This window comes from Mobula hypostoma, chromosome 30 (assembly GCF_963921235.1).
Source record: "Mobula hypostoma chromosome 30, sMobHyp1.1, whole genome shotgun sequence".
NCBI lineage: Eukaryota > Metazoa > Chordata > Chondrichthyes > Myliobatiformes > Myliobatidae > Mobula > Mobula hypostoma.
Genome location: NC_086126.1, coordinates 14,251,954 through 14,323,388, shown reverse-complemented (window position 1 = coordinate 14,323,388; position 71,435 = coordinate 14,251,954). Strand labels below are relative to the sequence as shown.

Sequence of the window (71,435 nt, the reverse complement as noted above, 5' to 3'; positions counted from 1 at the left end):
TTTTTCTCCCTCTGTCCCTCTAACTATACCCTTTGCCCATCCTCTGGGCTTCCCCCTTCCCCCTTTTCCTTCTCCCTGGGCCTCCTGTTCCATGATCCTCTCACATCCCTTTTGCCAATCACCTGTCCAGCTCTTGGCTCCATCCCTCCCCCTCCTGTCTTCTCCTATCATTTCGGATCTCCCCCTCCCCCTCTCAAATCTCTTACTAGCTCTTCCTTCAGTTAGCCCTTACGAAGGGTCTCGGCCCGAAACGTCGGCTCTACCTCTTCCTAGAGATGCTGCCTGGCCTGCTGCGTTCCACCAGCAACTTTTGTGTGTTGTTTGAAATTCCAGCATCTGCAGATTTCCTCGTGTTCTTGGGTCGGAAACAGGTTTATCATCACTGACTCATACTGAATTTTAGAATGTAGAACACGGAACAGTACAGCACAGAAACAGGCCATTCGGCCCACAAAGCTGTGCTGAACCAGCTAAAAATCAAAAACACCCAAACACTAATCCCCCCGCTTCCACCTGCACCACGTCCATATCCCTCCATCTTCCTCACATCCATGTGCGCTTATGCCGGCCGGTTTAGCGAGCAGAGCAGCGGACACCCCTGCTGAAATCTGGAGGAAAACACACAGAGGATGCAGAGAGGGATCACAAAGGCGAGGAAAGAGGACCGGGTCGAGACAACAGAGACTTATGGAGGAGAGGAGTTCGGTGGGTAATAAAATGGACGAGTTCACGGCGCTAGCCAGGCGTCAGAGAACATTTCGGGAGTGCAGTGTTATGTGTTTCACTGGAACAGGGCTGCACGAGGACATACCCAATCAAAACTTCTCCATGGACGGCTTCCAGACCATTCGGGCTGACCGGAAGTGCACTGACAGCGGTAAGCGTAAAGGAGTTGGGTGCTCACTGTTCTGGTTACCAACAGATGGCGCAATCCGGGTCATATGACAATCGAGGAACGTGTTTGTAGACCGAATATTGAACTTTATGCTGTTGGACTTCGGCCATATTCCACCAAGATACAACACTGGGCGTCATGGGAGGTCGTTCCTGCCTGTGGCCATCGAACTTTGCAGCTCCTCCCGTGGAGGGTTGGACACCCTGAGCCAATAGGCTGGTCCTGGACTTAGTTCCATCTGGCATAGTTTGCATATTGTTTGATTGTTGGTGGTTTTTGTATTACTATATTTATGCTCTATTCTTGGTTGGTGCGGCTGTAATGAAAACCAATTTCCCTCGGGATCAATAAAGTACATCTATCTATCTATCCGAACGTCCCTTAAAAAAACCTCCATCACCAGGCAGCGCATTCCAAGCGTCCACCACTATCAGAGTGAAAAAAAACTTACCTCTCACATCCCCCCCACCCCCCCCTTCAATGCATGCCCTCTGGTATTAGACATTTCAACCCTGGGAAACAGATGCTCCCGGTCCACTCTATCCAAGCCTCTCACAATCTTACAATGTTATCTTACGGCAGCGGTACTGTGCAATACATAAAATTTACTGTCAATTACAGTGAAAGATAAGTGACTGTAGATTAGTGCAGAATAAAAGAGTGAGGTCGTGAGATACTTTCGTAAGTTGTTGAGTGCGTGCCTCGAGGCTTCTGTGCCTCCTCCCTGATGGTAACAATGAGAAGAGGCCACGTCCTGGCCGGCAATGATGGATACCACTTTCCTGAGGCACCACGTGCACAAGTGTGGGAGGAAACTAGGGGCACCTGGGGGAAACCACAGGGAGAGTGCCGGAGGGTGAGATCGAACTTGTGCCTTGCCGTGAGCTGCTAACTGTGGCCATTTTGGGTTGGGGGGGGGAAGAACTCTGAAGAGTTGTGGGGGGGGGGGGAAGAAAAGAGTTCTGCAGCAGGGCCCATCCCAACACCTCCACAGTGAACAGTCTGATCACCGGGCTGAAAAAAAAAGGGTTTGATTCGCAAAATTTTAAAAAAATAACCAGTGCAAGTGAGACAGCAGACGGAGCTGCTACGGGGAGCGAGGTTCGAGCCTGATCTCCGGGAGATCGGGGGGTGGGGGGGAGCTGACGGGAACGCGGGGAGGTCGGGAGATGGTGGTTGATGGCCCAGCACGGACTCAGTGGGTCGAAGGACCTGCTTTCCCATGCCTCTGACTTCAGGGACTCGAGCGAGGACGGGCGGACAGGCGCCTCTCCTGTGGGTAACGTGGTCAAGAGGTCCAGTGGGTGCTATGGAACACAGAACATAGTCTCATTGGTTAGTGTTTCAGGCCTGAGACCCATCTGATCAGGCCCTTCACAGCCAGCAACCCTAGCCTAATCTCACAACGACCAATTAACCTACCAACCGGTGTGTCTTTGGTCTGTGGGAGGAAACCAGGGCACCCGGAGGAAACCCACGCGGGCACGGGGAGAACGTACAAACGCCTTACGGGCAGTGGCGGGAATCGAACCCAGGTCGCTGGTACCGCAAAGCGGCATGCTAATCTCCACACTACCCTGCCGCCCCGCACAGTGATTGACTTCAAGAGGCAGGAGGGTGGCGTTGCAGCTACATAAAGTTCAGGCTGGGCCACACTTGGGGAGTATCGTCACAAACAAGAGAACATCTGCAGAGGCTGGAAATGAAAGTAATGCCTGCAAAAGTGCTGGAGGAACCCAGCAGGCCAGGTGGCACCCGTGGAAAAGAGTGAACAGACGGCGTTGCGACCGACCCCGATGAAGGGTCTCAGCCCGAAACATCATCTGCTTACTGTTCTCCGCAGATGCTGTCTGGCCTGCCGAGTTCCTCCAGCATTTTGTGTGTGTGTGTGTGTGTGTGTGTGTGTGTGTTTATGTGTGTTGCTTGGAGTACTGTGGTCAGTTCTGGCTGCCTCATTAGAGGAAGGATGAGGAAGCTTTAGAGAGGGTGCAGAGGAGATTTACCAAGAAGGTGCATGGATTGGAGAACATGTCTTATGAAGATAGGATGAGCGAGCTGATGTTTCTCGCTTTGGAGAGAAGCAGGGTGAGAGGTGCCCTGACAGAACTGCTCAAGGTGATAAGAGAGCTAGCCTGAGTGGAACACAGAAATCTCCAGCACATTACAGGCCCTTCGGCCCACAATGTTGTGCCGACCATGTAACCTACTCGAGAAACTGCCTGGAATTTCCCTAGCGCACAGCCCTCTATTTTTCCAAGAGCCTATTGTATCCGCCTCCATCACCATCATTGGCAGTTCATTCCACGCACCCACCACTCTGTGGGGAAAACTTACCCCTGACATCCCCTCAGTACCCATTTCCAAGCACCTTAAAACTATGCCCCCTCGTGTTAGCCATTTCAGCCCTGGGAAAAAGCCTCTGACTATCCACACGATCAATGCCTCTCATCATCTTATACACCTCTATCAGGTCACCTCTCATCCTCCGTCGCTCCAGTCAGAAAAGGCTGAGTTCACTCAACCTGTTTTCATGAGTTACGTCCTTCAATCCAGGCGACATCCTTGTAAATCTCCTCTGCACTCTCTCTACAGTATCCACATCCTCCCTGTAGTGAGGTGACCAGAACTGAGCACAGTCAGAGAACTTTTCCCAGGCCAGAAATGGTTAATATGAGTGAGCATAATTTTAAGGTGATTGAAGGAAAGCGCAAGGGGGATGTCAGAGGCAAGTTTTTTTTTAAAAAACAAAGGAAGAGTGGTGGGCGTGTGGAATGCCCTGACAGGGGGGTGCTTGAGGAAGATACACTAGGAACATTTAAGAGACACTGGATGAGAGAAAGAGAAAGGATTATGTAGGAAGGAAGGGTTAGATTGATCTTAGAGTAATAGACAATAGGTGCGGGAGTAGACCATTCAGCCTTTCGAGCCAGCACCGCCATTCACTGTGATCATGGCTGATCACCCACAATCAGTACCCTTTTCCTGCCTTCTCCCCATATCCCTTCATTCTGCTATCTTTAAGAGCTCTGTCTAACTCTTTTTTGAAAGAATCCAGAGAATTGGCCTCCACTGCCTTCTGGGGCAGAGCATTCCACAGATCCACAACTCTCCGTGTGAAAAAGTTTTTCCTCAACTCCATTCTAAATTGTCTACCCCTCATTCTTAAACTGTGGCCTCTGGTTCTGGATTCGCCCAACATCAGGAACATGTTTCCTGCCTCTAGCGTGTCCAATCCCTTAATAATCTTATATGTTTCAATCAGATCCCCTCTCATACTTCTAAATTCCAGTGTATACAACCCCAGTCGCTCCAATCTTTCAACATATGACAGTCCCGCCAGTAGATTAAACGTTTGGCATCGTGTTCTGAAGGGCCTGTACTGTGCAGTTGTGCGTGAAACATAGAAAACCTACAGCACAACACAGGCCCTTCGGCCCACAAAGCTGTGTCGAACATGTCCTTAGCTGAGAAATTCCCTGGGGTTACCCATAGCCCTCTATTTTTCTGAGCTCCACGTACCTATCCAGGAGTCTCTTCGAAGACCCTATGGTATCTGCCTCCACCACCATCGCCATTCCACGCACTCACCACTCTCTGCGTAAAAAAAAACTTACCCCTGATATCCCCTCTGTACTTATGTGCGGTCTATATTCTACGGGGCGGCACGGTAGCGTAGTGGTTAGCACAACGGTTTACGGTACAGGCGACCCGATGCTGCCTGTAAAGAGTTTGTACATTCTCCCTGGTGACCGAGTAGGTTTCCTCTGGGTGCTCCAGTTTCCACCCACAGTCCGAAGATGTACCGGCTGGTGGATTAATTGATCATTATGATTAGGTTGCTGGGCCGTATCTTGATAAATAACTGGGAATAAAGCACAAACAACAGCAGAAGTGGGGGAGGGAAGGCCGAATGAAGGGAACATCTTTGCTTGCCAAGACCCAGTTACGCTTCTTTGTATAACGTGCTGGCATCAGGAAGGCTGTCGGTCGTGACGACGGGCTGCTAGTCAAATGGACGGTAGAAGCAGGCAGTTCGGAGGCAGGCAGACGGAAAGACCGTCTTTCCCGTCACTGCAGAGTTTTGAGACACGAGATCCTGGAATCTGGAGCAACACACAAATTCGCAGGAGGATGTTTTGGGTCAAGACCTTCCCCATGTTTCGTTATGGCACGGAGGTCATTTCAGACTACCCTGTCTCTGTTACAGTGGTTCATTAACACACTGACCTTCAGGTGTTTGTGTCCACCGCACAGGCCACGCTCTTTCTCCATTGTTGCTATCAAGAGGAACGTCCCACACCACCAGGTTCAGGAACAGTTATAAGACATAGGAGCAGATGTAGGCCTTTCGGCCCATCAAGTCTGTTCCACCATTCCATCATGGGCTCATCCAATTCTTCCAGTCATCCCCACTTCCCTGCCTTCACCCCATAACCTTTGATGCCCTGGCTAATCAAGAACCTCTCTAAGTCTGCCTTAAATGCACTCAATGACTTGGCCTCCACAGCCACTCGTGGCAACAAATTCCACAGATTTACCAACCTTTGACTAAAGTAATTTCTCCGCACCTCTGTTCTAAATGGACGTCCTTCAATCCTGAAGTTGTGCCCTATCTAATCTGTTCAGGCCTTTTAACATTTGGAATGTTTCTGAGATCTCCCCTCATTCTCCTGAACTCCAGGGAATACAGCCCAAGAGCTGCCTGACATTCCTCATACGGTAACCCTTTCATTCATGGAATCATTCTCGTGAATCTTCTCTGAACCCTCTCCAATGTCAGCATATCCTTTCTAAAATAAGGAGCCCAAAACTGCACACAATACTCCAAGTGTGGTCTCACAAGTACCTTATAGAGCCTCAACATCACATCCCTGCTCATATATTCTACACCTCAAGAAATGAATGCCAACATTGCATTCGCCTACTTCACAACCGACTCAACATCGAGGTTAACCTTTAGGGTATCCTGTACAAACACTCCCAAGTCTTTTTGCATCTCTGCAATTTGAATTCTCTCCCCATCTAAATAATAGTCTGCCCGTTTATTTCTTCCACCAACGTGCATGACCATACACTTTCCAACATTGTATTTCGTTTGCCACTTCTTTGCCCATTCCCTTAAACTACCTAAGTCTCTCTGTTTCCTCAACACGACCCACTCCACCTATCTTTGTATTATCAGCAAATTTACCCACAAATCCATTCATCCCATAGTCCAAATCATTGACATACACCTTAAAAATTAGCGGTCCCAACACTGACCCCTGTGGAACTCCACTGGTAACCGGCAGCCAGCCAGAATAGGATCCCTTTATTCCCAGTCTCTGTTTTCTGCCGATCAGCCAATGCTCCACCCATGCTAGTAACTCCCCTGTAATTCTATGGGATCTTATCTTGCTAAGCAGCCTCATTAGATTAGATTAGATTAGATTATGAGGACACGCAGTCCTCTTTTATTGTCATTTAGTAATGCATGCATTAAGAAATGATACAATATTCCTCGGGTGTGATATCACAGAAACACAGGACAAACCAAGACTGAATGTACCTCACCTTGTCAAAGGCCTTCTGAAAATTCAAGTACATCACATCTACTGCATCTCCTTTGTCTACCCTGCTCGTAATTTCCTCAAAAAATTGCAGTAGGTCAGTCAAGCGGGATTTTCTGTTCAGGAAACCATGCCAGCTTTGGTCTACCTTGTCATGTGCCTCCAGGTACTCCGTAATCTCATCCCTAACGATTGATTCCAACAACTTCCCAACCACTGGTGTCAGGCCAACAGGTCTATAGTTTCCTTTCTGCTGCCTCCCACTCTTCTTAAATACCTGTGAACCATCAGGCTCCTGAACCAGCGTGGATAACTTCACTCACCTCAACTCCGAACTGACTCCACAACCTATGGATTCACTTTCAAGGACACACACATCTCATGTTCTCAGTATTGTTTACTAAATACCATAGAAATCTACAGTACATTACAGGCCCTTCGGCCCACGATGTTGTGCCGACCATGTAACCTATTCTAGAAACTACCTAGAATTTCCTCTATTTTTTTATGCTCCATGGACTTTACTAAAAGTCTATTAAAAGACCCTTTTGTATCCAATTATAACTAATATTGTTTTTTTTTAATACTTGCACAATTTGTCTCTTTTTGCACATTGGTTGTTTGTCAGTCTTTGGTCAAACATAGTTTCTCATTGATTCGACTGTATTTCTTTGTTCTACTGTGAATGCCCGCAAGAAAATGAATCTCAGGGTTGTATATGGTGATATATACGTACTTTGATAATATATTACTGCGAACTTTGAGGGGGGAGGAAAGTGAAGCACCCAAGGAAGAACATGATCACAGGGAGAACGTGCAAACTGACATATATCCCTCTCACTCCTGCCCACCCCTGGATATATTTGGAGCACCGCATGCAGTTCTGATGGGCAGATTATAGTTCTCAGTAATTCTATTATCAAAGTACATATGTAGCCATATACTATCCAGAGATTCATTTTCTTGGAGGCATTCTCAGTAGCACAAAGAAACAAAATAGAATTTGTCCGGGTGTAACCTCGAGATATGCAAATTAGCAAATACTAAATTTCAATAGCAACCAGTCTTCAGATCTGAATATGGATTGTAGATTGGATTTAAAATGCAGCTCAGAACAATGGTCTTCCTGGAGCTGCAGAATGGGGTTGATTGCAAACCAGCAAATGTTCCATTGACCCGAATGCTTGAATGCAGGAAACACCCCATCCACCTGAGATGTCTGCATATGCATGATTGCAATAAACACTCCACTGACCTGAAATGTCTGTATATGCATGAATGCAGCTCAGACAGCAGTGCTTGACATTCATTGTTGTGAGGATCTACGTGTTTAAAAATCATACACAACTCAAAGTATTATGAATGCATTGCAACCATACAAAATGTCCTGCTGTTATCCTTAATCTTTAGCATATAAAAATGTTACATAATGTTGGGTCAGGGAGCCTCTATCCAGAGTGTCTCCAAATGCTGTCAGCTTGTGTGTGCCGAATAAAGATTTTTACACTATCTGCTGCGTATCTGGCTGGTGGCTTTCGCTGATAGTCAACAGAATCTCTGAAAAGCCACACACATAAAGAGGAACAACCAATGTGTAAAAGATGACAAACTGCAAATACAAAAATATAAATATGGAAAAGCTGTAGCAGCTCTGGAGGGAGCATAGATGAGATTGACCAGGAATTTTGCCAAGACTGGGGGGGGGGGGGAACGATTTTAAAAAAAAGAGGAGGGATTGGATAGACTGGGCTCGTCTTCCCTGGAGCAAAGGAGGCTGAGGAAGACCTGCTACAAAATAGAGGATTATGAGGGACACAGACATTTCAAAGTATATTTTATTATCAACGCACACATATGTCACCACATACAACCCAGCGATTCATTTTCCTGTGGGCATACGTAGCAAATCTATAGAATAGTAACTATAACAAGATCAATGAAAGATCAACCAGAGTGTAGAAGACAGCAAACTGTCCAAGTGCAAATAAATAAGTAGCAATAAATAACGAGAACATGAGATAAAAGAGTCCTTAAAGTGAGATAGTTGGTTGTCGGAACATCTCAAAGGATGGGTGAGTGAGTGAAGTTCAGGAGCCTGATGGTTGAGGGGTAGTAACTGTTCCTGAACCTGGTGGTGCGAGTCCTGAGGCTCTTGTACCTGCTACCTGATGGCAGCAGCGAGAAGAGGGAGAGTCCTGGGTGGTGGGGGTCTCTGATGATGGATGCTGCTTTCCTATGACAGTGTTTCATGTCGATGTGCTCAATGGTTGGGAGGGCTTTACCCGTGATGTACTGAACCGAATCCACTACGTTCTGTCGGATTTTCCGTTCAAAAGCGTTAGCTTTTCCACACCAGACTGTGATGCCGCCAGTCAACACACTCTCCACATCTATAGAAGTTTGCCAAAGTTTTAGACATCATGCCGAATCTTTGCAAACTCCAAAGGAAGTAGGCCAATAGTCAAAACCTTTTTGCTCCCCCTCTGATAGGGGGATCAAACACAAAGAGCCATAGCTTTAAGGCGAGGGGAAGAAGTTTTAAGGGGGGGATCACGGGTTTGTTTCAAAGACAGAGTGGTTGAGGTGCCACAATCGCAAAGTGGTTCGTAGAACACCAGCAACCCAGGTTCAATTCCGCCACAATTTCACATTCTACAATGGTGCTAGAGAGCAGCTCCTTTGAGCTCATTTGCAGAAACAACTCAATTTCAACCTTTAACATCTCTTCCCCCCACCCACCCGCCTTTTCAAGGCGGACGGGGTTCTGTCAATGTCCCTGACCTGCAGCTGCACACAAACTGTAGTTCTTTATGGTGATGGATTTCCCCCCCACCCCCCCCCCCAAGGGCTCGGCCCGGAAGACGAGCGTGCCTGCGGGTTTCTGAGGATTTGCGGCCCTGGGGACGAGCCAATTCTACGCAGAATACTGAACTGCTGCAGCAGGAGATTGACGTGGATCAGCTGTCGAAGGTCCCTGCATTCGGTGAAATGCTCTCAAGTCTCTCTCTCATTGCTGAGGGGGGAAAAGAGTTTGCTGCCGATTCTCAAGTCAGGAAAGCATGGGGGAAGAAGGGCGACGCGGCAGAGTTCAACGTCGCAATGAGCTGGTTTTTTTCTGACTTTTGTTAAGTCTCCCCTCTTGCCATGACACCTCCCTGCCCTTTTATTAGGGAAAGGGGGAGAGCCTGTGACACGTCTATTTGCCGGGTGACCGATAGGTTTTTGTCGCACTGCGGTTCACGGTTTCTCTTCGCTATTGCTTGCTTGGTGGGTGGAGGGTGCGGATGCAAGCGAGGGAGGGCGAGGGTTGACGCTCTGCTGCTTGCGCACGGGAGGGAGGAGTGGGGGGGTGCTTTCGGGGGTTCTAACGCTTTTGCAGTCACTCATTCTTTGGGCTACCCTTCTGTCTTGGCGGATGCCTGCGGAGAGCAAGAACTTCAGGTTGTATATTGTATACGTTCTCTGATATTAAACAGAACCACTGACCTATTCCGGAGACATTGGTAAGTTAATTGGTCACATGGGTGTAAACGGATAGCGCGGGCTCGGGCCAGGAGGACCAGATACCGTGCTGTATTTCTAAACTTAAAAAAAAATATACATCTCCGAAACACAGAGAACGGTTGACATTGGATTTTCACCACCTCCTCTACAACCCCTAAGGAGATGGTAGTATCAGATACAATATTTATAATTAATTCCGACACAGGGTGGATGCAGTCCTCTTCTAAGAAAGTGGCTTTAGAATGGATCGGCCAATTTCTTTCTCAAAGAATCCATCTTCCGAGATCCCCACCACCCTCTTCTCGTTGCTGCCATCAGAAAGAACAAGGGTCCCCAACCTTTTTTGCACCGCAGACAGGTTTAATATTGACAATATTCTTGTGGACCGGCCGCTGGGGTGGGGGGGGGGGGGTGTTCAAGTCGGGTTAAACTCACCTCAGCATGTCTTTTACAGTTAGGGTTGCCAACTTTCTCACTCCCAAATAAGGGACAAAAGTAGCAGTCAAATCCCGGGACACTTGTGTTTACCCTGAGAAAGACTACAATGACCATGAAGCCTTGCGCGGGCACCTGTGTGTGCATGTGTGTACCTGCCGATCTTTTCCCCCACAAATCGGTTTTGCCTTCATCTTCCCGACTATACTGTACATACGTTATTTCTACTTTATATAGGCTGTGTATTTATCATATCATTCCTGCTTTTACTATATGTTAGTGTTATTTATTTTTGATTTTATGTGTTGTTTGGTATGATTTGTTAGGTTATTTTTTTGGGTCAGGGAACGCTCAAAAATTTTTCCCATATAAATTAATGGTAATTGCTTCTTTGCTTCACGCCATTTCGGCATGAAAGGTTTCATAGGAACGCTCTACCTTAGCAGGGAAAATACAGGACAAGGGTGGTCCCGTATGGGACAGACCAATTTAGCCTGATATACTGGATGTCCCGGCAAATACGGGACAGTTGGCAACCCTATGTTCAAATTCAACAGTGCGTGACAGGGAATGAGGAAAGGTGCAGCTGACTCATATTGTTTCCTCATGGCCTGGTAGCACATGCTTTGTGGCCCGGTGGTTGGGGACCGCTGAGGTAGAAGGTACAGGAGCCTCAGGACCCGCATCACCATGTTCAAGAACGGTTACTGCCCCTCAACCATCAGGCTCTTGAACAAAAGGGGATAACTACACTCACTTGCCCATCCATTGAGATGTTCCCACAACCAATGATCTCACTTTAAGGACTCTTTATCTCATGTTCTAGTTATTTATTGCTATTTATTTATTTATTTGCATTCGTACAGTTTGTTGTCTTCTGCACTCTGGTTGATCTTTCATTGATCCTGTTTACAGTTACTAGTCTATAGATTTGCTGAGTATGCCCACAGGAAAATGAATCACAGGGTTTGTATATGGTGACATACATGTACACAGATAATAAAATTTGCTTTGAACTTGTCGATAGTGTGACTGAGACATAGTTTTTTTTTAAAAAAAAGTTTTTTTTAGGGGTGGTTTTGTGGCTAGAGAGGGGATTTCAGATCAGGGTTTAGGGGCAGGGAACGTGGGGGGGTTCGAGGGTCAGGCCTCTGTTCCGCGTTCGAAGGTCAATCGGAAGGTTGGAAGTCGAAGAACGACGGCCGAAGCCCGGTGACCAAGAGGCCTGCCGCGGGGGTTTGTGGGCACGCCGCGTTGCTGCCGGGACACCTGCGGGCTGCCCCTCCAGCACTTCCCTCGGTCGCGTTAGTTAACGGAACCGACACACGGGGAAATGCCTTTCGATCTACACGCGACAAGTACGACCGAATCTGAAAAGAGTCAGCATGGACCACAAAGGGCCTACTTCTGTGCTGTAGACCATCTCCCTCGGTTCTGACCAGCGGAAACATCGCAGACTGGCAGCCCATCCCTCCCAGTGTTTCTAGACGAGACGGTACAATTAGAACCCTCTTGGGCTGATCTGACAGCAGGGAGGTAAAACTGTCTCCCATCCGCCCACCAAGTGCCCTACCTCAAAAACATGACAGCCTCTGTGTGCAGAAAGAAAGAAAAACAGGACGTTGTTTCCCCCAGGGCGGAGGCAGCAATAATACCATAATTACTCACTAGATTGTGAAGTGCTTTTGGCTCGAGCTCAAGTACAAATCCAACTTCCTCATTTACAGCACAATGCAACGGTTATTGCAGCAATAAACTGCCGTGACTCAATCTCTGAGGTTCTGAAGGAAATGATTTTTAGAAAACCACACACACAGGAATCTGCAGCTGCACACTCAGAATGCCGGAGAAATTCAGCAGGCCAGGCAGCATCTGTGGAAAGAAACGGGTCGTCGATGTGTCCGGTCAGGTGAAGGGGCGTGGCCCGAAGCGTCGATTGGCTCGTTATTGTGAGGTACAGCAAGAAACTATAACTGACGGTTATAGAGAAATTTGTTTTGTACAATCCATTAAAAACTGTTGGGTTGCAGCACCAAAGTGCAGAAGGAGAACTGTGAGAGCGTTCGTGAACCGCCCAGAGGTCTGACTGTGGAGAGGAAGAGGCGACAGAGCTGCCTGTGGGACTTCACGCTCCTGTATCTCCTTCTTGATGAGAAGAGGGTCTTCAAAGATGGGTGCAGTCTAATACGGTAGTCATACAGCTGGCAGACAGGCCCTCGGCCCATGTGTTGACCAGTGAGCCCACCAAATCTCTCCGACCCAAGTAGTTATCCAGATGGCTTTTAAACATTGCCAATGTGCCCGTCCCAACCGCTGCTCATTCCAAACACGTGCCAGCCTTTGTGTGACAAAGCTCCCCCCACCAATGTCCTTTTCTGGTCTTAAATGCATACCCCCTTATTTGTAAGCACCCCAGGAAAGTAGTTCCACTTAATATCAGAGCACGTAAACTATGTAAACCCTGAAATTCTTGTTCTTTGCAGACAGCCATGAAAACGGAAGAATGAGTGACAGTAGGAATGTTAGAACCCCCCCCCAAAGCCTCTCCCTACTCCCCCCTCCCATGCAAGAGCAAAGCATCGACCCTCCCCCTCGCCCACTTACTTCACCGAAAAGCATCAGCGCCCTCCAAGCAACAGCAAAGCCCCCAAGACGCACCATGTACAGTACAACAAAACCTAATCATTCACCCGACGATTCGACATGTCACAGGCTCTCTCTCTCTCTCTAATAAAGGGATGAGAGGTGCCTCCCTTTCACAGCGAGAGGGGAGACCATCAAGAGCGAACAACTCGCTGATCTACGGCGCGAAAGCATGCCGCGTCACTTCTGCACCCACCCCCAAGTTCTCCGACTGGAAAAATCGGCAGGGACTACGTGCTTTCGCTCTGCCCATCTCTAGCAGGTCACCCCTCAAGCTCTCCCGTGCTCGTAAGGCAGGCGTACAGACCATCTCATTACATCAGTGCATCAAGTCAAGTCAACCTCCCTCTGGTGCTCCTCCCCCTTCCCTTTCTTCTGTTCTCTTCTGTCAGATTCCCCCCTTTTCTCCAGCCTTTCACCCATCCACTTCCCTGCTCTTTACTTCATCCCTCCCCCTCTCCCAGTTTCTCCTGATGCCTGCCACCTTGTACTCCTTCCTCCCCTCCCCTTCTCAGCCCCGAAAAAGGGTTTCAGCCCGTAACGTCATTCCACAGATGCTGCCTGGCCTGCTGAGTTGCTCCAGCATTCTGTGAGAGCCGCTTTGGACTCCCAGTCTGTTGTCATTTAACTATACACGTGTACACGGCCAAACAAGATAATGTTTCTCCAGGCCAGCGTGTAAAGCACAGTAGTACATGTTACACACAATAACTTAGGAAAGTAAGGATAAAATCTACACACGAATTACGCGTAAATAAAGTACTTAGATTAAATATTGTCGGGTACGGAACAGATTAACCGGTGACATTTCAAATGCGATGCGGCAGGGAGTTCAGAAGCCTGATGGCCTGAGGGAAGAAACTGTTTCCCATCCTGACCGTTCTTGTCTTTACGCCTCGGAGTCTCCTGCCTGATGGCAGAAAGTCAAAGAGGATGCTGGATGGATGGGTGGGATCCTGGACCATACTAAGGGTCCTGCGTACGTAGCGCGTCTGATAAACGTCCCCGGTGGATGGTAGGGAGACCCCCATGATCCTCTCACAGCAGGGACTTCCAGCCCGATGCTCGGCTGCTCCCACCCCAGATGGGGATGCAGGTAAGGATGCTCTCAACGGTGCTCCGGTAAAACGCAGCGAAAGATGGGGAGGGGAGCCTCACTTGCCTCCATCTCCACAGGGAGGGGAGGTGCTGCTGTGCCTTCTTGCTCAGGGAGATGATATTGAAGAACACGATGCGGAGTAGAGTGTTGGTTACAGAGAAAGTGGAGCACAGGCAGACAACAAGTTGCAAGGACCACCACAAGGGAGGTCGTCCTCATAGTTCCTCTTATCGCACGAGTGACCATTCAGTGTGGGCATTGCAGTCTCATCAGGGCTAATGCAACGCTATTACCGACCGGGGCGTTCCGGAGTTTGGAGTTTAATTCCGGTGCGGTCTGAAAGGAGTTTGTACTTCCTCCCTACGAATTGCGTAGATTACCTCCAAGTGCTCTGGTTTCCTCCCACATTCCAAAGACGCACCAGCCAGGAGGTTAACTGGGCATTGTGGATTGCCCTGTGATGAGGCTAGGGTTAATAGGCAGCCTCCACGAGGACCACAACCTTGCCTCAACGACCCGGAGAGCTCTGCCGGCTGGAGTCCGGGCTCTGTGCTTTGGCTCTTGGTAGGGTCACCCATGCCAAACAGGTCAGACTGAGAGTGGCCCACCGGTCCTCCGGGTTTGGGGCCAACAACCCCGACTGGTCAAACAAAACTGTTACGGAAACAGCGGCGAAGAACCCTTCTACGTCTGAGTGCGACGGTATCCGAGTCTCCACCTGGGACTTGCGTGACTGACAGTAGTGAATGCCAAGAGGAAGCTACTAAGGTGACAAAGGAAGCCCTGAACATCACCAGAGATGGAGGACCTTCATCGCTGCCCCAAACGCCAATGGCGTAACGGGGAGGAGGTAAGTAGGTCGGATGTGGGGCTGGAAGGGCCGGTTGCTTGCTGCATCTCTAAATAAACAAACAAACATCAGTGGATTAGGAGCAGACCTTGAGCTGGGTGGTGCATGCGTTGAGGTTTTGGCATCTCCTGCCTGACGGGAGGTGTGGGCAGAAGAGAGGCTGTCCACTTCCCCACCCTGAGCATTCAAGCTCCCCCAGCGTTTTTGTACGGTGAGGGAAACACTCCACAGGTCGGGTGGAGCTGATTACCTCTGGCTGGAGACGCTTTGCTGTTTTGCACCTCAAGTGTCAAAAACAAGGACGTGATATTGTGAAACGGAGAATCCCCCTTGGGAACAATGGGTATATTAGTCATTGACCGTGTACAGCAGGGGGATTTACTATAAACGAGTTTCCCCGCCCAGGCCCAGGTGCTGAAATTGAACACAGCAGCTCAAGAGAGTGAAAAGGCAGAACATCTTGTCTCTTGCTACATCGTCGGACTTTACTGAAACAGCCACTGAGCGTTTACTGCTGCTGTAGCCCGTCCACTTCAAGGTTCGACATGCTGTGCCTTCAGAGCTGCTCTTCTGCACACCACTGTTGTGGTTATTCGAGTTACTGTCGCCTTCCTGTCAGCTTGAACCAGTCCGGCCATTCTCCTGTGACCTCTCTCATTAACAAGGCGTTTTTACCCGCAGAACTGCTACTCACTGGATTCTTTTTTTTTTATTTCTCACACCACTCTCTAAACTCTAGAGACTTCTGTGCATTAATATCCCAGGAGATCAGCGGTTTCTGAGATACTCAAACCACCCCATCTGGCACCAACACGGTCAAAGTCACTTAGGTCACATCTCTTCCCCTTTCTGGCCTAAACAACAACTGAACCTCTTGACCACGCCTGCGTGCTTTTGCGCACTGAGCTGCTGCCACATGATTGGCTGATTAGACCCTTGCATTAACGAGCCGGTGTACCTACTACAGTGGCCACTGAGTATCGCCTCGAATCTGGCCACCGGTCACTGAGCACGGCCGTTCCTGTGGGGCAGTCTGACAAACTCCCTGGGTCCACCATCTGAAGATCAAGCGTCGGTGGCTCTGGTGAGCTCGCTGCTGATTACCGAGGCGAACAAAAGATTCTGACACCCAATACTGACTGTGTGCACTGACTCATGTTAAGGCACCCTGGGCAAGGGAGACGTCTTCTTTGTCCTCTTTGGGTGGGATGGATGGAGAGCCAATTCTCTCTCTCTCTCTCTACAATGATCAACCATACGCCAGCACATGGGGGGCGGGGTGGGGGAGTGAGGTTGGGGGTGAAAGAGGAAATGTGTACATGCATTTGAGTGGGCTATCGTCAGAGACCGACAGGATGGGTGTCACAGAGCCAGAAATCCCTTGTGTGAATCTCTGAGTGGCAGAGTCTGATAGAGGTTTATAAGATTAAGAGAGTTATCGATAGAGTGGGCAGGGAGTATCTGTTTCCCAGAGTTGAAAAGGCGGGAGGAGAAGATGGCAGCGCGCTGCGCGTGCGCAGCTCTCCGGTGAAAATGATATCGTATCCGTTAAATCGGGGCCGTGGACAATTCTGATTTCATGGAGAATGGACGTGAAAGCACAGAGGAACATCTGGAGAAATTTCTGAAACGCCCGTCCGCTGCTGTTGTTACCGTGCGGTCGGGAATCTTTCAGAGGGTAGGCCTCAAAATCCCCTGCCTTGCCTGCTTTTGGTGACCGAGAAGGAGGTCAAATCATTCGGACAGAGATGGTGCTCAGTACTTGGTGTCGGAGAGCTGATTCGGAGGCTCGAAGTTTTCAGATGACTCAGGGTCGGACTGTGGTCGGCGTGGCAGGGAGAGTTTTTCTTCCTTCTCCCGTCTGCGTGAGATGTGGGACATTTGAGAAACCATGAACTTTACTGTGCTCACAGACTTCTTCATCAAGTTATGGTATTGTACACTGTTTGTAACTATATGTTATAATTATGTGGTTTTGTCAGTTTTTTCAGTCTTGGTTTGTCCAGTGTTTTGTGATATCACACCAGAGGAAATAATGTATCATTTCCTAATGCGTGCATTACTAAATGACAATAAAAGAGGACTATGTGTCTTCATAACTCATAATCATAAATCTCTAATACCAAGAGGTGTGCATTGAAGGTGAAGTGGGAGGGGTAGGTTCAACAGGCAACCTGGATGCCTGGAAATGGTAGCATTCGAAGCTTTTAAGAGACGTTTGGATAGGCACATGAAGGTGAGGGATACAGACTTTGTGCAGGTTGGAGGGATCACTTTTTGATTTGCTTTTTAAGATCATTCTCGGCACAAATCTGTGGGCCGAATGGCCTGCTCTCGTGCTGTACTGTTCTACGCTACACAGCCAGGATTAGCAGAAGAGTGGGTAGGAGAGATGCATGGCATGCTGCCCTTCATAACAAGGGGAGTTGAGTATCGGAGCAAAGAGGTCCTTCTGTAGTTGTACAAGGCCCTGGTGAGACCACACCTGGAGTACTGTGTGCAGTTTTGATCTCCAAATTTGAGGAAGGACATTCTTGCTATTGAGGGAGTGCAGCGTAGGTTCACTGGGTTAATTCCCGGGATGGCGGGACTGTCATATGTTGAAAGATTGGAGCAACTGGGCTTGTATACTCTGGAATTTAGAAGGATGAGAGGGGATCTGATTGAAACATATAAGATTATTAAGGGATTGGACACACTAGAGGCAGGAAACATGTTCCCGATGTTGGGGGAGTCCAGAACCAGAGGCCACAGTTTGAGAATAAGGGGTAGACAATTTAGAACAGAATTGAGGAAAAACTTTTTCACACAGAGGGTTGTGGATCTGTGGAATGCTCTGCCTCAGAAGGCAGTGGAGACCAATTCTCTGGATTCTTTCAAGAAAGAGTTAGATAGAGCTCTTAAAGATAGCGGAGTGAAGGGATATGGGGAGAAGGCAGGAATGGGGTACTGATTGTGGATGATCAGCCATGATCACAGTGAATGGCGGCGCTGGCTCGAAGGGCCGAATGGTCTACTCCTGCACCTGTTGTCTATTGAGAGCTAGAAGGGGGCACGAGAGGCTGCAGCAAACAGGGTTAAGAAAACTGAGGCCATTCCACCCATCGAGGCCATATACAGAGGAGCACCGGGTGAAGGAAGTCCCTCAATTCCCAGCGCTCTGCTGATTCAAAGTGCGGTGGGAAAATAAACAACACACCCAGGCTGTTTCGGCAGCCACAGCAGGGTAGGCCTCAAGATGGATTAGCCTGGTCAACTGTCTCCAGAGCTTGTTTGTTAAACAAGGGGATGGAAGTAGCACATTGTCCGATCAAGAGAGGCTAAACAGACCCAGTCTCTACCCTTTGGAGCTTAGAAGAATGAGGGGGCGATCAGATTGGAACAGAAGATCCCGGGGGGGTGGGGGGGGGTAGCTGTGGAAAGCCTCGAACCAAAGGGACTCAATTACAGAATTAATCTGAGGTGTTTCGGAACCTCTCACAGGGAGGAGACTTCGGAGAACTCCTCTGGAAAACTTGTGTAGCTGGATCACTGAGCAGGGGGAATTAAAGAGGCAGGAGATGCATTTTTTGAAAGATCGGGGAACGGAGGGCTTTGGGGAGGGAGAGAGGAGTCAGGGCTGAGGCTGATCGTACTGAATGGCGGGACAGCCTCGAAGGGCCGAGGGGCCGACTTTTATATTCTTTAGTTTCAGCAACGTGGGTTTAAGGGTGGATATCGGCCCGAGGAGGAGAGGAAATGCTCTTCCGTAGACAATGACACCCACGGACAGATTCGGTTTAAGGGCAGCTCCCCCCCGCCCCCCGTGGCAATGCACCTCCAGTGCCAAACTGTGCTTCGTCTACAGACAACACCGAAGCAGGCCATTCGGCCCCTCGTTTTCACACTGCACCCACCTGTGGTAATCCCATCTTCCAGCATTCTGCCCACACCCTTCTGTACCCAGGTGATTCCAGACACCTCTTAAACACAGCCAGCGCCTGTTTCCACCACTCTCTTCACCAGGGTATTTCCAGCTATCACTGCTCTCTGGGTAAAGGATAACCACCATCCCACGCCCCCCGGACACTCCCTCCAAATTTCTCCTCCCTCCCGCAACACCACCTCCCCAAGATTTACACCCTCGAGTTTTAATCACCCTCCGATACGGTTACAGAGAAAGTAGATATTGGTTTTATTTGTCACACGCACGTCGAAACGTACAGGGAAAGGCGTCGTGTGCGTCCAAGCACGTTGCGTTGGGCAGCGCACGGGTGTCGCCTGCGGTTCACTAACCCAAACCGCAACACCTTCGAGACACGGGGACAGAACCGGAGGCAGCCGGACCACAGTCAGACCAAAGTGCAGTTTGTCATTCCTTTCCGTGTGTGTGTTTTTAAAAAAAAATGAGGCCCAAGTCGTGAGCTCGACACTCAACCCAGGACGGATAGAAAGCGTGCGAGGGGCCAGCCGGATTCGAACCGGGGACCGTTGGTCTGAAAGTCCGGTGCTGATGCCACTACATCACAGTCCTGCAGTGCAGTAAGGTGCAAGAGTCAAGGATCATGGGTCACGACGAGGTCCAGAATCTATTTTAACGCATTCTTATAACTTCGGGGTAGAAGCTGTCGTTGAACCGGCACCCTGTGTTATTTCATATCCCTTTAACCACCCCCCACCCCCCAGCTCTCCTCATAGCCAGAACCCTCCCTTCCAGGCAATATCCTGTTGTCTTGATAAAGGATCTTGGCCTGAGGCGCTGACTGTTTATTCCTCTCCACAGACGCTGCCTGACCCGCCGAGTTCCTCCAGCATTATGTGAGTGGCTTCCTGTCGAACCTCCTCGAGCACGATCACGTCCTTCTTCGCGCATCCGGAACTGCGCTCAGTACTGTAGCCGAGGCCTGACCAATGGGTGAATTGTGTGCAACACACACACACACACACACACACACAGCAGGCTGGGTGCGCCTATGGGAAAGAGTGAACAGTCGACATTTCCAGCTCAGACCCTCCATCCGGACCGGGGAGAAGAAAAAAAGACGGGAAGTCAGCGTAAGGAGGTGGGGGAAGGGGAGGAAGATGTACAAGGCGGTAGGTGATAGGTGAAACTGGGAGGGGGAGGAAAGGAAGATGTACAAGGCAGTAGGTGATAGGTGAAACTGGGAGGGGGAGGAAAGGAAGATGTACAAGGCAGTAGGTGATAGGTGAAACTGGGAGGGGGAGGAAAGGAAGATGTACAAGGCAGTAGGTGATAGGTGAAACTGGGAGTGGGAGGAAAGGAAGATGTACACAGTGGTAGGTGATAGGTGAAACTGGGAGGGGGAGGAAAGGAAGATGTACACAGTGGTAGGTGATAGGTGAAACTGGGAGGGGGAGGAAAGGAAGATGTACAAGGCAGTAGGTGATAGGTGAAACTGGGAGGGGGAGGAAAGGAAGATGTACACAGTGGTAGGTGATAGGTGAAACTGGGAGGGGGAGGAAAGGAAGATGTACAAGGCGGTAGGTGATAGGTGAAACTGGGAGGGGGAGGAAAGGAAGATGTACAAGGCGGTAGGTGATAGGTGAAACTGGGAGGGGGAGGAAAGGAAGATGTACAAGGCAGTAGGTGATAGGTGAAACTGGGAGGGGGAGGAAAGGAAGATGTACAAGGCAGTAGGTGATAGGTGAAACTGGGAGTGGGAGGAAAGGAAGATGTACACAGTGGTAGGTGATAGGTGAAACTGGGAGGGGGAGGAAAGGAAGATGTACACAGTGGTAGGTGATAGGTGAAACTGGGAGGGGGAGGAAAGGAAGATGTACAAGGCGGTAGATGATAGGTGAAACTGGGAGGGGGAGGAAAGGAAGATGTACAAGGCGGTAGATGATAGGTGAAATTGGGAGGGGAAGGGAAGGAAGATGTACAAGGCAGTAGGTGATAGGTGAAATCAGAGAGGGGAGGAGGAAGTACAAGGCTGTAGGCAATAGGTGAAACAGTTACAGGGCTGGAGAAGGGGGGAATTTGACAGGAGAGGACAGAAGGCCAGGGAAGAAAGGGAAGGGCTAGCAGCACCAGAGAGAGGTGATGGGCAGGTAAGGAGACAGGTGAGAGAGGGAAATGGTGAAGGGAGGGCAATTATTACAAGTTTGAGGAACCGATGTTCATGCCCTCAGGTTGGGGGGGGGGGGGGCTGCCCAGACGGAATACAAGGTGTTGCTCCTCCAACCTGATTGTGGCCTCCCCGCCCGCGGCAGTACAGGAGGCCGTGGGCCGACCTGTTGGGATGGGACATGAAGTGGAATTGAAACCGGTGGCCGAATCAGTTGTGATCTTCAGGTGTACCGCGGTACAGTGAAAGGCCTCGCTCGGCACGCCACTCAAGCAGGTCGCTTCATTGCGCCAGCGCACGGAGGAGGGGGAGGGCAGCACAGAAACGCGCAGGATGACGCGTCACACTGACGGAGAGCACACTGCAGGCAGGCAGGAAGATGCAAGGCCCACAACACAGTAGATTGGGGTCAAGAGACCACCTTATTGCACTCGGGAACGGTTCAGCAGGAGAGTGGGACAGGTACAATGGGGGGGAGGTGGGAAGCAGAATGTCTGGGGTGGGTGTGAGATCGTCAAATGTGTTGGCTACTTTACTGAGGCAGTGGCAAGCGTACAGAGCTGGTGGGGAGATGGTTTCCACAAAATATAGGAGGAAAATGAGGCCATTCGGCCCATCGAGTCTGCTCTGCCCTTTCATCATGGCTGATCCATTTTCCCTCTCAGACCCCCGATCTCCTGCCTTCTCCCCGTATCCCTGACCAATCAAGATCCCGCCCCAAATGTACATAAAGACTTGGCCTCCACAGCTGCCCTGGGGCAACAAATTCCACAGATTCACCACCCTCGAAAGAAGTTCCTCCTCGTCTCAGTTCTAAAAGGACGCCCCCCCCCCCACCACCACCACCACCCCCATTCTGCAGCTGTGTCCTCAGGTCACAGGAAACATCCACTCTATCAAGGCAGTCCTCTGCTCAACGAGTTTCAATCGGAACAAAACTGTCACGGAAACAGCAAAAGAAGAATCGTTCTACATCAGAGTGTGACGATATTCCAGAGTCTCCACCCGGGACTTGCGTGACTGACAGTAGGGAAAACCAAGGGGAAGCTACTGACACGAGGAGGGAAACCTTGAACACCGCCAGAGATGGAGAACCTTCACTGCTGCCCGAAACGCCAGCAGCGTAACGCGTAATAGGTAGTACAACGATGATAAAAACTGAATTTTTATACACAAAGTTAAATAAACTAGGTAGAGCGGAAAAAAAGGGTGTTAAGGTGACGTTAAGACAAGAAAATCTGCATTTGCTGGAATTCCAAAGCAACACTCAAAAAGCTGGAGGAACTCAACAGGCCAGGCAGCAAACTGTCAACATTTCAGCCGAGACCCCCCAGACCTGATGAAGGGTCTCGGCCCAAAACGTCGACTGCTCACTCTTTTCCACAGATGCTGCCCGGCCTGCCGAGTTCCTCCGGCGTTTTGTGTGTGTTGCCACAGTGAGGTGGTGCTCGTGGGTTCAAGGTCCGTTTACAAATCGGACGGCAGAGGGGAAGAAGCTGTTCCTGAATTGCTGAGTGCGTGCCTTCAGGCTTCTGTACCTCCTACCTGACGGTAGCAATGAGAACAGGGCAGGACCTGGGTGGGGATCTTTAATCTTCACGCTCTGTTAGCACTACGTCCACAGTTTTAACTCCATGCTGAGGGTCTCGGAGTAAATGGTGCGCGGATCTCACCAGCAAAGGCAGCTCTCGAGGGCAGTCTCCGACCGTACCCGCAACCCGGGGGGGGGGGTAAGCGATCAGTGGCCCTGGAGACTGGGAAAAGGTCCCTGTTGCACAATGATTAAGTGCTGGCTGAGGCACGAAAGCAGCATCTCAATTACAGGAAAAGAGAAGGAAGTTGCTGGTGGGGAAAGAGTGGGAAATTCTAGTTTGTTGTAACCAGTTTACTGCTCCACCTGTTGTGGTCAGGTGAAACGGTCAGGGGGGAGGGGAGGGGAGAGCTTTAGGAAATAGATTGCCAAAGATTAATTGGCCGGAAACCACCCACGATGGTTTGCACAGTGTCACGTTCCTAATCTCTTGTCACATCTCCTACCGCAAAGATCAGGGGAAAATTTTCTGTTGGTGGTGATTAAGTATTGACCGAGGGCAACCAAGCGTGAAGCGGCAAGTTTTTGGAGATATCATCACGCTACAGGCCAGGGACGCGGGTAGTGCGCGCATTCAAGCAGCGTCTGCCCGCCTTCCCGCGCAGTTAAAGCGGCAAACTGCAGTCGCGGTGGCCACTGCACACTCAGGGGCCCTCGTGTACCAGGTAAAATGGCTGCCGAGTCTACTCTCGTGGCAGCCCACCCATTTCATCCCTGCTGCGGTTTTGACGGGCAAGACACACTTCGGCTCGACCCCAGAATGCCCTCGGGGCCAGCAGCCCGGAAACACTGAGCCAGTGGACGCAACCTTGGCTGAATGCTTTCAAGGCGTGAGGTGAGGAAGTGGGGGGAGTGGTGCAAGGTTACCAGGGACACAGGGGGTTAGAGACCACTGGCTCAAGTGGCCACCTTCCCAGTCTCCGACCGCAGAACCAAGCCCCGGAGGGATCCTGGTGCCGAGGCAAATGAGGCAGGCGGACAGGAGCCAAGGCTCAGGGGGTGTCGCACGCAACAGGGAGGGTGTCTCAGGGGTGGGGGGGAGGGGGAGATTTGAGAGCGCCCCACCCCCCCCCGCATTACAGCATCAGGGGCAGCGCAGAGGGTAAAGCCGCCATCTCCCCAGCTGCAAGGACCCGGGTCCGATCCCATCCTCCAGCATGCGTCTGTCTGTGTGGAGTTTGCATGATCGCGTGGGCTTCCCGGGGGGGGGGCGGTTTCCTCTCCCAACCCAATGGCGTGCAGGGTTGGGTGGGGGGGATTAGTTACCTTCAGTGTGAGTGAGTGGTATACTGAGGGGGGAGGGGGTGGTGTTGATGGAAATGTAGAGAGATTAAAATGGGACATTTCTACAGATGTACCTTGGAGAGCATTCTAACCGGCTGCATCACCCTCTGGTATAGAAGGTGGGGGCTACTACACAGGATCGAAACAAGCTGCAGAGAGTTGTAAACTCAGTCAGCTCCATCACAGGCACCAGCCTCCGCAGTATCCAGGACATCTTCAAGGAGCGATGTCTCAGAAAGGCAGCGTCCATCATTAAGGACCCCCATCACCTCTCTCACATTGTTACCATCAGGGAGGAGGTACAGGAGCCTTGAAGGCACACACTCAGCAATTCAGGAACAGCTTCCTTCCCCTCTGCCGCCCGATTTCTGAATGGACACTGAACACATGAACACTATCTCACTACTATTTTTAATTCTACTTTTGCACTATTAAGAAAATATATATATTCTCCACATGTTCTACCAGTTTGTTGTTGCCAGTACAATCTTCTGCGTGCTGGGGCAATGGCATCAACACGGGTGATGCCAACAGGCTCAATAAACTGATTAGAAAGGCTGGCTCTGTTATAGGAGTCAAACTGGACACACTGGAGGCTGTGGTAGAACAAGGGACCCTACAGAAAATCCTGGCAATTCCAGACAATGTTTCTCACCCTCTGCATGTCACCTTGGCTGAACAGAGGAGCACTTTCAGTACCAGACTGAGACAACTGTGCTGCTCCAAAGAGCGCGACATGAGGTCATCATTACTCGGCCGTGAGGCTCTGTAATGAGTCAACCTATCACCGGGGAAGTGATGACTCCCTCCTGTTAGACTGTTTGAGGTAACTTATTTTTCATTCTTTCTTACTTCTCTTCTGATATTTGTATATCTGTGCACTTGTAATGCTACTGTGACACTGAAATTTCCTTTTGGGATCAATAAAGTATTTACCTTTCTATTGAACTACTGCCACAAAAAACAACAAATTTCATGACATTTGCCAGTGATACTAAACCTGATTCTCATTCACTTGGCTAAGGAGACAGATTTCCTTCCCCAGAGGAATCTAGAGAACAAGACACATATTGGAACTTTTTTTGTTTTGTGGTTACTGAGACTATTTTTTTTTATTATTATTCAGTTCCGGGATTCCTTTAATTACTTAAATAAGCAGTGTTTGAAAAAAATCAAAAGGAGATGCGGCAGAAACAGGAGAGGATTAGCAGAAGGAAGTTTCCCCATTAGCCAAAGGTTGACAAGAACAGGGCACCCACTCAAAGCGAGAAATTGGAAGCACTGTTGAAGGAATTAGGACAGAAAGGGAAGAGAAACGATAAATCACATTACTCCAAAGAAATTAAAGGCGGAATTATTGGCAGGGTTATAGAAATGAGCCATAGGAAGGGGTCTTATGAGAATCAGGTTTATTGACTCCGACATACTGTAGGAATTTATTAAGACAGCACTACACAGTACCATACATTTTTTTTAAAAATCACAGTTTATAATAAGAATGCATTTTAACTATTTTTTAAAAACTGTGCTGAAAGCAAGAAAATTACTCAGGTAGTGTCCACAAATCTGATGAAGGAGCAGGTGAAGCTCTTCCCCAGTGAGATTTCAGAGAATTCAGAAAGCCAAGCTTCTCCCGGATCACAGAACTATGCTTGCAAAACCTGAGTTGCAGCAGGATTTACAAACATTTTCAACTTTGTTAATTTGATATTAAGCTCATGCTAACTTAAGACACACTCTGCTGCAAAAAAAAACTTTCATACCATTTATAACCTCCCCCCCCCCGGCATACATTTGCCTGCCAACAAAACAGAGTGATTATGCGACTCCCTTTAAATAGAGTCCGGTTCAATCTCCCACCGATATTACCCCCGGCTGTGCATTCCACGCCCCTGCGTTTAACAAAAGAAGAATTACCAATACGACCAGCACCCCCATTCTCTCTCCACTGGGAGCCGGTACTATCCACCTGTGGGCTGAATGGCCTCACTGGACTGCGGCAAAGCACCGAGAAGAGAGAAATGCAGCTGCTGGATTGCAGTCGGGTCCAATGCCCGGGTTTTAAGGCGAGGGAGCTGCACCCCCGAGACAAACAGCACCCATCGGTGCAGAGAGCTGGGCGCAATGCCCAGGGCACCCTGACCCCTGACCCCTGGGTACCTTGATGGGCATTGCGGCGGTTGCTGTGCGTTGGATGTATCTACAGCCGGACCGTGCTGCTCCCCAGAACCTCTGACACACCGACGCACTCATGCTCGCCTTATTATACAACAAGCCGAGAGCGCCCGCCCCGCAGCGTCGTTTAGCTCGGCCCTTGGCAACCGGCCATCTGGCCGGCTCTGCGCAGGCGCCGCGGCGCACCGCCTCCGCCCTCTCGTCCGCCGACCGACGCTGAGCATGCGCGTGAGCCGCACCCTCCCGCCTCCTTACCGGCACGACGCCTGCGCGTGATATACCTGCCGGTCCGCCAAACCGCGACCGGCATTGAGCATGCGGACTGCCCTCCACCGTGACCGGCAGAGATCCGTCTCCGACCCACCTCAACAGCATTCCCCAACCCCCCCAACCCTTCGCTGAGCATGCGTAGTGCTCGCCACCGTGACTGGCACAGAGCATGCGCAGTACTCTGCAAACCAGAACCACCCCAAGGCTGTTGTAACTAGTCGTAATTCTGCCTGCCCCGAAGGTCTGCTGGCACAATTAGCTGTTACCCATGCAAACAGTACACAAACAGATCATTAGGGAGGGGTGCAATGTTAGCTCCATATGTAAATCAACACTGGCGCACCTCAGGGGTGTCTACTCTCTCTACACCCAGGACAGTGTGGCGAGGCTCAGCCCAAATGGCATCTGTAATCTTGCTGCTGATACAAACCTTGTTGGCAGAACCTCAGATGGAGACGAGAGGGCGTACAGGAGCGGGACGTACCAACTAGTGGAGTGGTGTCACAGCAACAACCTTGCCACTCAACCTCAGTCTGACCAAAGAGCTGATTGTGGACTTCAGGAAGGGTAGGGCGAGGGAACACAAACCAATCCTCATAGAGGGATCAGAAGTGGAGAGAGTGAGCAGTTTCAAATCCCTGGGTGTCAACATCTCTGAGGACCCAACCTGGACCCAACATATCGATGCAACTACAAAGAAGGCACTATATTTCAGCAGGAATCTGAGGAGATTTGATATGTCTCCAAAGACACTTGCAAATTTCTACAGAGGTACCGTGGAGAGCATTCTGACTGGCTGCATCACTGTCTGATATGGGGTGGGGCGGGGGCTACTGCATAGGATCGAAACAAGCTGCAGAGAGTTGTAAACTCAGTCAGCTCCATCACGGGCACCAGCCTCCGTAGTATCCAGGACATCTTCAAGGAGCGGTGTCTCAGAAAGGCAGCGTCCATCATTAAGCACCCCCATCACCCAGGACATGCCCTCTTCTCATTGCTACCATCAGGGAGGAGGTACAGGCGCCTGAAGACACACACTCAGCGATTCAGGAACAGCTTCTTCCCCTCTGCCATCTGATTTCTGAATGGACATTGACCCATGAACACTACCTCACTACTTTTTTATTTCCATTTTTGCACTACTTACTTAATTTAACTATTTAAATAAACATACTTACTGTAATTCACATTTCTCCCTATTATTATTACCTTAAACAAAAAGAAAACTGAAGTAATGGTAATATGAAAGAAACCTGATACCCCAAACTGTAGGATCGTACTGGGAAATGAAATCCTGAAACAAGTTCACAACTTCAAGCACCTCGGATCATGGGTAACATCTGATGGCAAATGCGAAACAGACACAAAAGCAAGAATAGCAATGGCAAGAACAGCATTTACAGAAATGAGAAACATCCGAACGAACAAGAAAATAGCAATTGACATCCGCCTTAGAACTCTCAGCTGCTACATTCTTCCTATATTGATGTACGGCTGCGAGTCACGGACCATCGCAAAGGCAATGGAAAAAAGAATCAATGCAGCAGAGATGTGGTTCCTCAGAACAATGCGATGCATATCATATACGGACAGGATAACCAACGAAGAAGTTCTACAGAGAACGAAAACAAAACGTACATTACTTAAAAAAGTCAGAAGACGGCAATCAAAGTTCTTTGGACACACCATGCAAAGAGGGACATTAGAACATTTAGTTACAAACAGAAAAGCTGGAAGGAAAAAGAAGCAGAGGCAGACAGAGAATGAAAATGATAGATGGAATAACATCATAGTCATAGTCATACTTCATAGATCCCGGAGGAAATTGGTTTTCATTACAGTTGCACCATAAATAATAAATAGTAATAAAACCATAAATAGTTAAATAGTAATATGTAAATTATGCTAGGAAATAAGTCCAGGACCAGCTTATTGGCTCAGGGTGTCTGACCCTCCAAGGGAGGAATTGTAAAGTTTGATGGCCACAGGCAGGAATGACTTCCTATGACGCTCTGTGTTGCATCTCGGTGGAATGAGTCTCCGGCTGAATGTACTCCTGTGCCCACCCAGTACATTATGTAGTGGATGGGAGACATTGTCCAAGATGGTATGCAACTTGGACAGCATCCTCTTTTCAGACACCACCGTCAGAGAGTCCAGTTCCATCCCCACAACATCACTGGCCTTACGGATGAGTTTGTTGATTCTGTTGGTGTCTGCTACCCTCAGCCTGCTGCCCCAGCACACAACAGCAAACATGATCGCACTGGCCACCACAGACTCGTAGAACATCCTCAGCATTGTCCGGCAGATGTTAAAGGACCTCAGTCTCCTCAGGAAATAGAGACGGTTAGAAACAAGGGAGGCAACAACTACAATTCGGAGGGTCAGGGACCACGATGGATGGAGAGACACGATTACCCATGCCGAACGCCAAGGCACCTAAGTATATATATATATATATATATATATATATATATATATATAAAATTATTATGTATTTCATTGTCCTGTGCCACAAAGACAACAAATTTCATGACACGTGCCGGCGACATTAAACCTGATTCTGACTCTCAGCCTGTGCACAGGTCCTCACAATTAGGGGCCTACAGATGAGGAGTTTTTACTACAGCACGGAATCATTACTAAATCCCGGCTGAGGTCTGCACATGTGTTTTCCTCTTCCCCGAATGCTCATGCATCTGTCCAATTGCCTCTTAAATATTGCCATTTCTTCTGTCTCCACCAATCCGTACCAACCACTCCGCACTCTCTGTTTAAAAAAAAATCTTGCTTCGTGGGTCTCCTGAGCCCTGATCAAGCATCTCAGCCCGAAACATCAACTGTGTTTCGCCGCGGCGGAGCCCGGGTCCTAGTGCGAGGCACGACCCGCTGTTGGGACGATTTAAACACCGACCCGGACAGGGTGTTGGGAGTCGGGTGTGGCTGGACCGCTCTAAGCCAGGCTATTTGGGGAGGTCGAGGACGGCCTCTTCGGCAGCCAAACCCAGCCCTGAAGTGAATCGCTGGGCGGCGTGTCTCAGGCCCGGAGTGATTCGCCGCGGTGGGGCACGGGTCTTAGTGCGAGGGTGCAGCCAGTTTAACTTCTCCCCCTTCTCTCCGCACTCTAATCCGGGTGAACCTCTACCGTACTTTCTGCAAAGCCTCCATATCCTTCCCTTCATGGGGCAAACAGAACAGCACACATTTGTTCTGGTGTCTGCCACCTCCCCGTGTGCCAGCCAGCCAGCCTCCCGGTCCTCTGGGGATAGGAAATATCACCTCTCATCCCTCCCTCTCCCCACAGTGGGGAACCGGGGGTTAATATTATCCGGAAGCTGGTTCGGAAGTCCAGAACGAGGGCGCGGATCCTGTGGTTACGGTCGCGTTATAGATGTTTGGACCAAAAATACGAGGGTAAAGCAGGTGCCGGCGAGTAGGAGGGGAAGGTCAGATTGATCTCAGAGTAGGACAAGAGGTCAGCACAACGTGAGAGTCAGATTCAGGTTTAATGTGGTGAAATTTGTTGCTTTGCAGCAGCAGAACATTGCAATGTCTAGGAATAAAATCTATAAATTACAATAAGAAATATACTTAAAGATATATTGTTGTTATAGCTGGGGGGGGGGCTGGTAATGGGGATAAGCTCTCACTACCTATTAAATGCTTCTCAATTAGCCTCTGACAATCAAGTCCCGCTCCTGGCCTTCATGTTCAGCCCGGCGGAACCGTTTCCACTGACAGGAGAAGGAGCAAAGGCAGGTTACTGGCGCCTTAAAACCAGTCGCTTCGGGCTGATGAAGCGCGTCAGCCCGTGGTTGGCAGCTCATCTGGCAGAAGGAAAACTCTGATCTCAAACCTCCGCTGCCTTGCGGCTGTACCCACTCACAGGGAGGAAACCCCGAGGGTAAAATCCGTACCCCTAAGGCAGTCCTACGCTGAGTTCAACGCCGACTGGCAACTCCTGGTGCCAAACTGTATCAGTCTCTGCCGTTCCTTTGGGTTTATCAGCTGCGTGGAGAGGGGGAGCTTGCTACACGGGCAACAGTTTGCCCAGGCTTGCATATCTAGGCAGCTAGGACACAACATCCATGGTCGACCGTGACCGACGGAGGCCCATATCAGTAGTGCAAAAATAGAAATTAAAAAGTGGTGAGGTAGTGTTCATGGGTTCAATGTCCGTTCAGAAATCGGACGGCAGAGGGGAAGAAGCTGTTCCTGAATCACTGAGTGTGTGCCTTCAGGCTTCTGTATCTCCTCCCTGATGGTAGCAATGAGAAGAGGGCATGTCCTGGGTGATGGGGGTCCTTAGTGATGGACGCTGCCTTTCTGAGACACCGCTCCTTGAAGATGTCCTGGGTACTACGGAGGCTGGTGCCCATGATGGAGCTGACTGAGTTTACAACTCTCTGCAGCTTGTTTCGATCCTGTGCAGTAGCCCCCACCACCCAGACGGTGATGCAGCCAGTCAGAATGCTCTCCATCTGTAGAAATTTGCAAGTGTTTTAGCTGACAAACCAAATCTCCTCAAACTCCTAATGAAATATATCCGCTGTCGTGCCTTCTTCGTAACTGCATCGACATGTTGGGCCCAGGATAGATCCTCAGAGATGTTGACACCCAGGAAGTTGAAGTCGCTCACTCTCTCCACTTCCGATCCCTCCACGAGGACTAGCGTGTGCTCCCTCAACTTCCCCTTTCCGAACTCCACAATCAGTTCCCTGGTCTTGCCGACGTTGAGCGCAAGGTTGTTGTTGCGATACCCCTCAACCAGCTGATCTGCTTCACCCCCCCGTACGTCTCCTCGTCACCGTCTGAGATTCGTCACAGCTGCGTCATCGGCAAATCTATAGATGGCGATTGAGCTGTGCCTAGCCGCACAGTCGTGGGCGTGGGGAGAGCAGAGCAGGCCGCCTTGAGGTATGCCAGTGTTAATCATCAGCGACGAGGAGATTCCCCCCCCCCCCCGATGTGCACGGACCGTGCGGTCTCCCGGCGAGGAAGTCAAGGATTCATTTACAGAGGGAGGGACAGAGGCCCAGGTTTTGGAGTTCGTCAATTAGGACCGAGGATGCGCTCGTTGTCCAGGTGATCCGAGTGGAAATTCCGGTGAGACTGCGCGCGCTGTCGGCCCGCTGCGGCGATCGGCAAAACGGCAGCGGGTCCAGGTCCCTGCTTGGACTGGGACCGGCCTCTCAAAGCTCTTCGTCACCGTAGCCGTGAGCGGGGGAAAATGGACAAAGTCACGGGGGTCTTCTCAAGGCTGGATTCTCGATCGGCCGGGGCAGGAAGGGATGGGGGGGTGGGGGGGCAAGAGATTGGGGCTGAGAGGGAGAATGGATCAGCCATGATGAAATGGTGGAGCTGACCCGATGGGCCGAATGGCCTAAATCTTCCCCCTCCCCCCCCCCCACCGTGTCTTTATGGTCTCGTAGTCGCTGAGGCAGGTATGATCCTCGACCTTCTGAAGCAGGCGGGAAACCCGTACCCGCGGGAGAGCGAAGGCGTCCTTGAGCACTCCGGCCGGCTGGTCGGCACAGGGTCTTCGGTCGTGGGCCGGAGGGCTCCGATGTAATCTTCCGCGTTCCATGTGCAGGAATGAACTCTTACCTGTACCCAGCTCACCCTAACAGCGAACCTGCCTCGTGGCCCCTCTTTACGCTGAGAAACCGGTGCAAGGTGGACAACTGAGGGAACCTCTCGGCACAAACGGACAAGGATTTCCGCTGCCGTGACACAGGCTCACAGCGGAATCAGAGGAGTACTGAACCAGCTATGTTGCTCATTGGTGAAATTCCCCTGATCATTTTACGCCATGTTCTGGGGGGCTACATTGGTGGGGGGGGTGGGGAGGATTAGATTGACGGTCCTTGGAGCAGGTTAGTTGGGAGGGGGGGGTGGCATGGTAGCTTAGCGGTCAGCACAACGCTCTATAGTGCTGGCGAGCCGGGTTCAATTCCCACCACTGACCATGAGAGGTTTGTACGCTCTCCGTGACCAAAGATGGATAGCTGAATCGGTCATTGTAAATTGTCCCGTGATTAGGATAGGGTTAAATTGGGGGCTGGTTGGCGCTGTATCTCAATACATAAATAACTAGATGTTCGGTGATTATAGAAACGTATAGACAACATTGGTGACCTCCAACGACGCGAGGAAGCCCGTGCGGGAGAGTTTTGTAAAGTGGAAAAGCTGTCGCACCGGGCCAGTTCCACCCCCTCGACCGCAAGAAGCCCGGGTCCAGTGACGCGAGCCGGCGTCACAAACCAGAGTCTCCCTTGGTTTCGGTAGGTGACCGCGACGTCTTCTATGCCTCGCCGCGGCCTCCGCTCGCCACGGGGCGTCGCAGGACCGCCCTTCCTGGCCGTTGGATCTCATCCGCGTGGTGGGACAGGCGTGTCCCTGTCCCACTGGGGTACACAGCCCCGCCGGCCGCCCTCGCCTGGTTTAGCCACCTGTCGAAGCGGTGTATGGGGGTGCGGCCGCTGTCGCCTGCAGGCAGCCGCTTGGGGGCCGCGTTTGAGAGCCGGGTGTCTGGTGGGGGCCAAAGGTGAGCATTCTTCCCCGGAATGGACACGGCAAGCCCCCTCACCAGAGGTGCTGCCCCTCCCTGGACACCCCATAATGTAAGTTAAACTAAGAATGAAAGTACATTTATTATCAAAGTATATATGCAGTATACAACCCTGAGATTTCTACCCCTTTGCCATCAGATTTCCAAACAGACATTGAACCCATGAACACTACCTGGCCTCTTTCCTTTTTGCAATATTTATTCATCTTTATTTCTATATTAGGGTCACCTGCTCATTAATGCAAATGTCTAATCAGCCAATCCTGTGGCGGCTACTCAGTGCATAAAAGCATGCAGACACGGCCAAGAGGCTCAGTTGTCGTTCAGACCGAACATCAGAACTGGGGGGAGGAATGTGATCTCAGTGACTTTGACTGTGGAACGATTGTTGGTGTCAGACAGGGTTAGATTAGATTAGATTACGAGGACACTCAGTCCTCGTTTATTGTCATTTGGAAATGCATGCATTAAAAAATGATACAACGTTCCTCCAGAGTGATATCACAAGAAAACACAGGACTAACTGAGACTAAAACTGACAAAACCACGTAATTATAACATATAGTTACAACAGTGCAAAGCAATACCGTAATTTGATAAAGAGCAGACCATGGGCACGGTAAAAAAAAGTCTCAAAGCCCCGATCGACTCATCATCTCACGCAGACGGCAGAAGGGAGAAACTCTCCCCTCCATGAACCTCCAAGCGCCGCCAACTTGCCGATGCAGCACCATTGGAAGCACCCGACCGCAGCAGACTCTGAGTCCATCTGAAAACTTCGAGCCTCTGACCAGCCCCTCCGAGCACCATCCTCTGCCAAGCGCTTCGACCCCGCCCCGGCCGCCGAGCAACAAGCAAAGCCGAGGACTCGGGGCCTTCTCCTCCGGAGATTCTGGATCACACAGTAGCAGCAGCAGCGAAGCAGGCATTTCAGAAGTTTCACCAGATGTTCCTCCATGCTCTCACGTCCGTCTCCATCAAATCAGGATTGTGCACGGCACCCGACTTGACAAATAACAGACATCATTCACCGGAGTGGCCGCTGTGAGCTGCGTCACGTCGCCATCTTCTCCTCCCGCTGAGGTGGTTTGCGTATCTCAGAAACTGCCGATCTCTCGGGACAACAGCCTCTAGAGTTTACAGAGAGTGGTACGAGAAACAAAAAAAAATCCAGTGAGCGGCGGTTCTGTGGGCGAAAATACTTTGTTAATGAGAGGGGTTGGAGGAGAATGTGGCTTCCTCGGGCGAGGCCTGCAATCTGGGAAACTCCTCGGGAGGGGATCAGGAATGCCAACGATTTGCCACAGGCACAGCATTCCTGGCCGGAAGCCACCTGCAAGCCTCACGCAGCAGGAGGAGCGAATCATCCCTCGCTCGGATTACAAACGCGGGGAAACGCTGGCAAAATACGGACTGCCATCCTGCTTCAGCTGGACCCGGAATGGGAATATCCGCACTTGGGAGATTGCGAGCAGCTGAGGGCCCTGCGCCCCGGCGAGGGCGCTCAAGAACGATCCCGGGAACGAAATGGCTCAGTGCGGGAAGAGTGTTGGACATCTCCGGGCCTCTACTCCACGGAGCTCAGAAGGTTGAGGGGGGCATTTACTAATAGATACAGCCCGGAATGTGCCCTTCCAACCCTACGAGCCCCACCGCCCGCTAATCCCCGATTTAATCCCAGCCTAAGCACGGGGCAATTTACAATGACCAATTAACCCACCAACCAGCACGTCTTCGGACTGTGGGAGGAAACCAGAGCACCCGGAGGAAACCCACACGGTGACGGGGAGAAAGTACAAACTCCTTATGGGTAGCGGTGGGAATGAACTTCAAACTCCAACCCTGCCTAAGCAGTAATAGACCGCACTACGCTACCGTGCTGCTTCTTGGATCTGACAGGAGCGTTCCGGATACTGAAAGGACTGGGAAGAGTGGACGTGGGCAGGATGTTTCTCTCAGTGGGAGAGTCCAGGAATCCAGGGCACGGCTCAGGATAGACGGAGATGAGGAGGAATTTCTTTGGCCAGAGGGCGGTGAATCTGTGGAATTTGTTGCCGCAGATGGCTGTGGAGGCCAAGTCTTTGGGTGTGTTTAAGGTCAGAATTTTGCAGTTAGCTGATGACAGAACAGGAGGGGGGGGGCGTCGCTCTGTGGGGGGGTCATGGTTCTTTCTGCAGCAACGAGGGACGGTAAGGAGAGAGTGTCTTGCCGCGGGAGGGGCGGCGAGGAGGGAGCCGCGCGCACACCGTGGGTGAGGAGGTGAGGAGGGAGCTCCACACCGTGGGAGGGGCGGTGAGAAGGCAGCTACGCGCTATGGGGGGAGGGTACATGAAGAAGGGACGCCTTACTGCGGGGGGGGGGTGCGGAGGGTGAGGGAGCACTGCGCTACGGGAGGGGCAATGAGGAGGGAGCGCTGCACTGGGGGAAGGAGGGATCAGGTCATGTAAAGGTGGGAGGGAAGATTAGGTGGGATCAACGCACATCATTGTGGGAGGGAAGACGAGGAGGGACCAGGTCATATCACCGTGAGAAGGAAGATGAAGAGATTAGCAGATATCACTATCTTGAGGGCTCATTTCCCACTCTTTGAAAATCTGGAACGTTCCCGACAAGTGAAAAGTTGTCATGATTCATATCTGAAGGAGGAAATGAATAATTTTGAAGCTTAGTCACGCATAGACACTTGCAATTGCAAAATTATTGGCCATGAACAAACCGTCAAGTCCAAAGTATGGTAGATAAGTTTGATTATCTAGCGTAGAATTTCATCAGTGATAATGGAGAATCAACAAGGGCACCATGGCAGATGTAATCTACCCGGCTTTCAATAAATTGCCTCTCTGTATGGTGGGTTGAGTCAGGAGATAAGGAGCAGATTAGATAACAAACTGGGTGCCTGACTAGTCAGGGAACTGGAGTGAAAAAGTAAAACAAATGCAGGAAAGCCAGCAGGCGCTGGAAATCCAGAGCAACACACACGCAGGAACTCAGCATCCACGGAAAGGAGTAAACAGCTGTAGTTTTGGACTAAGACCCTTCTTCAGGACTCGGAAGGAAGGGGGAGGATGCCAGAACTTAAAAAAAGGTGTCGGGGGGGGGGTGGGTGGTGGGAAGGAGGCTAGCCGGGAGGTGATAGGTGGATGGTAAAGGTTAAGGGCTGGAGAAGGAGGAATCTCATGGGAGAGGAGAGTGGGCCATAGGAGAGAAGGAAGGGGGGAGTGATAGGCAGGTGAGAAGAGATGAGGGGTCCAAGTGGGGAGTTTTTTTTTCACAGGAAGGAGAAATCTATGTTCATGCCATCAGGTTGGAGGCTACCCAGACGGAGTATAAGGCATTGCCCCTCCACTCAGAGGGTGGCCTCATCCTGGAGGCCATGACCGCCCCGTCGGAACGGGAAGGGGAATGGGAATTTCTGTCGCATCCGCAAGTGCTTGCAGGCACGGGTGCAACGAAACACCATACCTCCAGCAGCGTCACAGACGCACGGACTGTAGAGATTCTGCAGATGCTGGAAATACAGAGTTACGCACACAAAGAGCCGGGAGAACTCAGCAGGTCGGGCAGCATCTACGGAGGCGAATTAAAAGACGTTAGGAGGAAGACATAGATTTTAAAATAGAGGGCTATGTGGGATCTTGGAGTAGGTTAAAAGGCTGGCACGTCATCGTAGGCTGAAGGTGCTATATTTTAAACATAGAGACTTAGAAATTTACAGAACAGAAACAGGCCCTTTGGCCCATCTAGTCCATACCGAGCCATTTAGACTGTCTACTTCCATCGCCCTCCGAACCCCTCCCATCCATGTACCTATCCAAACTTCTAAACATTGAACTCGAGCTCACATCCACCACTTGTGCTGGCCGCTCGTTCCCACACTCTCACCACCCTCTGAGTGAAGAAGTTTCCCCTCATGTCCCCCTTGTACTTCTCACCTCTCACCTTTAACCCATGACCTCTGGTTGTAGACCCACCCAACCTCAGTGGAAAAAAGCCTGCTTGCATTTACCCTCATAATTTTGTACACCTCTATCAAATCTCCTCTCAATCTCCTGCGCTCCAAGGAATAAAGTCCTAACCTGTTCAATCTTTCCATATAGCTCAGGTCCTCCAGACCCGGAAACATCCTTGTAAATTTTCTCTGTACTCTTTCAACCTTATTTACATCTTTCCTGTAGGTAGGCAACCAAAACTGCACACAATACTCCAAATGAGGCCTCACCAACGTCTTGTACAACTTCAGCATGAAGTCCCATCTCTTGCACTCAATACTTCGATTTATGAAGGCTAATGTGCCAAAAGCTTTCTTGACGACCCTATCTACCTGTGACGGCACTTGCAATGAATTATGGACCTGTATTCCCAGATCCCTCTGTTCTACAGTTTACTGAGCAGGCTGTGTTGGAGCCAGAAGCTTAACGGCACTTGCCCCCAGCAACACCAATACCTCTCACTAGCCTATCACCTCCCCTTGGGTCCCCTCCTCCTTCCCTTTCTCCTCTGGTCCACTCTCCGCTGCTATCAGGTTCCTTCCTCTCCAGCCCTTTACCTTCCCATCCCACCTGGCTTCACCCATCACCTTCCAGCTAGTTGTCCCTCTCCTCCCCCCAACCCTTTTCATTCTACCCCCCGCCCCCCGGGAGGCAGTGGAAATGCAACACCTCGCACTCGTCTGCATTAAATTCCATCTGCCATTTTTCCAGCTGGTCCACAGACTTCCCCATGACGCTCACCAAATTCTGTTGGATACCCCCACTTTAACTGAAAGGTTTATTGAAACGCCAAGCAATGGATGAGGGGGTGGGGTCAGTAACCCAAATAACCGTAAGGCCGTAAGATATAGGAGCAGAAGTAGGCCATTCGGCCCATCGAGTCTGCTCTACCATTTCATCATGGCTGACCCACTTTCCCCTCTCAGCCCCCAATCTCCTGCCTTCTCCCTGTATCCCGTCAGGCCCGGAGTCATCAAGAATCTATCAACCTCTGCCTTAAGTATACATAACGACATGGCCCCCACAGCTACCTGTGGCAGAGAATTCCACAGATTCACCACCCTCTGGCTAAAGAAATTCCTCCTCATCTCCGCTCTAAATGGACGTCCCTCTATTCTGAGGCTGTGTCCCTCTGGTCCTAGACTCCCCCACCAGGGTAAACACCCTCTCCGCACCCACCCTATCGAGGCCTTAAAACCATCCAAAGACCAACAAAGTCCCTGATGTACCGGCTCATTGGAGTCCGATAGTGTTTGCCAACCTGGTCGAATACTTGAGCCTTGGGAGGGTTTAGGACCCCATACCCGCGACCTCGCAGAGGTGGCTGGGAGGAGTTGAGGGAGGCGATTGTGTTGACGGAGCTTTATCAGGATGTGGCCTCGATTCGAGGGCGTGCGCAATAAGGAGAGGTCGGGCAAACTCGGGTTTGTTTTCTCTGAAGCGGCGGGGGCTGAGGGAGAATTTAATTCTTTGAGGACCAGCACGGGACTGGCCCTTCAGCAACCCACCGATTCAACCCCAGTCCGATCACGGGACAATTTACAAGGACCAACTAACCTACCAACCCGCACATCTTTGGAATGTGGGCGGAAACTGGAGCAGCCGGGGGACCCATTCCCGGTCACGGGGGAAGAACGTACAAACTCCTTGTATCCAAGATTTGAAAGGGTCTTGGTAGCCCCTGAGCAGGATTTCCCCAAAGGTTAACTTGCAGGTTGAGTCTGTGGTAAGGAAGGCAAATATGATGTTTGCATTCATTTTAAGAGGTCTAGAATATAAAAGCAAGGATGTAATGTTGAGACTTTATAAAGGACTGGTGAGGCCTCACTTGGAGTGTTGTGAGCAGTTTTTGGCCCTTTATCTTACAAAGGGTGTGCTGACATTGGAGAGGGTTCAAAGGAGGTTCATGAAAATGACTCTGGGATTTAAAGAAGCATTTGATAGCTCAGTGTTTGCTAGAATTCAGAAGAGTGGGGAGGCAGGGGGATCTCATTGAAACCTATCGAATGTTGAAAGGCCTAGACAGAATGGATGTGGAGAGGATGTTTCCTCTGGTGGGGGAGCCTAAGACCAGAGGACACAGCCTCAGAGTAGAGGGATCTCCATTCAGAACAGAGATGAGGAGAAATTTCTTCCACCAGAGACTGGTGAACCTGTGGAAATTGTTGCCACAGACAGCTGTGGAGGCCCAGTCATTACGTATCTTTAAAGCAGAAGTTGATAGATTCTTGACTGGTCATGGCACGAAGGGATAAGAGGAGAAGGCAGGAGATAGGGGACTGAGAGGGAAAATGGATCAGCCACGACGAAATGACGGAGCAGACTCGATGGGCCAAATGGCCTAATTCTGCTCCTATACCTTATGGTCTATATATCTTGCGAAGCGCCAGAATTGAACTCCGAACTCCGAGGCCCCGAGCTGTACAAAGGTTCAAGGGTTAACTTATTATCATAGTATACAACCCTGAAATCCTTCTTCTTCAGACAGCCATTAAACCAAGAAAGAAAAGAACAGCAGCACCATTGTCAACCCCTAGATCACCCCACCCCATGGAAAAAAAAGGAGCTAGATCGGACGAAAATCACAGAATGTAAAAAATATAGAGGCCAGGTCCTTATCCGTATCCAAAATGCAGAAAACCTGGGTAACGAACTCTGGGCACAGCAGCAAGCCACACAGTCTCCCCTCTCCATAGCAGAGTGATCCCATCAGCGATCAAAAGGCAGCCTATTTCCTGAGGAGACTGAGGTCCTTTAACATCCGCCGGACGATGCTGAGGATGTTCTCCGAGTCTGTGGTGGCTGGTGCTATCATGTTTGCTGTTGTGTGCTGGGGCAGCAGGCTGAGGGTGGCAGACACCAACAGAATCAACAAACTCATTCGTAAGGCCAGTGATGTTGTGGGGATGGAACTGGACTCTCTGACGGTGGTGTCTGAAAAGAGGATGCTGTCCAAGTTGCATGTCATCTTGGTCAATGTCTCCCATCCACTACATAATGTACTGGTTGGGCACAGGAGTACATTCAGCCAGAGACTCATTCCACCGAGATGCAACACAGAGTGTCATCGGAAGTCATTTCTGCCTGTGGCCATCAAACTTTACAACTCCTCCCTTGGAGGGTCAGACACCCTGAGCCAATAGGCTGGTCCTGGACTTATTTCCTGGCATAAATTACATATTACTATTTAACTATTTATGGTTTTATTACTATTTAATTAGTTATGGTGCAACTGTAATGAAAACCAATTTCCCCCGGGATCAATAAAGTCTGACTATGACTATGATTTGAACGTACCATGGGTTAACAGTAAAGAATCGTATTCTGGAAGAATTAGAGAACTTTTATTTACAGCTATAAACAAACACGTCTTAATCACGCCATGCGCCGAAACATTCTGCAACGTTATAACAATCCCGCGCACGCCCAGTGCACTGTCCAATCGCCTACTGGTACAAACAAGTGATATCACCACACCTTCCTTTCCTTCAAAAGAAAAACAATTGACAACATTGGTTAAAGCAGATACATAATTCAAACACAAAACAAATCTGGATCAGATAACTGAAACTCCGAAGTTGGTTTCTTCTCCTTTTCTTCGCGAGTTCTTGACACTGCCCCTTCCTCTGTTTGGCCCATGTATGATCTGGGTTGCAGTTCTTCAAGTACTATAGCTTTCTTAATTCCTTCCACTTCCATTTGTAATGAAGTACGAATCTTCTTCATCTAATTCATTCATTAACTGTGTGATCACTTTTTATGCTGAGACTTCATTTCAGTAACACTTCTCAATTCCGTTACTCACGCTTTCACTTCTTCCTTATACTGTGCCCGCTGCGAGCGTTCTTGCTCTAGACGGTGATGAAACTGAATCTCATATTCTCTGAGTGTCTCTTTCACTATCGCTTGCATTGAAGCAACGTCTTCCTGCCTTTGCTTTCTCACATCACCAATTGCCTCCTGTTTGGTCGTCTCAGAAACTGCTTTTATATTCTCCATGTCAGCATTTCCTTCCATGGGCTGGACCTGCAGTCGAGTTATATCACCTTCTGCCCACTGTAGTGCAACATTCTGTCACTCCAGCTCTGTGTCACTAACCAGGACAAACAATTCTTTTCACCAAATTTAGCCTTTCACAGGCAGATACACCCAGAATTGACTGTACATTTTTTGGCACCACCGCGAATGAAAGAGTGTGCACAATTTTTTTTGTGTGATACCTTTGCCACACATGTTCCTTTAACTGGAATGTCTGCACCTCAATAATCAGTCACTTTAATATTTGTCTGATGTAACTCTGGTCTTGGCTTTAAAGCATTAAACTCAGATTCTGCAAGAACATTTACTTGTGCCCCAGTATCCAGTTTGAACAGAATATTGTTTTCATTCACTTGCGACGGAATAGTCCAGTCATTCTTACTTTGCTTGTTTTCACAAAGCTCATCTATATAAAATTCCTCTCCTTCATCTCCAAGCACAGTATTTACTTGTTTCATTTTATTTTCCTTCTTTCTATTTCCACAACAGCGAGAAAAAAAGATTAGTCTTACTGCAGTTGTGGCGAATTTTGCCATATGCGGGACACCGATTTGTTCGATGTTCCCGCGCACAGCGATCACATGACTTTTTTTTTCAAATGCCGTCTTGCTCTCTGTTGGTTTTGTCCCTGTATTATTATGTTTCTTGATATATTTGCGCTTTTTTACAGCATTTACCATGCAGTTTTCAACAAAAAGCTCTTCAGTCTGTGACTTTATTGTCTCAGAAGCCTTGCAGATTGCGAGAGCTTTTTCAAAATTTGAATATTCCTCTCTCAACAGCTTTTCTCTCAGAGCATTATCTTGAATGCCACAAACTATTCTATCTTTAAGAGAGAGTCTGTGAGCAATCCAAACTCGCATGTGTTACTACGCTTTCTTAACTCAGTAACATACTGATCAATCGTTTCAGCAGCTCTCTGCGCACATGTGAAGAATTTATATCGCTCATACACTAAGTTCTGCTTAGGTATAAAAAATACTTCAAATCTGTCCATTACCAACTTTGAATTGAAATTATCTCCATCTTCAAAGACAAAATTACTATATATCTCTACTGCGTCAGTCCCGATTATATGGAGCAGAATTGCAACTTTAGTTTTGTCTGCTTATCTATCAGCTCCGATCGCCGAAAAATATTTTTCAAACTATTGCTTGGGAGGGAGGGAGGGGAACGTTGACTCCGACCATGAGAGGCCTGCGTCGGGCATTTTCATGCCTTACAAGGTGTAGATTGGAAGTCTGTGTGGGGCGCCACTCCTTGCACAGACTAGAGCAATGAGTGATTAAGTGCCTTGCTCAAGGGCACAAACATGCCGCCACAGCTGAGGCTCGAACTAGTGACCTTCAGGTCACTAGACGAACACCTTAACCACTTGGCCACGTGTCCAACATGCTTCAGTATCCTCCAATTCCCAGTCAGCTGAAGTTTTGGTGGGGGCAGTAAACCTTCCATATTACCACTTGCAGTTTGAATATTTTTTCTTCTTTTCTTTCGATTATCATCGATTCTCGATTCTCCCGTATTATTCTTCCAGAAACACTTCTGACACCATGTTATATTACTTCTATTTGAACGTGTCATGGGTTAACAATAAAGAATCATATTCTGGAAGAATTAGAGAACGTTTATTTACAGCTATAAACAAATACGTCTTAATCACGCCATGTGCTGGAACATTCTGCAACATTATAATAATCCTGCGCACGCTCAGTGCACTGTCCAATCACGTACTGGTACAATCACGTGATATCACTACAACCAGCAATCAAAAGGCAGTCTCCCCTGTCCATAGCAGAGCGATCCCACCAGCAATCAAAAGGCAGTCAGCCGGCGCTCACCTTCTGCCTTCGCCTCAACGTTTCAATCTCTCGTCTCTTTAACCAGCAAAGTGGAGTCGAACATCGGCTCGCACCCCAGCCTCCTCGCCTCGAGGCACGCTCCCTCTGCCTCCCGGAATCCTCTCAGAGACGGCAAAGCGCCGGTGCAATCTCCCATCTGCAAATCCCAGGCTCCGACAGCTCCGGAAGCACACCCAAGGTGGAAAGCAGACGGAAAAGACATAAAAGAAGTGAAATATATGGTGTCGTGGCCCATCCAGAAGACGTCAGCTGTGGGTGCCATCTTGGCCTGAAGTTCCCTCGAACAGTGTTGCGCTAACCGCCACTATACTGTGGCTCCCGGCTCCCTATAAAACTATGAGCGATGTATTTAGAGTCGACAGCCAGTACCTTATCCCTAGGGCGGTGATGTCAAATAGTAGCGGGCAGGCATATAAGGGTCGTTTAAAGGAGATGTGCGGGAGAGTTTTGTTACACAGAGAGAGGTGAGAGCCTGGAACGTGTTGCCAGGGGTGATGGCGGAGGGAGAGACGGCAGAAACTTTGAAGAGGCTCTTTGAGGGGGACATGGTTATGCAGGGAATGGAGGCAGAAGAGATTAATTACACAATTATCAGTCCAGCACAGACATTATGGGCCGAAGGGCCCATTCCAGCAATGAAAGGGTTAACGTACGAGGAGCATTTGATGGCTTTGGGACCTGTACTCACTGGAGCCCAGGAGAATGGTGGGGGGGGTGGGGAAAATCTCGTTGAAACCTATTGAATATTGAAAGGACTAGAGAGTGGATGTGGAGAGAATGTTTCCAGTGGTGGGAGAGTCCAGGACCAGAGGACACAACCTCAGAATAGAGGGTCGTCCCTTTAGAACGGAGATGAGGAGGAATTTCTTTAGCCAGAGAGTGGCGAATCTGTGGAATCGAGGCCAAGTCATTGGGTGTATTTAAAGAGGAAGCTGATAGATTCTTGATTAGTTGGGGCGTCAAAGGTTACGGGGAGAAGGCAGGAGAATGGGGTTGAGAGGGATACTAAATCAGCCATGATGGAATGGCGGAGCAGACTCGATGGGCTGAATGGCCTAATTCTGCTCCTGTGTCTTATTTTTCTCGTGCTGCACTGTTCTGTGTTCCATGATGGAGGTTTACAAGCTCAGTATTTTCAGGATTTCACCAGAAAAACGGTGGACAGACTGATCCTGTTTGTCTGTCCTGGGCAGGCCCTCAGTTCCAGGGGGTCTGGCCTGTCGTCTGGTCCTGAGGCGACTGACAAAGCCAGTGCAGGAGTCACAGACTCTTCCCGAGATCGCCGGGGGGGGGGGCAGGATAATTTCCAAGATGGTATCCATCTCCCGTCTCCCCTGACGTAACAGCTCAGACTTATTTATTTAATTAGGCTCTTAGGAATGGTTTTGGGGACAGTGAGAGGTCAGGTTACGGTTTAGGGACAGGAATGTGGGGGAGTTACACGATGGGCCAACACATAAGCTTCCACACGGCTGGCGGCAAGGGCGAGGTCAGATGTCAGCCTGCAGACCGGTGAGGTTGTCCAGGATCCCATCACTGGCGAGCTCAGAGCTCGGGCCCTCGTCTGCGAGTCCTGGGCCGAGACCGAAAGCTGAAGGCTGAAGGTCGATCGGAGTTCAGGATTGAAAGCCCGAGGACCTAGTGAAGGCTCTGTGGTCAGGGTCCGATAGCCGACGTCCAGGTTTGCGAATCTGCAAGTCCTCTGGGGAAGTCGGGGCCTACTGTCCGCTGGGGAAGTCCGGGCCTACTGTCTGCGAATCCACGAGTCAACTGGGGAAATTGGGGCCTACAGTCTGCGAATCCATGAGTCCACTGGGGAAGTCGGGGCCTACTATCTCCGGAGGCTGGAGACCAAAGAAGATGGCCTGTCCGGGGTTAGTGGACTGCATAGATGTGTGTGTGTGTGGGAGGGAGGGAGGGAAGAACAGGGCCTGCTTTGCTGTTATTGTTTTATATCTTTGTAAGTTCTGTTGTGTTCTCTGTTGTTCTGCTGGGCATTGTGGGTAAGCTGTGTTGGCAGCACGATAGACGGCAGCACATGCGGACCGCCACGACACATCGTGAGGCTGGGGAAGGTCATTTCGCCGTGTGTTTCCATGTACCTGCGATGAATAAATCTGAATTTTAAGACGAGACAGCAGCTACTCAGTGCGTAAAAGCATGCCGACATGGCCAAGAGGTTCAGTTGTTGTTCGGACCAAATGTCAGGACGGGGGAAGAAATGTGACCTGAGCAACTTTGATCGTTGGTGCCAGACGGGGTGGTTTGAGTATCTCAGGAGCTGCTGATCTCCTGGGATTTTCACGCACGACAGTCTCTGGAGCTTACAGAGAACGGTGCGGAAAACGAAAAAACATCCAGTGAGGGGCAGGTCTGTGGACGAAAATGCCTTGTTAATGAGCGAGGTCAGAGGTGAATGGCCGGACTGGTTCAAGCTGACAGGAAGGCGACAGTAATTCAGATAACCACACGTAACAACAGCGGTGTGCAGAAGAGCATCTCCGAACACAGAACATGTCGAACCTTGAACTTGTCGGGCTACAGCAGCGGAAGACCATGAATATACATTCAGTGGCCACTTTATTAGGTGCAAGAGGTAGGAGCCAATGTACGTCGATGAATCTGAAATCTGAATCCAGTGGCGGGAAGGGCAAGTGGCTGGTTCACACCGGGCTTTGTTCCTTCCATCCCTTATGCGACGTGTTCCCAGCACCCTGTCCCAAAGTCCACTGTCCAAATGGTCCCCAAGCGGCCGTGGGCCAGGGATTCACGGGAGCCAGCGGGAATGTTGTGATTACTTTTCAAGGCAGCGTTAAGTGTGGAATCTAGGAGGGTAAGTCTGTAATTCCTTGACAGTGGCGTCACAGGGAACGACTTTGGCACGTTGACCTTCAAAAATCAAAGCATGGACCATAGAAGATGGGATGTTACGTTGATAAGATGTTGGTGAGGTCTAATTCACAGTATTGTGTGCGGTTCTAGACACCTACCTACAGGAAAGAAACCACTAAGATTGAAAGTGTGCAGAGAAAATTTACAAGGATGTTCCTGGGCCTTGAGGTTATCGGGACATTTTGGACAGGTTAAGACTTTATTCCCTGGAGTGTAGGAGACTGAGGGAAGATTATGAGGGGCAGTGACTTATGATTCTGCGAATCGCTTCATTGTCATAAACCTCGACCCAATTCGAATCGGAGCGGGAGAGGAGGGGACGCACAGGTCCCTGAATGAGAGTTTTAAAAGGAGCATTCCTGTGCGTTTGTTTTTTCTTCTCCCGGCGCCCATTCGAATTGGGAGTGAGAGGGGAGGCAACTCACGGGTCTGTGAGAAAGATTTAAAAGGGAGCGCCCACTGGCTTTTGCCGTCCTTCCGGCTGCTCAGTCGAGTCGGGATCCGTGAGCAGGGGCAAATAAAAGAATGAGGCCGGGACAGGCGGAGCAGCCATTGTGGGAGCGGGCCGGTGTCGGAGCGGGCAGGCTTCGGGCTGCTGAGTCTTGGGCGAGGTGCACAGCCGGTGAGTTTCTTCCTCGCCATCCTCTGTCTGTTAGGGCAGCGAGGATGGCCCTGGGGGCTGTGCTGCGCTCTTTGTGTGAGATGCGGGAGTCCTGAGAGAACGGAAACTGGGAGAGGAGCTTCAGGGAGGAGGTCACCCCTAGGTTGCGGGAGGCAGGTGACTGTCAGGGGAGGGAAAGAGAATGGATAGCCCTGTGGCCATTCCCCTCAATGATAAGTATACCGCATTGGATACTGTTGAGGGGTTATGACCTAGCAGAGGGACGCCCCGGCTACTGGGTCTCTGGCGCTTGGGCTCAGAAAGGAAGGGAAGAGAAGGGAATTGCAGGGATGATAGGGCATCGCATATTTAGAGGAGTCGACGGGTGACCCTGTGGACGCGAAAGAGACTCCCAGTTGGTATGTTGCCACCCAGGTGCCAAGGTCAGGGACGTCCCAGATCAAGTCCACAGCATTCTAAAGGGCAAGGTGAGTAGCCAGAAGTCCCAGTACAGAGCACCAACGGCACTGGCAGGGAAATGGGGGAGGTCCTGAAGACAGAATTTAGGGATTTTGGTAAAAAGCTGGAAAGCAGGACCTCCAGGGTCGTAATCTCCGGTCTGCCGCCTGTGCCACGCGCCAGCGAGGACAGGAATGGGATGCCTTGGCAGATGAGTGCGTGGCTGAGGGACCGGTGCGGAGTTTCGGATTTCTGGATCACTGGGGTCTCTTCTGGGGAAGGTACGACCGATGGGGACCAATGTCCTTGCCGGCAGGCTTGCAAGAGCTGTTTGGGAGGGTTTACGCTAATTTGGCAGAGAGATAGGAACCAGAGTGATAGGGCTGAGGACGGGGCAGTTGGTAGACAAGTAGATGCAGTGTGTCATGAGACGGTGAGGAAGGATGGGGAGATGTCAGGGCAAAATTGTCGTCAATGGGGATGAATTAAAGTGTAACGGGGGCCAAAATCGAAAAGGGCGACGAATACGGGACTGAAGGTGTTATATTTGAATGCACACAGTATACGGGAGGATACACATTGTCTTGAAAGGACAGGCAGGTAGGCAGATGGGGTGGGGGGAGGGTGGCTCTGTTGGTACAAAATGAAATCAAATCCTTAGAAAAAGTGACATTGGATCAGAAGATGTGGAATCCTTGTGGGTAGAGTTAAGAAACTGCAAGGGTAAAATGACCCTGATGGAAGTTACAAACAGTAGCCAGGACATGGGCTACTAATTACAATGAGAGACAGAAAAATGCGTATCAAAAGAGCATTGTTATGATAGTCATAGGGGATTTTGAAATGCAGGTGGATTGGGAAAATCAGGTTGATGCTGAAGAGAGTGAATTTGTAGAATGCCCATGATGAGCCCACGAGGGCATCAGCTATTCTGGATCGGGTGTCGTGCAATGAACCAGATTTGATTAGGGAGCTTAAGGTAAAGGAGCCCTCAGGAGAACGTTGACCATCCCATGATGGAATTCACCCTGCAATTTACGAAGGAGAAGCTAAAGTCAGACATATCAGTATTAGAGTGGAGTAAAGGGAGCTACAGAGGTACGAGAGAGGAGTTGGCCAAAATTAATTGGAAGGGGACACTAGCAGGGATGACGGCAGAGCAGCAATGGCTGGAGTTTATGGGAACAATTCAGAAGGTGCAGGGTAGAAGAAGTATTCTAAAGGCAGGACTATGCAACCGTGTCTTACAAGGGAAGTCAAAGCCAAAGAGAAGCGTATAATAGAGAAAAATTAGAGGACTGGGAAACTTTTAAAACCAATAGAAAGTATCAGAGATTAAGGGAGCTTTGGAGAGAAGGAGGATGAGAGGAGACATGAGAGAGGTGTACAAGATATTAAGAGGAATAGATAGAGTGGATAACCAGTGCCTCTTCCCCAGGGCACCACTGCTCAATACAAGAGGATATGGCTTTAAGGTAAGGGGTGGGAAGTTCAAGGGGGATACTAGAGGAAGGTTTTTTACTCAGAGAGTGGTTGGTGCGTGGAATGCACTGCCTGAGTCAGTGGTGGAGGCAGATACACTAGTGAAGTTTAAGAGACTACTAGACAGGTATGTGGAGGAATTTAAGGTGGGGGGTTATATGGGAGGCAGGGTTTGAGGGTCGGCACAACATTGTGGGCTGAAGGGCCTGTACTGAGCTGTACTATCCTATATTCTATGTAACTAAAAAGCCATAAGGTGAGATACGAAGGTAAGCTAGCCAATAATGTCAACAGGTTACAAAAAGTTTTTCAGATATACAAAGAGTAAAAGAGATATGAGAGTGGTTATTGGACCATTCGGAAATGACGCTGGAGAAGTTGTAATGTGGGACAAGGAAATGGCGTTCAAACAGAATAAATACTTTGCATCAGCCCTCGCTGTGGAAGATACTAGCAGTGTGCCAGGTGTTCGAGAGCGTTAGGGGGCAGATTTGAGTGTAGTTGCTATTACTCAGGCGAAGGTGTTTGGTTCTAGAGGAATGGAGAATTGCAAACGTCACACTCCACTCATAGAAGGGGAGAGGCAGAAGAAAGGGAATTATAGGCCAATTAGTCTGACCTCAATGGTTGGGAAGATGGTGAATCTGTGGAATTCTCTGCCACAGGAAACAGTTGAGGCCAGTTCATTGGCTATATTTAAGAGGGAGTTAGAAATGGCCCTTGTGGCTACGGGGGTCAGGGGGTATGGAGGGAAGGCTGGGGCGGGGTTCTGAGTTGGATGATCAGCCATGATCATAATAAATGGCGGTGCAGGCTCGAAGGGCCGAATGGCCTACTCCTGCACCTATTTTCTATGTTTCTATGTGGGAGTCGATTGTTAAGGATGTGGTTTGGGGCTACTTGGAGGCACATGATAAAATAGGCCTTAGCCAGCACGGTTTCCCCAAGGGAAAATCTTGTCTGACCAATCTGTTTGAATTCCTTGAAGAAATAACAAACAGGATAGACGATATTGATCAGTCGATGTTGTGTACTTGGATTTTCAGAAGGCCTTTGACAAGGTGCCACACATGAGACTGCTTAACAAGCTACGGGCCCACAGTATTACAGGAAAGACTCTAGCATGGATAGACCATGGGGTACTTGGAGGCACAGGGTAAAATGGGCCAAATTCAGCTTTGGTTTCCTCAAGGGAAAATCATGCCTGATAAATCTCTATGAATGCAGTTTAGTTAGGGCAGGGGAGGCGGAGAGAGTTGGAGGGGGAAAGAGGGGGAGCGCTGAGGGGTAGGCAGAGAACGGTGGGTGTGTAAGTGAGGGGGCGGGAGAAAGGAAGGGGTGAGAGATGGAGAGGAGAGCGAGGAGAGGGGTGAGAGAGGGAGGGAGCTAAGATAGGGGGAGGGGTGAGAGAGGGAGTGGGGGAAAGAGTTGGAGGGGAGAGAGTGGGAGGGAGGAGACAGCAGGGGATGAAGGGATAGAGGGAGGGGTAAGTGAGGGGGAGGGATGACAGAGGGAGTGGGGGAAAGAGTTGGAGGGGAGAGAGTGGGAGGGAGGAGACAGCAGGGGATGAAGGGATAGAGGGAGGGGTAAGTGAGGGGGAGGGGGGGCGTTGCAGAAGATGCCCGCAGGAAAATGAACCTATGGGTTGTGTGTGGTGACATACATGTACTCTGATAATAAAGTTTACTTTGCGGTAGGCGTTTAGAAGCATGAAGGGGAGTGGAACAAAAGGACGATGGGGTGGCGGGGGGCAGAGGATAACTGGTTTGTTCTCTAGGAAGAGGTACAGTCGACGTTTCAGGCCGAGACCCTTCTTAGTCCTGACAAAGGGTCTCGGCCTGAAACGTCGACTGTACCTCTTCCTAGAGATGCTGCCTGGCCTGCTGCGTTCACCAGCAACTTTTATGTGTGTTGCTTGAATTTCCAGCATCTGCAGAATTCCTGTTGTTTACTGGTTTGTTCTTGTCACTTGTACTGAATTACTGTCAAAATCTCTGTCTTATGTGCAGTCTTACAGATCACTCCATTACAACAGCGTGTAAGGGAGAAACCATTATCAGAATTGAAATTAAAGTGTTCAACGTTGAGAAAGACTGCAGACAGGAAGGAGCAACAAGCCCAAATGAGGCAGATTGTGAGGTTAGGCGTCTACCTTCTATAGCAGGAGACCGTTCAACACGCTCACAGCTGCAGGGTAAAAGCTGACTTCGAGCCTGGCGGACCTCCAAGGGGAACACGACCTCGCCGTAGGGTTTGGAGGCTCGCCTGCCTCAGCGAACCGGAGAGCTCCGCTGGCTGGAGTCAGGGCTTTGTGCTTTGGGTCACCCGTGCCAAACAGGTCAAAGGGGAGAGGTCAGACTAAGAGTGGCCCACCGGTCCTCCAGGTACGGGGCTAACAACCCTGACCGGTCAGACAAAGTGTTTACGGAAACAGCAATGAAGATTCCTTCTCCATCTGAGTGTGACGGTATTCCCGAGTCTCCACCCGGGACTTGCGGGACTGACGGTAGCGAAAACCGAGAGGAAGCTACGGATGCAACGAACTCCGCCAGTGACGTGGCGAACTCCGCCCGTGACAGTTGACTTTCACTGCTGCCCGAAACGCCAGCGGGGTGGCAGGAAAAAGGGAGGAGGGAGCCTAGTGAGGTGTGCCTTCAGCCTTTTGTCGAGTGTTCGAGTTCGAATTCAAGTTCACTTGTCATTCGGTACACGTGTATACGGCTAAACAAAGCAACGTCCCGCTGGACCAAGGTGCACAATACAGTCCCTATAGCTCACACACACAACACATAAAGCAATGTCACCACAAATAAATTTACTCCTAATAAAGTACATCCCAGAAGACTGACATGTAGCGCGAGGTGCATTTACAGCACCGGTTAAAAAACAGGGTCACTAGTGAGACCACTGGGCGTTCAGCAGTCTGGGAGAAGAAGTTCGTTTCCCATCCTGGCAAGTCTCCTCCTTTTCTCCACTGCTCAGCGGCCGTGATCTACCGTTTGCTGGCGTGTTTTCGGGCCGACTGAGCGACCTGGCGCCCTGCCGTCTCCGAGGAGGGTCCGTGACGAGTGTGCGGCCTCGAGGCCGAGGAGGCGTGAGACCGCGATCGACTCCACCGAGCGCCGAGGGGGAGGTTGCGATCATCGAGGCGAGAGGGCGCTTGGCGCCCCCTGCTGCCGGAGCAAGGTGCCTGCGTGCGACGGTCTACGCCAGCTGCTCCTCCACGGAGGAAGGGCCCAGCGTTCGAATGGCTTCTCTCTCGATACTGTCGGAGAAAACCCTGGGTTTTAGACACAGTTCGCGGGTTGGACTCTGTGGCTCACGTTATGATGTGCGATTCTGGTTTCTGGTCACTCCTTGGGCAGCCTGGAAATAATGAACACTGAGCTGAACTGAATCTGCCTGGACTCTCATACCTGAGTTTTCTTTTTGCTCCTTTTTTTTGTTTCCGGTTGAGCGATTTGTTTTTTTTTGTGGGGTGGGAGGGGGGTTGACGTTTTCTTTGAACGTGTCCCATAGTTTTTCTTTGGTTCGAGGGGGAGATGAATCTCAGGGTTGTATATGTAAACACGAGGAAATCTGCAGATGCTGGAATTTCAAGCAACACACACATCAAAGTTGCTGGTGAACGCAGCAGGCCAGGCAGCATCTCTAGGAAGAGGTACAGTCGACGTTTCGGGCCGAGACCCTTCGTCAGGACTAACTGAAGGAAGAGCGAGTAAGAGATTTGAACGTGGGAGGGGGACGGGGAGATCCGAAGTGATAGGAGAAGACAGGAGGGGGAGGGATAGAGCCAAGAGCTGGACAGGTGATTGGCAAAAGGGATACGAGAGGATCATGGGACAGGAGGTCCGGGAAGAAAGAAAAGAGGGAGGGGGCAAACCCAGAGGATGGGCAAGGGGTATAGTCAGAGGGACAGAGGGAGAAAAAGGAGAGAGAGAAAACAAAAATATTAATTAATAATTAATAAATGAATAAATAACGGATGGGGTACAAGGGGAAGGTGGGGCATTAGCAGAAGTTAGAAAAGTCGATGTTCATGCCATCAGGTTGGAGGCTACCCAGACGGAATATAAGGTGTTGTTCCTCCAACCTGAGTGTGGCTTCATCTTTACAGTAGCGGAGGCCGTGGATCGACATGTCAGAATGGGAATGGGATGAGGAATTAAAATGTGTGGCCACTGGGAGATCCTGCTTTCTCTGGCGGACTATGTACTTTGACTAAAAAAATGTACCTTGAATCTTTCAATGCGAGGGAACCTCTTGCCTGTAGCTGGGGGGGGGGAGTGGTGGGCTGAGGTCAAAGAAAGACCCAGTAAGTGTCTCAGCAGTCCGGACCATCTTTTGTGGGGTTTTGCGGTCAGATGCCTTTGCGATTCCTGCACTAGACAGTCTCAATGGATTTCCTGCAGAAATTGGTTAGAATGGGGGGAGGGGGAGAGACCTGGTTCACTTCTATCTCTTTGGGAGGGACCAGATGAGCTCCTCCAACAGGTAATGTCCAGGGTCTCGGATTATAGACAATAGACAATAGGTGCAGGAGTAGGTCATTCAGCCCTTCGAGCCAGCACCGCCATTCACTGTGATCATGGCTGATCATCCACTATCAGTATCCAGTTCCTGCCTTATCCCCATAACCTTTGATTCCGCTATCTTTAAGAGCTCTATCCATCTCTTTTTTGAAAGCAACCAGAGACTTGGCCTCCACGGCCTTCTGGGGCAGAGCATTCCACATATCCACCACTCTCTGGGTGAAAAAGTTTGTCCTCAACTCCGTTCTAAATGGCCTACCCCTAATTCTTAAACTGTGGCCTCTGGTTCTGGACTCATCCATCAGCGGGAACATGCTTCCTGCCTGCAGCGTGTCCAATCTCTTAATAATCTTATATGTTTCAATAAGGTCCCCTCTCAGCCTTATTATGCTGGCAGTTTTACCGAGGCAGCGAGAAGTGAATCCGTGAAGAGCCCAAAAGCCGACTGAGCTTCCAGCAGAAGTGGTTGAAGCAGGTTTGATGTTGTCATTTAGAGTTAAATTGGACAGCTATATGGACAGGAAAGGAATGGAGGGTTATGGGCTGAGTGCAGGTCGGTGGGAATAGGATAGAGTGAGAGTTCGGCACAGACTAGAAGGGCCGAGATGGCCTGTTTCCATGCTATAATTGTTATATGGTTATATGGTTGTGCCTCTTCCTATAGATGCTGCCTGGCCTGCTGCGTTCCACCAGCATTTTGTGTGTGTTCCATGAAGAGGAAACTAGAGGCCGCTATTACCCCTCCCCGACATGGAGGGCGACACATTTGGGAGGTTCATTACACAAGTCGCTGTTACCCCTCCCGGCCACCGATGGCGCTGTCACCGGCAGGTCCGATCCAGAGGCCGCTGTTGCCCCTCCCCGCCACGGAGAGCGCTGTAGTTAGGAGGACCACTACACAAGCCGCTGTTACCCCTCCCCGACACGGAGGGCGCTGTAAACAGGAGGACCACTACACAGTCCGCTGTTACCCCTCCCCGACACGGAGGGCGCTGTGGGTTGGCGCCGCGCTGCGAGACTGTCTTGCATCCTCCGGGGCACAGCGCGGCGCTACAGGGGCTTCGGCGCCGTGCCCAACGGGAACGGATGTTCGGCACCTCGGTACTCCGGGAGGAAGGGGATACGGGATGCACCGACCGCCATTTCCAGTCAGTCGTGCCTAAGCAACCAGCATTTTGTGCGTGTTACCATCATGAAGCTGTTGACGCACAACCTACTGAGCTCGCACGTCCGCGGGGTGAGCCGCGGCTACCCGCTGCTGCTGCAGGTGAGCGAGGGGTCCGCGCTGGCGCTGGGGCTGGGCGGGGAGTGACGGAGCTGGGTCCCGCGTGTTACTGAGCCATTCGGCTTGGCGGTGGCGGTGCGACACCGAAGGCGGACCCCGGAACCTGCCTGCCGCTCTCCCACGCCCGCATGTGGGCGGAGTAACATCAGCCCTCCCGTATACATCACCCTCTGTGTATGGGAGGTGTAACTGCAGGCTCCCCGGTTACAGCTCAGGCTCCCCGGTTACAGCTCCCCCTGCAGGTGGGAGGAATAACATCCGCCCTCCGTATACATCACCCCCTGTGTATGGGAGGTGTGACTGCAGGCTCCCCGGTTACAGCTCCCCCTGCAGGTGGGAGGACTAACATCTGCCCACCGTATACATCACCCCCTGTGTATGGGAGGTGTGACTGCAGGCTCCCCGGTTACAGCTCCCCCTGCAGGTGGGAGGACTAACATCTGCCCTCCGTATACATCACTCCCTGTGTATGGGAGGTGTAACTGCAGGCTTATTCTATTCATGACATCCTTGTTAGATACTGTATTCGTTTCGTCCATGATATTCTTTGCATTCTCCTCAAAAACCACATCCCTGCTGCTTCAGTTCATTTCCTCATGTTGTCCCACATTCTGAGCCATATAACATAACTGGATAAACATAACGTTTCAGTACTCTGTGACGGATTGTCATGCCTAGTTCAGTGTTGGTCAGTACACTCTTCATTCTCGTAAAGGTGTCTTTCGCCATCCCTATTCTTCTTTTGATGTCCATGTCGCACCTGCCATCTGATGTCACCCAGCTTCCTAAGTAGCAAAAGTTCTGTACTTGTTTTATGTCTTCCCCATTTATTCTCAGCCTGCAGATAAGATTCTCCGCAAACAACAGGAATTCTGCAGATGCTGGAAATTCAAGCAACACACATCAAAGTTGCTGGTGAATGCAGCAGGCCAGGCAGCATCTATAGGAAGAGGCGCAGTCGACGTTTCAGGCCGAGACCCTTCGTCAGGACTAGGGTCTCGGCCTGAAACGTCGACTGCGCCTCTTCCTGTAGATGCTGCCTGGCCTGCTGCGTTCACCAGCAACTTTGATGTGTGTTGATAAGATTCTCCTTCTTTTTGGATATCACCATACATTCTGTCTTTTCGTGAAGAGAAGTAATGTATGAGATCATGAAAAGGCAGCGTAACTTCATTGGACATGTGATTAGGAAAGAGGAGTTAGAATACATGGTAATTATGGGAAAGATTGAAGGGAAGAAAGCAAGAGGAAGGCAAAGACAAATGATGATGGAGACAGCAGCCAGAGAACTGGAAATGAATACCAATGAATTGATCCGCTTGACCCGAAACAGGAGTGTGTGGGCCATGGCAGTCAAAGCTCAAACTGGGCACGGCACCTGATGATGATGATGGATGAACTGCAGGCTCCCTGGTTACAGCTCCCCCTGCATGTGGGAGGAATAACATCAGCCCTCCCATTTACATCACCCCCTGTGTGTGGGAGGTGTGACTGCAGGCTTGATTTTCGTAAACTGACTCACTTCTCCATCTATTCTTACAGCGGCAGTTTGTTCCCAGTACAGATTTCTGATTAGGCGGAGGTCTTTTGAATATAGATCTAGAGTTTCCTGTAATATTTCAACTAACTTATTGTGCTTCATTTGAGTCAGTTTACGAAAATCAAGAGAGGCATTAGGGAAGCAGCACACATCAAAGTTGCTGGTGAACGCAGCAGGCCAGGCAGCATCTCTAGGAAGAGGTGCAGTCGACGTTTCAGGCCGAGACCCTTCATCAGGGCTAACTGAAGGAAGAGTGAGGGAGAGATTTGAAAGGGGGGGGAGGGGGAGATCCAAAATGATAGGAGAAGACAGGAGGGGGAGGGATGGAGCCAAGAGCTGGACAGGTGATAGGCAAAAGGGATACGAGAGGATCATGGGACAGGAGGTCTGGGAAGAAAGACAAGGTGGTGGGGGGGAACCCAGAGGATGGGCAAGGGGTATATTCAGAGGGACAGAGGGAGAAAAAGGAGAGAGAGAGAGAGAGAAAGAATGTGTGTATATAAATAAATAACGGATGGGGTACGAGGGGGAGGTGGGGCATTAGCGGAAGTTAGAGAAGTCGATGTTCATGCCATCAGGTTGGAGGCTACCCAGACGGAATATAAGGTGTTGTTCCTCCAACCTGAGTGTGGCTTCATCTTTACAGTAGAGGAGGCCGTGGATAGACATGTCAGAATGGGAATGGGATGTGGAATTAAAATGTGTGGCCACTGGGAGATTAGGCAAGGATGTGTTTTCTCCCCTGATTTGTTTAATGTGTACAGTGAAACAATATTACAAAAAATAAGAGACATCTTGGGAATCAAAGTTGGTGGTGAAAACATCAATAATTTCAGATATGCTGATGACACTGTGTTAATTGTAAGTACGGAGGAAGAACTGCAAAACTTAAGTGATATAATTGTTGAAGAAAGTGCAAAAATGGGTCTATCTATCAATTGCAAAAAGACAGAATGTATGGTGATATCCAAAAAGAAGGAGAATCCTATCTGCAGGCTGAGAATAAATGGGGAAGACATAAAACAAGTACAGAACTTCTGCTACTTAGGAAGCTGGGTGACATCAGATGGCAGGTGTGACATGGACATCAAAAGAAGAATAGGGATGGCAAAAGACACCTTTACGAGAATGAAGAGTATACCGACCAGTACTAAACTAGGCATAGCAACCCGCCTCAGAGTACTGAAATGTTACGTTTATCCAGTTATGTTATATGGCTCAGAATGTTGGACAATATCTAGTAACATGAGGAAACGAATTGTAGCAGCAGAGATGTGGTTTTTGAGGAGGATGCAAAGAATATCATGGACGAAACGAATATCTAACGAAGATGTCATGAACAGAGCAAACACAAAAAGAGAAATAACGTATGAGATCATGAAAAGGCAAAGTAACTTCATTGGACATGTGATTAGGAAAGAGGAGTTAGAATACATGGTAATTACGGGAAAGATTGAAGGGAAGAAAGCAAGAGGAAGGCAAAGACAAATGATGATGGAGACAGCAGCCAGAGAACTGGAAATGAATTCCAATGAATTGATCCACCTGACCCAAAACAGGAGTGTGTGGGCCATGGCAGTCAAAGCTCAAACTGGGCACGGCACCTGATGATGAACTGCAGGCTCCCTGGTTACAGCTCCCCCTGTGTGTGGGAGGGGTATCAACAGCCTCTCAGTCCTCCCAGTTACAGCTCCCCCTGTGTGTGGGAGAGGTCACAGCAGCCTGTCAGTCCTCCCAGTTACAGCTCCCCCTGTGTGTGGGAGAGGTCACAGCAGCCTGTCAGTCCTCCCAGTTACAGCTCCCCCTGTGTGTGGGAGAGGTCACAGCAGCCTGTCAGTCCTCCCAGTTACAGCTCCCACTGTGTGTGGGTGGGGTAACAGCAGCCTCTCAGTCCTCCTGCTTACAGCCCCCCCTGTGTGTGGGAACCCTGAGAATACATCTGCAACAGCTATATATAGGCATCCGTTAGTCTCGTGAGACCACGGATTTGCGCCTTGGAAGGTTTCCGGGGCGCAGGCCTGGGCAAGGTTGTATGGAAGACCGGCAGTTGCCCATGCTGCAAGTCTCCCCTCTCCACGCCACCGATGTGGTCCAAGGGAAGGGCATTAGGACCCATACAGCTTGGCACCGGTGTCGTCGCAGAGCAATGTGTGGTTAAGTGCCTTGCTCAAGGACACAACACGCTGCCTCGGCTGGGGCTCGAACTCACGACCTTCAGGTCACTAGTCCAATGCCTTAACCACTTGGCCAGGCACCAACTGCAACAGAACAGCGACCATAATAGAATCAACAAAAAACCACTGTAACTTGGGCGTTCACCAATTGTGCAGAAAACAAGCTGTGCAAAGGCAAAAATAAAGAAATAATAATAATAAATAAATAAACAGCAAGTATCGAGAGTATGAGGTGAGGAGTCTTTGAAGGTGAGTCAGTTGGTTGTGGGAACCGATATAGTGACGGGGCAAGTGAAGCTAAATGCACACCATCCCTCGGAGAAATCCCACCGGTCCCATCCCATTTCCCTGTTCACCTGCTGTCCCACCACACGCCCGTCAAGACCCCTTCAGTCTGTCACCGGGGGCAGTTTGCTGCCCGCTTTACCCACCGTCACTCCCTTTCGTACCCCGCGTATCTGGGAGTGTTAACTTCAGCTCGGCCTGGAGCGAGTCAGGTCACCCGCGTTCAGGGTCCCAGCGTCGCTGGCTGTTGATTCGTTTATAATCCAGGACGATTCAGGTGAAAGGCCTTGACAGGGTGGACGTGGAGAGGATGTTTCCTACCATGGGGGCGAGTCTACGACCAGAGGGCACAGCCTCGGAATAGCAGGAGATCCCTTCAGAACAGAGATGAGGCGGGATTTTTCCAGCCAGAGAGTGGTGAATCTGTGAAATTCATTGCCACCGGTGGCTGTGGAGGCCAAGTCGCTGGGTACATTTAAAGCGGAGGTTGGTAGGTTCTTGATTAGTGATGGTGTCAGGGGTTACGGGGAGAAGGCAGGAGGATGGGGTTGAGAGGGATAATAAATCAGCCATGATGGAATGGTGGAGCAGACTTGATGGGCTGAATGGCCTAACTCTGCTCCTAAGTTTTATGGTCTTAGGGGTCAAATTCAACAAAATGTTGAACCAAGTCACTGTAAGTCCTCAAAAAATGTTAATAACGTTACACCGATATAAGGACTTAGTTAGACCCCACTTGGAGTACTGTGCTCAGTTCTGGTCGCCTCACTACAGGAAGGATGTGGAAACCATAGAAAGGGTGCAGAGGAGATTTACAAGGACGTTGCCTGGATTGGGGAGCATGCCTTATGAGAATAGGTTGAGTGAACTCGGCCTTTTCCCCTTGGAGCGACGGAGGATGAGAGGTGACCTGATAGAGGTGTATAAGATGATGAGAGGCATTGATCGTGTGGATAGTCAAAGACTTTTTCCCAGGGCTGAAATGGTTGCCACAAGAGGGCACAGGTTTAAGGTGCTGGGGAGCAGGTACAGAGGAGATGTCAGGGGTAAGTTTTTTACGCAGAGAGTGGTGAGTGTGTGGAATGGGCTGCCGGCGACGGTGGTGGAAGTGGATACAATCGGGATTTTTAAGAGACTCTTAGATAGGTAGATGGAGATCAGAACAATAGAGGGCTACGCGGTAGGGAAATCCTTGGCGGTTTCTAGTGTAGGCTACATGGTCAGCACAACATTGTGGGCTGAAGGGCCTGTAATGTGCTGTAATTTCTAGGTTTTAAAACCCAGTTTTCCTGCTGGTGTCTGTGATGTGTTGGGACGGGCAACCTCCCTCACCTTTAATTCGACAGAACCCTCACCCAACCTGACGTTTCTCACCAGCCATCGCTCCAGGCGGGAGATTTTTATGCAGCCCTTCAATAAAACATCATATCGAAGCGAGTCCCAGCCGCGCGGCGACAAAGGCGATGTGCGCGGGAGCCTTTCGGCTGTGGCGTGGCCGTGCACTCGCGCAGCTCAGCGGGAGCAGTGCCCTCGCCCCAGTTCAGTGATTTCCTTTCTTCTTGTCTTCTCCCCGCTCCCCCGTCACACGCCAAAAAAAAAAAACAACGTTAAGGCCTCGGAGGTGAAAATCAACAACGTGGACTTCAACCAGGAGTTCATCACGCGGATGATCCCAAAGGTGGAGTGGAACGCACTGGTGGAGGCGGCGGAGAGCGTGAGTACCCCTCGTGTGGCGTGCCGTCGTTCCCCCCGGGGGGCCCCCTCCTCTCCAGCCCCCGCCGCCCGCCGCTCTGGCGTCCGGGGCCCAGCAAGACACAAGCAGCCGGTCAAATCTCTCCCCTCTCGCCCTCTAGTTCTCGATACCCCGCCCCGGGCAGACGACTGCGAGCGCTCACCCGGTTTAGTACCAGCACAGGATCGCTGCTCGTTCTCCAAACCCGCTCCCCGCCTCGCGCCCATTACTGTTTCGGGGGCATGCGGCCGAACCACCGGGGGGGGGTGGGGGTGATAAACACGAGACTCTGCAGACGCTGGAAGCTTAGAGGGTCGCACGCAAGATGCTGGGAGGACTCAGCAGGTCAGGCAGCATCTGGGGAGAGGAGCAACCCGTCTACGTTTCGGGCCGAGACTCCTCGTCTATCCATCACCTCCCAGCCTCTCACATCATTCACTCCCCCTCACCCGGTCTCACTTACCACCTGCCAGCTTGTGCTCCTTCCCCTCCCTGTTACCTCCTTATGCTGGCCTCTTCCCCCCGCTTCCTGGTCCCGAAGAAGGGTCTCAGCCCAAAATATAGACTGGATTATCTCCCTCTGTAAACACCGCCCGACCTGCTGAATTCTCCTGCATTTTGTGTGTGTGCAGCCAAAGGGACGTGGATTTAATGTCGATGGAGACGGGGAGCAGGTGCAGAAACAGTCCCGGCTGTTTGCCCACAGGGGCTGAAAAATCTGCCAGTGGGGAATGGCTTCTCACCGTTTTCCGTTCTCTCTCTCTCTCTCTCTAATTCTCTTTCTTTCCTTTGCCCTCCCTCTACTTTATTTCTCTTGTTTCTTTCTCTCTCTTTCTCCCTCTATTTTTCTCTTTCTCTCGCCCACTCTGTCTCCCCCACGCCCCTTCCCCCTCCCCCCCTCCCACCCTCCCACTCTCCGGCCCCCTCCCGGGTACAGATCGGACATCGGAACGGGCTGCCGCAGGAGCTGCCGCAAGCGGGTCAGAGTGACGAGGACTTCCTGCAGAAGTTACATCACGTCCTGCTGGAGGTGAGGGCCGCGGCCGCCAGGGCACAGACCCCGACTCGCCAGCTCCCCATCTGACGGTCCGGCTTGCTGGCTCGTGGGTACCAGTGGTGGGGACGCGATGGCTCGGTGGGGTGAGAACCCCCCCACTTTGGTGCAGGCTACCCAGTGATGGTCACAAACCCAGGGCCATGGGCTCCTTCAATCCCCAGCGCTGTCTGGCTCTCAGCCAACGGGACGCCTCCATCCTGGGGATATACAGCCCAGAGGGAGCTTCACTCTGTGTCTGACCCCGGGAGTGTGTGATGGGACGGTGCGGAGGGAGCTTCACTCTGTGTCTGACCCCGGGAGTGTGTGATGGGACGGTGTGGAGGGAGTTTCACTCTGTGTCTGACCCTGGGAGTGTGTGATGGGACGGTGCGGAGGGAGCTTCACTCTGTGTCTGACCCCGGAAGTGTGTGATGGGACGGTGCGGAGGGAGCTTCACTCTGTGTCTGACCCCGGGAGTGTGTGATGGGACGGTGCGGAGGGAGCTTCACTCTGTGTCTGACCCCGGGAGTGTGTGATGGGACGGTGCGGAGGGAGTTTCACTCTGTGTCTGACCCCGGGAGTGTGTGATGGGACGGTGTAGAGGGAGCTTCACTCTGTGCCTGACCCCGGGAGTGTGTGATGGGACGGTGCGGAGGGAGCTTCACTCTGTGTCTGACCCCGGGAGTGTGTGATGGGACGGTGTAGAGGGAGCTTCACTCTGTGTCCGACCCCGGGAGTGTGTGATGGGACGGTGTGAGGGAGCTTCACTCTGTGTCTGACACCGGGAGTGTGTGATGGGAGGGTGTGGAGGGAGCTTCACTCTGTGTCTGACCCCGGGAGTGTGTGATGGGACGGTGTGGAGGGAGCTTCACTCTGTGTCTGACCCTGGGAGTGTGTGATGGGACGGTGTGGAGGGAGCTTCACTCTATGTCTGACCCCGGGAGTGTGTGATGGGACGGTGTAGAGGGAGCTTCACTCTGTGTTCGACCCCGGGAGTGTGTGATGGGACGGTGCGGAGGGAGCTTCACTCTGTGTCCGACCCCGGGAGTGTGTGATGGGACGGTGTGGAGGGAGTTTCACTCTGTGTCCGACTCCGGGAGTGTGTGATGGGACGGTGTGGAGGGAGTTTCACTCTGTGTCTGACCCCGGGAGTGTGTGATGGGACGGTGTGGAGGGAGCTTCACTCTGTGTCTGACCCCGGGAATGTGTGATGGGACGGTGTGGAGGGAGCTTCACTCTGTGTCTGACCCTGGGAGTGTGTGATGGGACGGTGTGGAGGGAGCTTCACTCTATGTCTGACCCCGGGAGTGTGTGATGGGACGGTGTAGAGGGAGCTTCACTCTGTGTTCGACCCCGGGAGTGTGTGATGGGACGGTGCGGAGGGAGCTTCACTCTGTGTCCGACCCCGGGAGTGTGTGATGGGACGGTGTGGAGGGAGTTTCACTCTGTGTCCGACTCCGGGAGTGTGTGATGGGACGGTGTGGAGGGAGTTTCACTCTGTGTCTGACCCCGGGAGTGTGTGATGGGACGGTGTGGAGGGAGCTTCACTCTGTGTCTGACCCCGGGAATGTGTGATGGGACGGTGTGGAGGGAGCTTCACTCTGTGTCTGACTCTGGGAGTGTGTGATGGGACGGAGTGGAGGGAGCTTCACTCTATGTCTGACCCCGGGAGTGTGTGATGGGACGGTGTAGAGGGAGCTTCACTCTGTGTCCGACCCCGGGAGTGTGTGATGGGACGGTGCGGAGGGAGCTTCACTCTGTGTCCGACCCCGGGAGTGTGTGATGGGACGGTGTGGAGGGAGCTTCACTCTGTGTCTGACCCCGGGAATGTGTGATGGGACGGTGCGGAGGGAGCTTCACTCTGTGTCTGACCCCGGGAGTGTGTGATGGGACGGTGCGGAGGGAGTGTGTGATGGGACGGTGTGGAGGGAGTGTGTGATGGGACGGTGTGGAGGGAGTGTGTGATGGGACGGTGTGGAGGGAGATTCACTCTGTGTCTGACCCTGTCCCTGGGAGTGTGTGATGGGACTGTGTGGAGGGAGTGTGTGATGGGACGGTGTGGAGGGAGCTTCACTCTGTGTCTGATCCCGGGAGTGTGTGATGGGACGGCGTGGAGGGAGTTTCACTCTGTGTCTGACCCCGGGAGTGTATGATGGGACGGTGCGGAGGGAGCTTCACTCTGTGTCTGACTCCGGGAGTGTGTGATGGGACGGTGTGGAGGGAGTGTGTGATGGGACGGTGTGGAGGGAGATTCACTCTGTGTCTGATCCCGGGAGTGTGTGATGGGACGGTGTGGAGGGAGCTTCACTCTGTGTCTGACCCCGGGAGTGTGTGATGGGACGGTGTGGAGGGAGCTTCACTCTGTGTCTGATCCCGGGAGTGTGTGATGGGACGGGGGAGGGAGTTCACTCTGTGTCTGATCCCGGGAGTGTGTGATGGGACGGTGTGGAGGGAGCTTCACTCTGTGTCTGATCCCGGGAGTGTGTGATGGGACGGTGTGGAGGGAGCTTCACTCTGTGTCTGACCCCGGGAGTGTGTGATGGGACGGTGTGGAGGGAGCTTCACTCTGTGTCTGACCCCGGGAGTGTGTGATGGGACGGTGTGGAGGGGGCTTCACTCTGTGTCTGACCCCGGGAGTGTGTGATGGGACGGTGTGGAGGGAGCTTCACTCTGTGTCTGACCCCGGGAGTGTGTGATGGGACGGTGTGGAGGGGGCTTCACTCTGTGTCTGACCCCGGGAGTGTGTGATGGGACGGTGTGGAGGGGGCTTCACTCTGTGTCTGACCCCGGGAGTGTGTGATGGGACGGTGTGGAGGGAGCTTCACTCTGTGTCTGACCCCGGGAGTGTGTGATGGGACGGTGTGGAGGGGGCTTCACGTTGTGTCTGACCCCGGGAGTGTGTGATGGGACGGTGTGGAGGGGGCTTCACGCTGTGTCTGACCCCGGGAGTGTGTGATGGGACGGTGTGGAGGGAGCTTCACTCTGTGTCTGACCCCGGGAGTGTGTGATGGGACGGTGTGGAGGGAGTTTCACTCTGTGTCTGACCCCGGGAGTGTGTGATGGGACGGTGTGGAGGGAGTGTGTGATGGGACGGTGTAGAGGGAGTGTGTGATGGGACGGTGTACTGACCCCGGGGGTGTGTGATGGGACGGTGCGGAGGGAGCGTGTGATGGGACGGTGTGAGGGAGCTTCACTCTGTGTCTGATGTTTTGAAGCGATTTTTGTCTTTGACTGCTCTTGAAGCCCCAGTCGCGAACATCCTGACCAGCCGAGCATGACGGTGGGCTCTCTTGACACCAGTGTGTTTCCAATGGCATACCCCTCCACCTGAGAGTCTGACGCTCTGGAGGTGTTTGTGGGTGGATCTCGTCGGCCTCGCCGTGCGTGGCTCACGGTTCCGTGGGGCGAAGGCCCGGGGCGTCGCAGCTCCCCCCGCCGGCCATCGCTCACGCCGCAGGCTGGGGTGTCGGGGCAGCCTGGCTCCAGCCAGGGACAAGGGAGAACCTGCAGGCGCTGGAAATCCAGAGCAACGCGCACAACACGCTGGAGGAACTCAGCAGGCCGTCGATGGGAGAGGGCAAACGGCTGACGTTTTGGGGCGAGGCCCTTCGGCAGGACTGGGAGGGGGGAAGAGATGGGAAGTGGGGGGGGAAGGGAAGGGAGTAACACAAGGTGATGGGTGAAACTGGGAGGGTGAGGGGGGTGAAGTAAAGAGCTGGGAGGTCCATTGGTGAAAGAGATACAGGGCTGGAGAAGGGGGAGTCTGACAGGAGAGGGCAGAAGGCCATGGAAGAAAGAAGAGCGCGGGGGAGCACGAGAGGGAGACGATGGGCGGGCAAGGAGATGAGGTGAGAGAGGGAAACAGGGATGGGGGAATAGTGAAGGGGGGCATTACCAGAGGTTTGAAAAATCGATGTTCATGCCATCAGGTTGGAGGCTACCCAGACGGAAAACCTCCATCCTACTGAGCTGACAGTGGATGGAGATATTGGAATGGGAATGGGAATGGGAAGTGGAATTAAAATGGGTGACCACTGGGAGATCCCACTTGTTCTGGCGGACGGAGCGTAGATGCTCGGCGAAGCGGTCTCCCAATCTACGCCGGGTCTCACCGATACGGCCATGCTGGGAGCACCGGACGCAGTATATGACCCCAACAGACTCACAGGTGAAGTGTCGCCTCACCTGGAAGGACTGTTTGGGGCCCTGGATGGTAGTGAGGGAGGAGGTGTAGGGGCAGGTGTAGCACTTGTTTCGCCTGCGAGGATAAGTTCAGGGAGGGAGGTCAGTGGGGGGAGGGACGAATGGACAGGGGAGTCGCGTGGGGGCTCTTGGCCCAAAATGTCAACTGTGCTCTTTTCGGTAGATGCTGCCTGGCCTGCTGAGTTCCTCCAGCCTTTTGTGGAACAGGTCAGGTTTGGGGCAGAGGAGAACACATTAGCTCCGTTCTGTCATTTGGGCGTACGTGATGAAACACGTACGTGTCCCAGTCGTTTCGGGCTGCTCTCTTCTAAGCTTGGTTGCTTTTGTCGTTCCAGGTAGAGGTAGTGGAAGGAGTCTTGAAATGCCCGGAATCTGGCCGAGAATTCCCCATCTCGAAAGGAATTCCAAACATGCTGTTGAACGAGGACGAGGCCTAATCCGCCCTCGCGATGATTGCCCAGCTCCATCTGGGTTCCCCTGTTGACGTTCGTGTCCCCCCCCTCAACGCAGTACCAGACGGCCAGTGGGGGTGGGGGGGGGTCCTGTTTCAGCTTGAAGCTCTGGAACTGTTCATGGCGTGGGGACGTGGCGCTCCCGGGAAACCGCTGCGCTCCTGTACGTCAGAACAGACGTACGCCTATGTCGGGGAGAGCGCGGCGCTAGGGCGGGGTGGCTGTGGGTTGTGGGAAAACTGGCTGGGGGAGGGGGTTGGAAGGGTTGCCCCAGCTGCAAGGGGCAGTCGTTATTTAAAATAAATTAATCGATTTGTCTTAAAAACGAGAGTCCTTTGCTCATTCAAAGACTCGACTGCGAAACCTTCCACCGCCGACTCGCTGTTGCCGCAGTCGGGGCTGCTTGACTGCAGAAGGCTTTGCGGCTCTGACCCAAGGGCAGCTGCGCGCTCCCTCTGTGGCCTTCGGGATCTTGCTTTGCACACGATGGCTGCCTCGTCCAAAGTTAGAATTAGGAATTTCAGTTCTTGTTCTCGTCGTTCATCTTCACTGCCTCAGTCCGTGAATCTCTGCTGATCTGTGGGTTCAAAGATTCGTTCATTATCAAAGTATGTAGGCAGTATACAACTCTGAGATCTGTCTTCTCCAGATAGCCACGAAACAAAAAAACCATGAAAGAGACCGACTTGATCTTCAGTCCACAGTCCGATCCATAAATCGCAGAACTTTGGTAACATCCTCCAACAGTATCGAGGGGTGGAGAGCAGCGTTGAGGACGCACTGTCAGAGACCACCCCCTCCCTCCTGTCCTGCCCCCTTCCCCAGGTCACCCTTCTCTGTAATCCCACACAAAAACCCCCAGCTCATTCCACTCACCCTGGTCCACACCCTCCTCTCTGCCCCCAGTGATCCCCTGCCTCTCAGCCAACTGAGGCACGTCCGTCCCGCCGGACCCCAGCCACCACCCGTCGGGACCCTTGGACCAGAACGGGGCTGGGGTCGGCCAGCAGGCGCCGAAGGCCCTGAAGTGGCCACATTGACGGCAGCCCACCGCGACCGCCATCTGCAAAAGGCCTGTCGGTTCTCTCTCCCTCACAGGATCAATGGGATCCTCGCCGTCCTACGTCAGGGTGGAAAAATACCCCGTCAGCCCCAATGCCTTGCCTCATCCCTCAATCTCCTCCTCAGGGTTCAGAGTAAATTTACTATCAAAGTCGCCTGAGATTCATTTTCTTGTGGGCATTCACGGTCGATAGAAAACCGTTTCAAAGAAAAACAATCTTGTTCCCCACCCCTCAGATCTCTCCAGTCACCGCGCGTCAACGGTTCCAGTTGATTCGTGGGGCAGCCGTGACAGGGAGTCAGTGCAGGTTCCTCAGATCGGCCCTCAGAGCAGCAGGCTTACCCCCCCTCCCCCCGAGGGCAGGGTTAGGACCGAATGGCCCGCGCTCTGTATCGAAGGACCGGCCACCTGCAGGTCCGTGCTAAACCTGAGCCGGGCCCCGAGAAGGTGGGACGGCTGAGGGGTGTCCCCCGCTAACCCGCCCCCTGGCCCAGCACGCAGCTGGTGATGTTAAACCCGAAACAAGAGAAAATCTGCGGGCGTCAGAAATCCGGAGCAACGCGCCCACAAAATGCTGCGGGAACTCAGCATCCACGGAAAACGGTAAACGGTCGACGCTTGGGGCCGGCGAGAGAGAGGGGTGAAGGCACACACTCAACGATTCAGGAACAGCTTCTTCCCCTCTGCCATCCGATTCCTGAATGGACATTAAACCTTGAACACTACTTCACTTTAAAAAAAGCTGTTTTTGCACTATTTTTAATTTAACTATTTAATATAATATACTTACTATAATTGATTTACTTTTTTTTCTATATTATCTTGTACTGCTGCCACAAAATTAAGAAATTTCACGACATATACCGCTGATAATAATCCCAATTCTGATTCCAATTATCAAGGGCATCGCAAGACCCTCCCACCCTCTTCTGCCATATGTCACGGCTGACCAACTCCTCTGCTATGCTATTCCTCCGTACCTTTCCATTCTCTGACCGATCAAAATATTTATCCTCCTCCTCTTTAAACACTTCCCGTAATCGACCACCTCTCACTACCTCAGCTCCCCCAGGAACTTATCTGTCTGAACAGTTCTCCCCTCAATCTCCCAAACTCCGGGGAGTACAGATCCAAAACTGTCCATTCTCTTCTGGGACGGCCCTCCCGTCGCAAGAACTGGCCTGATGAATCTCCCTTGGACTGTTTCCAGGGCTTCTGTCTTGTTCTTTTGGTGAGGGGGCCAGAACCGTACGCCGTGTCCCAGGTGAGGTCTGTACAAAATGTGGCTACAAGACCAGGCCAGGGACCAGGAATCCTCACTCCCCAAAGCCCGTCCACCATCTACTTAAGCAACACACATAAAAGTTGCTGGTGAACGCAGCAGGCTAGGCAGCATCTCTAGGAAGAGGTGCAGTCGACGTTTCAGGCCGAGACCCTTCGTCAGGACTAACTGAAAGAAGAGTTAGTAAGAGATTTGAAAGTGGGAGGAGGAGATCTGAAATGATAGGAGAAGACAGGAGGGGGAGGGATGGAGCCAAGAGCTGGACAGGTGATTGGCAAAAGGGACATGAGAGGATCATGGGACAGGAGGCCCAGGGAGAAAGACAAGGGAGAGGGGGGAAGCCCAGAGGATGGGCAAGGGGCATAGTCAGAGGGACAGAGGGAGAAAAAGGAAAGAGAGAGAAAGAATGTGTGTATATAAATAAATAACGGATGGGGTACGAGGGGGAGGTGGGGCATTAGTGGAAGTTAGAGAAGTCAATGTTCATGCCATCAGGTTGGAGGCTACCCAGACGGAATATAAGGTGTTGTTCCTCCAACCTGAGTGTGGCTTCATCTTTACAGTAGAGGAGGCCGTGGATAGACATGTCAGAATGGGAATGGGACGTGGAATTAAAATGTGTGGCCACTGGGAGATCCTGCTTTCTCTGGTGGACAGAGCGTAGGTGTTCAGCAAAACGATCTCCCAGTCTGCGTCAGGTCTCACCATTATATAGAAGGCCACATCGGGAGCACCGGACGCAGTATATCACCCCAGTCGACTCACAGGTGAAGTGTCGCCTCACCTGGAAGGACTGTCTGGGGCCCTGAATGGTGGTGAGGGAGGAAGTGTAAGGGCATGTGTAGCACTTGTTCCACTTACCAAGGTAGAACATACAGGGTTAATGGTAAGGCACTGAGGAGTGCAGCGGAACAGAGGGATCTGGGAATACAGATACAAAATTCCCTAAAAGTGTCGTCACAAGTAGATAGGGTCATAAAAAGAGCTTTTGGTACATTGGCCTTTATTAATCAAAGTATTGAGTATAAGAGCTGGAATGTTATGATGAGGTTGTATAAGGCATTGGTGAGGCCGAATCTGGAGTATTGTGTTCAGTTTTGGTCACCAAGTTACAGGAAGGATGTAAATAAGGTTGAAAGAGTGCAGAGAAGGTTTACAAGGATGTTGCCGGGACTTGAGAAACTCAGTTACAGAGAAAGGTTGAATAGGTTAGGACTTTATTCCCTGGAGCGTAGAAGAATGAGGGGAGATTTGATAGAGGTATATAAAATTATGATGGGTATAGATAGAATGAATGCAAACAGGCTTTTTCCACTGAGGCAAGGGGAGAAAAAAACCAGAGGACATGGGTTAAGGGTGAGGGGGGGAAAGTTTAAAGGGAACATTAGGGGGGCTTCTTCACACAGAGAGTGGTGGGAGTATGGAATGAGCTGCCAGACAAGGTGGTAAATGTGGGTTCTTTTTTAACATTTAAGAATAAATTGGACAGATACATGGATGGGAAGTGTATGGAGGGATATGGTCCGTGTGCAGGTCAGTGGGACTAGGCAGAAAATGGTTCGGCACAGCCAAGAAGGGCCAAAAGGCCTGTTTCTGTGCTGGCGTTTCTATGGTTTCTATGGATAAGTGCCAGGAGGGAGATCAGTGGGGAGGGATGGGGGAACGAATGGACAAGGGAGTTGCATAGGGAGCGATCCCTGCGGAAAGTGGGGGGGGGGGAGGGAAAGATGTGCTTAGTGGTAGGATCCCGTTGGAGGTGGCGGAAGTTACGGAGAATAATATGTTGGACACGGAGGCTGGTGGGGTGGTAGGTGAAGGCAAGGGGAACCCTATTCCTAGTGGGGTGGTGGGAGGATGGGGTGAGAGCAGATGTGCGTGAAATGGGGGAGATGCGTTTGAGAGCAGAGTTGATAGTGGAGGAAGGGCTCCATCCCTCCCCCTCCTGTCTTCTCCTATCATTTCCGATCTCCCTCTCACCCTCCCACTTTCAAATCTCTTACTAGCTCTTCTTTCAGTTAGTCCTGACGAAGGGTCTCCGCCCGAAACGTCGACTGTACCTCTTCCTAGAGATGCTGCCTGGCCTGCTGCGTTCACCAGCAACTTTGATGTGTGTTGCTTGAATTTCCAGCATCTGCAGAATTCCTCGTGTTTGCACCATCTATTTAAGTCAGGATTGTGATGGGACCCTCTCCACTTGCCCGGGTGACTGCGGCGCCAGAGACACACTCGTCCACCCTGACCTCCTACGGGTCACAGAGGCGGCCTGGCGGCCACCCGGTCCACAGCCGTTCACCCCGGCGGGGAACCGTTTCCACTGACAGGAGAAGGGGCCGAGGCGGGTCACTGGCGCCTTAAAACCGGTCCCTCCGGGCAGATGGGGCTCGTCAGCCCGTGGCTGGCAGCTCATCTGGGAGAAGGAAAAACTCTGATCTCAAACCACCGCTGCTTTGTGGCTGTACCCGCCCGGAGGGAGTGAACCCCGAGGGTAAAAATCCGGAGCTGGGGCCCGTAAGGCTCAACGCTGACTGGCAATTCCTGCGACGCCGCTGGTGCCAAACTGTATCGGTCTCTGCCGTTCCTTTGGGTTCATCAGATGCGTGGAGAGGGGGAGCTTGCTACACGGGGCAACACTTTACTCTCCGTATCGTACCGCCCGGGCTTGTGTATCTAGACAGCTAGGACACAACATCCATGGTGACTCACTCACTTTTTCTGCCTTTTCTCTGGTTCCCAAAGACCGGCAGTGGACTGATGCTGAACTCTCAGACAAACTCCGCCAGACGCACTCTGGACCTGGAACAGATTCCATTTTTTGTACTCCAGGAGACCCGAATCCCGACGACTCATTCTCATTTCATGACAGACACACACACCGTGATCGCATCACAACAAACTTTCCAAAAGAACTAAGTTTCTTTCTTTCTTTTTCAATCTTTTTATTAGCTTCATAGAATATAAACATAACATAGCAATAATAGAGTTGTTGGGAATACATTGTTATACTTAACATGAGTAATTATAAAACCAAATAGTATTTAATTGACAAAACTCCCAATCATATAGGATACCAATGAATAAAAAGAAAATATCTGGACAAAAATCTTGAAAAAAGAAAAAAAAAATAAAACCCCCTCAAAAAAAACACTAATCTAAACAGAATTAATCAACTAAACTTAAAAAAAAAGACCTGGGCAATTTTAACAACGTAAAAATGGGAAAAAGAGAAAACCTTAGTGTCGACGACTCCGTCCCTCTCAAGAACTAAATTTCGAAGTGTTTTGTTTTACCCTTTTGGTTAACATAGCGGCCAATTCTAACCGAACCGATTGCCGCCACTGGCGACACCCACGGGTTTGTTATATCTGTACGGCGCGCCCTCAGCTCAAATAATGATTGTTCCAAAGTCGAAGAAATGAATTTCGTCCTTTATTAACAATTAGCCGAGATACAATCATGAACAGATGAAACTTGAGCAAAATTAAGCGTAATTAGGCGGTCAACAAAAGATACGACGTCCGTAAGATAGACAGATACTTTATTGATCCCAGAGGAAATTACAGTGTCACAGCAGCATTACAGGTGCACAGATAT

At 51.0% G+C, this 71,435-nt stretch overlaps 2 protein-coding genes across 2 annotated transcripts in view; one reads left to right on the top strand and one right to left on the bottom strand.

Moving 5' to 3' along the window:
• The window catches only part of prdx5 (peroxiredoxin 5), a 45,061-nt gene extending 18,825 nt beyond the window's left edge, over positions 1–26,236 (bottom strand). Inside the window, exon 1 of the mRNA XM_063036297.1 lies at positions 26,079–26,236. Within this exon, the coding sequence (XP_062892367.1) occupies positions 26,079–26,171 (93 nt within the window). The 5' untranslated portion in view covers positions 26,172–26,236. The remainder of the gene's footprint in view (positions 1–26,078) is intronic.
• A 27,643-nt stretch (positions 26,237–53,879) lies between these two features.
• trmt112 (tRNA methyltransferase activator subunit 11-2) lies at positions 53,880–65,764 on the top strand. Its single transcript, XM_063036211.1, has 4 exons — positions 53,880–54,059; positions 59,689–59,790; positions 60,746–60,838; positions 65,383–65,764. The coding sequence occupies exons 1-4, from the start codon at positions 53,985–53,987 to the stop codon at positions 65,482–65,484; spliced, it is 372 nt and encodes a 123-aa protein (XP_062892281.1). The 5' UTR covers positions 53,880–53,984; the 3' UTR covers positions 65,485–65,764.
• Positions 65,765–71,435: the final 5,671 nt, after the last annotated feature.

Excerpts from the sequence above, each read along its gene's own strand:
- trmt112 (XM_063036211.1), top strand. The coding sequence starts at position 53,985 with ATGAAGCTGTTGACGCACAACCTACTGAGCTCGCACGTCCGCGGGGTG. Across the intron at positions 59,791-60,745 it reads TGGTGGAGGCGGCGGAGAGC|ATCGGACATCGGAACGGGCT; the intron begins GTGAGTACCCCT and ends TCCCGGGTACAG. Across the intron at positions 60,839-65,382 it reads TACATCACGTCCTGCTGGAG|GTAGAGGTAGTGGAAGGAGT; the intron begins GTGAGGGCCGCG and ends TTGTCGTTCCAG.